The 72,089-nt window shown below is 38.7% G+C and overlaps 2 protein-coding genes across 2 annotated transcripts; one reads left to right on the plus strand and one right to left on the minus strand.

Moving 5' to 3' along the window:
* The first annotated feature begins 24,189 nt into the window (after positions 1 to 24,189).
* Positions 24,190 to 27,246, plus strand: LOC140891056 (uncharacterized). Its single transcript, XM_073299303.1, has one exon. The coding sequence runs from the start codon at positions 24,299 to 24,301 to the stop codon at positions 26,969 to 26,971; it is 2,673 nt and encodes an 890-aa protein (XP_073155404.1). The 5' UTR covers positions 24,190 to 24,298; the 3' UTR covers positions 26,972 to 27,246.
* A 386-nt stretch (positions 27,247 to 27,632) lies between these two features.
* On the minus strand, positions 27,633 to 29,909 carry LOC140874216 (actin-depolymerizing factor 3). The gene is made up of 3 exons (XM_073277502.1): positions 29,750 to 29,909; positions 28,190 to 28,455; positions 27,633 to 28,088 (listed from the first exon to the last, which is right to left on the minus strand). Exons 1-3 carry the CDS (start codon positions 29,750 to 29,752, stop codon positions 27,938 to 27,940), a joined length of 420 nt encoding a protein of 139 aa, XP_073133603.1. The 5' UTR covers positions 29,753 to 29,909; the 3' UTR covers positions 27,633 to 27,937.
* Positions 29,910 to 72,089: the final 42,180 nt, after the last annotated feature.

Genomic DNA, 72,089 nt, shown 5'->3' on the forward strand with positions numbered 1-72,089 from the left:
GACACCGGTTCACCAAACTCTCATATAAAGTGGGATAATCACACACTGTGACTTGGTCAAAAATATCTTGGTTCAGCCCCTGCAGGAAATGATCGTACTTTGCCTCAGAACTGGCGCCAACATGGGGACAATACGGAAGGAGATCAATAAACTTCTTCTGGTACTCATCCACAAATAAATATCCTTGCTTCAGATTAAGCAACTCAATGGCCTTTGCCTGGCGAAGAACTAGAGGAAAATATAGCTGACGGAACAATCTGCAGAAATCTGTCCACCAAACATGTCCATGCTCCTGAAGCACTGGTGCAGATGCGAACTTCCACCACTTACGATCGTGTCCCTCCAACAGAAAGTGGTAGCCTTCATCTTCTGATCCTCGGAGCAATCAAAGGCAAGGAAACAACTCTCCATACGCTCAAGCTAATCCTCTGCTGCCTCAGGTGTCTCTCCTACCACCAAAGGCTTCGGGCCTATCTGCACGAATATATGAAGTTTGATGTGACGCTTGTCCTCTCGATGATGGAGATGTGCACGGGGACGTCAAGTAGCATCACCATCTCCCCAGCGGTCAACATTACTATGACTCTCCTTATCTCTATCGGCCATCTGAAAATACAACGCGCATCAAAACCCAAAGAGCCAAAACTAATTCCCATATTTATCTTAAGCATGCCCTGATACCATAAATTTAGTGACCCGCACTGTGATCACTACTAATCAGAACTTAAGCATGAAATAATTCCTAATCAAACATAATTAGATAATTAATAGCGGAAACTAAATTAAATTTATACAAACCAAAATAAAAAGATCGGAAATCTTAATTTAATACAACCAAATCGAATAAAATTTTCTCAAAACCCAACACCCTTGGAAATGATACACAACGCCGCGATGGCAAACTCCTCTAGCTAACAACCTCGGCATCTAGGATCTCCCAGCATCTCCTGCTCTATCCAAACTGAGGCATGTCCCGTCGAATAGGGTGTCCAATAATCACATAAATAAAGGACGTGAGCAAACTACGCTCAGTACGAGAGTATGAGTATGCAATATTATATGTGCATGAATGAAAGTGTACGGGTTACCAAGACTCAAGGTCAAGAATTTTTGGTCAAGAACAGACTCGGGCCCAAGGTATGTAGCACTCTGCGCCATCGCACTAGGAGGTGGCTCACATACCCGATAGTGAAATAGGTGACCTGATCACGAATCTACATATCCAACCATCAACTAACAGGATAGGGTGAAAACCTTACTACTGGATATTACAAGGATACAAGTTCAAGATGATCATGCATGAAGCATAATAACGTGACAAAATATATGCAGATAAAATCATGTCATATAAATAATGCAACAAATAATATATATGCATACTCAGTCAGGGTATCTCGAACAGTACTTTTGTACCTTAATACTAGCAGGCAAGCTACAACAGCTCTATAGTCCAAGCCTATAATCACAATATTACTAGATCACTAAACAATATCTAAAGGTCTTAACTAAGTTAATAGATACTTCCAAACTATTTATAGGATCCAGGGTTATACCTTTGTTCGTCAGCCCTTTGATGTCGAATGCCCCGAAACATGGGCACAACTCCGCTACGACTTTTGGACGCCTCCCCAAGGCCCCTTCTCTCAACAACTATGGCTGAAAATCCCTTAAACCACTCAAGAACCGAGAGAGAGAAGTGAGGAATTAGCAAATGAAAATGAGCCTCGGATGCCCTATTTATAGGCAAAGTTCGAAAGCTTCAAACTCGCATTCCAGCCACATCGCAGAAATGAAACGATCGGAAGCTCCGAACTCACCTTCAGACGTTCCAATCTCATGCGTGTCCGAGCAAGTTGACACGTCGATAATGCGCATGGGCTAACTCTGTTCGGAAGCTACGATCACGTTCGAACGTTCCGAACTCGTCCGTAGCCTCCGAACTCCTTCGCCCCTTCTGAATCCTTCGGAGCTTCCGATCCTTGCAAGGCTTGGGTTCGGACATTCCGAACCATCCGAGCCCAATTAAGCCCATTAACAACTTTTTTACATTCTGGATCTGATGTTTTTGTCCGATTGGTCAACTTAAAATCCCTTAATGATGTTTTACTTGTTTCAAACATGTTTAGTCAATTTAATCTTGTAAAAAATTGAACTGAGCTACTACAGAATGTCCATGTATAGAAAAATAAAGTTGTGTTTTGGCTAACAGTTATAGCTTTTGGCCTAGTAATAAGCGCTTGATCCTAACACTTGAAATATAAAATATATATCTAGTGAAAAATATAATAACATATTAAAATTAATACTTTAAATCATCATTAAAAGGGAATAAAATAAAGATTCATGGAAAAAAATCAACTTTCAGAATAATATAACTTTATGTATTTTCACATACTTATTTATTTATAATTTTGTATTTATTTATCTTTTTATTACAAACTTGCAAATATTATAGTAATTATTATTTTAATTACTTTTCTTCCAATAATTTTTTTTACATCAATGAGTTAAGCTTTTAACATATGGGTTTTGTAGATGCCAATTTTTTAAAAAGGCAAATGACTATATTCCTCGACAAGTTTATAACTCAATCCCATTAAATAAAAATAAATATTATTATTTAAAAAATTGTAAAATAAAATAAGAAAAAATAAACAAATATAAAAATTAAAAGGTTAATTACACTAAAATAAACATGGCACATGTTTCTTTATAATTCAGTCCCCACATGAATATTCTTTCAGCTCAATCCTTGACAAACCTTATTTAATAGTTTCAACTCCCATGTTCGAAAAATTACCTGATTACCCTCCTTTGGCTCCCAAGTCCACTCATTTTATTTCAAGCTTGTAAGTTTCTTGATTGTTACTGAAAGAAAATTTATTTTGCTGGTTTGAAACTCGAGATGCACATATTTTTTGCACATAGTTCATGTAGTAATCTATACCCTGTTTTAAGTTAATAAAATGTTAAACATGATTAAAAGTTACAAATTAAATAAATCAAAGGATTAAATGGAATTAAAATATGAATTATAAGCTTTCAAAACACGGGAGAGTTCAGAAGATCCGAAGTCCAGTTCGAAAGCACCGAACCAAGGCTTTGGCATGTTCGGATGTAGGGAAAGTTCGGAAGGTCCCAACTCCCACACTTCGGAAGCAACGAAGTATGCATCGCTGGTTCAGAATCATGGGATCAGTTCGGAACGTCCTATCCCCTAAACAAGTAAGCCGATGGGTTCACGAATGGATGCAAGTCATGTGGCATATCGAAAGGTCCGAAGTCACGATCGGGGCTTCCAAAGCCAGCTATCAGTGAGCTGTCTATACATCAGTGACTCGTAAACTTCATACATAGTTTGGAACCTCCAAAGTGTGATCAAAATGTCCGAACTCTGATGATCGGAAATGTGTCACGCATGCAGAGTTCGGAGCTTCCGAACTTGGCCTATATATAGGGGTCCGAGGCTGCAGTTTTAAATCACAAATTTAGTTATTCCTTTCTTGATTCAGTTTATATAGTGAGGGCCCGACAATAATAGTGAGGTGCTTCTGTACTAGCATCAAAGTTGTGAGTGGAAACTAGGTTATCGACATCAGTTGGCTAACTACGAACAAAGGTATGGTTCGAGAATTCTATTAGCAAATACGAGTATCTGTTAGCTTAATTAAGGCCTTTAAAGCATATTTAGTGATATGATATTTACTTGACTGTAGACTTAAAACCTAGACTCTGATTATACTTGATCTATCACGTAGAGCTACGTAAGTACTTACTGAGATTGTCAGTTGAATATGCATACTTATCTGTTGTATTTATTGCCATGGTACATGTTTTACTTCTTACATATGTACTGCATGTGCACATATACATTGAATCGTATCTTCTTCGATATCGGAAATTATCACAATGTGCGGAGACTGATACTATGGTGGCCTAAATGAGTGTGTGAGTCACCCCGTGGTCGGATTCCCAAATGATGCTGCATACTCATTGGCGCCTACTCTGAGAAGGACTTGGTGGTTGATCAGTCATCCCATTCATCTCATGTTGTATGCATCATATTAGTTTTGTATACTCATATTTATGTACTGGTCATTAGTCGCTCACGCCCATGATGTTATCTTGGACGCCTCGTTCCACGGGGTAGGTCTTAGGTTGGAAAAAGCGAGTGGATCGAGGCAAGGTTATATGCAGGGTCAGTAGCTGCTGGGAGTTATATTTGCTTGCAGTCAGTTTCATGTTTTAAATATGCATGAGAAAATACATTTGAGGTTTTAGTGCCGGTTTGTATTTTGCCAGTTTCTTTTGTACTAGGTTTTTAAGTCTCGTGATAAACTTTGCGATTTAATAAGTGTTTTAAACTAATTGTATGTTTAAGACTGCTAGCTAGTAGGTGATCCAGACTGGATCCCTACATTTCATATTTATTTTTTTGAGGGCATAAATTTTTTGATTTTATCATGTTTGAAGATTTTACCCATTATCCATCTCAATTATCTCTAATTTTAACTATTTAGGGCCTAAAAGTAGACTATTTTCACGGCCATTTGGGTATTTGTCCACATTTTGATACCTTTGTAATTAGTATTCACTTTGATTTCTCCAATTTTTTTAATTATGGTCCAATTTGTTTGATTTTAATTTTTAATGATTTTTTGGTAATTTTTGGTGGAATTATTCATGAATCCTAATTTTTTTTCAGAATGGCGAGGAAAGTGGAAAAGAGTAATTCTGGAACTATTGGTAGTCGATCCACTAGCAAAAAAAATATTCTCACGTTGTTCGACACCATGTTTTAGAAGAGTCATACAAAAATTACTTCCAAAACTAGGTGATAAAAAATTTGAGAGAATAAAAGCTATACCACTTGTCCCTTGGTTGAAGTTGCCAAAATTATGCCTCACAAGTAGAGTTGGTTCTATCCTTAAAAGATTCCTAACAGATACATTGAGTTTCTGTTTTGGCTCACATGAAATTGTGCCTTTTATTTCATCCAATTTTTATATTGTCATAGGGCTGCCTAGTGTTGGGCAACCTGTTAACATTGATCTTAATTTAGGTTCTGAGTTCCTGGAGCAACATTTTTGAGGAAATATGCAAATCGTTAAGAGAATAGTGATAGTCCATAAACTTTATGAATTAGCAGATAATGATTTGATCATTGGCGTGGATGGCTTTATTAGGTTTTATATTTTATTTGTTTTCAGTTATATTATTTTTTCTGTTATTAATTACATGACACCTAGGTTCATTCCCATACTTGGACGATTTAGCATTTTTTTTACATATGGTTGGGGGGATGCTGCTTTTAGATTTTTGGTGAAGGAACTATGAAGCATCTTGGGCTTTCTAGGAAATTATGTGTGGATGGTTGCATCGTTGTATTGATGGTGAGTTTATTGTTTTTTCAATGAACATTATATTATTTGGTTTGTTAACGCTAATGCTCGTATTTTCATAGGCTTGGGTTTATGAAAATGTTCCTTTGCTTGGTAAACCCCGCTCGAGATGTTGTTTTCCACGTTTGTTCAATTGGGGGGGGGGGGGGGAACAATATTTCGCTTAATACAAAAAGTGCAGAATCACTATTGACATCCATAAGTTCGAACCAGGTTATCACAATTAAATAAATATTCTACAATCAATTGGTTAAATATTGATGTGATCGTGGATGCTTGCAAGTTGATCAAACTACCAAGAAGATTAGGGATCCGTTGGAGCTGCCACAAGGACCAATAATGAGGGATCGAAGTAAGAGATTCAAGGATGCGCTCCAAGGAATGTTTACAAAAGCGAAAAAGAGTTATAAAGGGTTTTGGAAGCATGGTGACCAATTTGGATGGTATTTCAACATCATTAAAGTGATTAGCGATCAAGGGAATGAAAAGAGCTCCGAAAGCCATGCATGGACCCGACATGGACCCCCACACAGACTCATACACGGACCCTGTGCCACATCCATGCCTATGTCCATGTACTCACTACAAGAAAAACGGCTAAAGACAACGGATTTAATCTGCTTTCGTAGGCTGCAGAAAACTGTTGTAATTTTCGGTGTTGTTGAAAGCGCGCCCAACGACAACGGAGTAGCAGCATGTAGGCACCTCTTTAGAAACTGATGGTGAGATTTCCTCGAATGCTTTCTCGAAATCTTCATTTCTAATGGTCCAAGTTAAGTCATCAGCTAGACTTGGGCTTGTATATTGTCCACAGCAAACACAGTAGCCTGATTCATCTATTAGTGTCGAGAGCGATTGTTAATTTTAAGTAATAAAACATAATTACATGTTAAATTAAGAAACAAAATAATGTAAGCAGAAAAAGTTCATCCAAGACGTACAAGATTAGATAGATTGGCTCCGCTAAAATTTTCACATCAACCGCTCTTCCCAATAGCCATAAGGTCGACAGTGTCATCTATCCTCAAATTGCCAACAAGAGCTCTCAAGATCATTATTTACAGAGAGTTTTCATAAAATATATATATATAAGCATCGAATTATAAAATCAATATATTTGAAAGCAGCTTCTTTTTGTCTTTGTTGAAAACTAATCTATTACCTGTCCAGCAATGTAACCATTTAGGATTATTGGAATTCCACGGATCATAGCCTCCAGGATTGTTCCAGGGTCAGCCTGCAATACATCCAAATTTTCATTAGTCAAACGTCGATTGTTTTCAATAAATATGCTCCTTTTCTTAGCCATGGAGATATACCGGGGAGGGGAATTTTATTTACGGTCTCGATTGTTATACCTTAGTTATAATGCAATCGCAGGCACCCATGTACTCCTCCATTTTGGTGGCAAAACCCTTCACCTATGATGCAAACACGTTTTGCCGGTAAGAAAGTAGCAAAAAGGGCTGGACACACCACTAGTGACCATACCAACAATTTCGGGTTATAGTCCTGCATGATAAGTTCATAAATTTCAACAAACAATAACTTTATACCATAATACCAGAATTGGCGAATTAGTTAAAAGACCTCCTCAAGAAGTATATGGGCAGTATCCAGATTGTGAACAATGAAGAGATTGAATTTTGGATTTCCAGCGTGCAAAAATTTGAGAAGACTAGCAAATCTGAGGGCAATTTTGATTCTTTGAAACCAAGTAAAACCATATATAGAAAACACACATGCTGCAAATAAATTGAGATTACATGTAAGTGAACAAGTACAAAAACCCCACTTCTCAATCTTAGCATATCAATCAGCAACAACAACATTGACCATTAAAGTAAAATAAATCCCATGGACAATTGATGCGGGCGAAATAATTCTCTCCCTAATCAGCAAATAAATTGGAAAGTCGTACGTCCTCCTGATCTCCTGCTTCTTCGGTCACCTGTACAAGGGGAATGATCTCCTGATCTCCTACTCCTTTGGTTACCTGAAAAAGTCATACGATCTCCTTTTGGGCTGTCACCTGATTCACGAACACGTGTTAGAGGTGCCGGGTGGTCACCCGGCGAAAACCCTCCGACGCTCAAGTCAGCGATCACCTCAACAGAAACAGGAGAGCAGAGAGCTTTTGTAATCCAAAGAGTCACTTACCTCAAAATGAAGAGCTTGAATGGTATTTATAGATGAGAATTGAGTTAAATTGCACATTAAGCCTCAAATGCCCTAAAATTGGAAATTAACCCTGCTAAGGTATAAGAAATGCAAATGAGTCTTTCAGGACTCCAAAATTAAGAATTAATTCTTAGGAATGCGATTCTCGCAAATTGACTCATTTAATTTATTTATATATTATATAAATATATTAAAAATATACTTATACCCATCATAGGCCCCCTATTCTCGATTAGCTAAAATTATATTGGAGATTATAGAGAGTACCATAATCAATTACCCAAGAATTTTATATATATATATATATATATATATATATATATATATATGCCTGGTGGAGATTTATTGTTAGAGGAAGCTGAAAATTTCATTAATCACATAACAATGAAGACGACACCGAAAATATAAGTAAAACCTGAAATAACTAAAACAAAATAAAAGCATTAGCAAAACATGAATAACTTAGGCAAAAGTTTATAATTGTCTTGCTAAACTTGCACTCTAGGTACTGAATTGTTTATGATCGAACATCCTCATCTCTGTTTAACATTGTTTCCTTTCTAGGTTTGGAGAGTGACTCCTTGTTCATCCCAAATTCCTCTCTCTTTGTGTGCCTTTTTTCATGGTCTTGAGGAGGAGGTAGCTCGTCATGTAAACTTTTATGTTTCCTTGATCTGACTGTTGTGTCGCCAGATAATGTGCTATGGCTTCGGCCGATGCATGCGAGGCAGCTTCCTACATCATGGCCTTTAATGCATCAAGAGTGACACGAAGCTCCTGCTATGGCGGGTGAACAGGAGGTCGAACCTCCTGACTACCTTCATTGTTACGGGCGGCATGTGATAGCATTTGCATCTTCAGTGAATAGGTGACTTTCTCACAGACGGCGCCAATCTGATGCGGGCGAAATAATTCTCTCCCTAATCAGCAAATAAATTGGGAAGTCGTACGTCCTCCTGATCTCCTGCTTCTTCGGTCACCTGTAGAAGGGGAATGATCTCCTGATCTCCTACTCCTTCGGTCACCTGAAGAATTTGTACGATCTTCTTTTGGGCTGTCACCTGATTCACGAACACGCGTTAGAGGTGTCAGGTGGTCACCCGGCGAAAATCCTCCGACGCTCAAGTCAACGATCACCTCAACAGAAATAGGAGAGCAGAGAGCTTTTGTAATCCAAAGAGTCACTTACCTCAAAATGGAGAGCTTGAGTGGTATTTATAGATGAGAATCGAGTTAAATTGCACAATAAGCCTCAAATGCCCCAAATATTAGCAATTAACCCTGGTAAGGTCTAAAAAATGCAAATGAGTCTTTCAGGACTCCAAAATTAAGAATTAGTTCTTAAGAATGCGATTTTCGCAAATTGAATCATTTAATTTATTTATATATTATATAAATATATTACAAACATACTTATACCCATCAAACAAAAATAAATATTAGCGAGCATATAGAACCCACTTCTCAATCTTATATTCAAGTAAAATAAAACCCACTTCTCAATATTATAATAATATATATTAGTGTATAATTGCTAGGTTTTCTCTAATAACAACGATAAATTGTTATTATATTTATCATGGCTCGGAAGGCTTCAGATCTGGAAAGTAAGCTGCAAGGTTTGGCGTCCCATTAAGCTCCATCATACCATGTATGAGTTCTTTAAGTTCCTGCGATAAATCCGTATTAAATCGAGCAAAATCAATTGAGAACAAACTGGAGCGATGTTGTAAAGGATGAATCTGAAATATCCACGGCTACATATTCACAGTTAATAATCAAGATTAACGTGATATAAACAAAAAAACGAATTTAAATCTAAGGGATGGATTTTTCACCTTTGGCTAGCCTATAAAATGTGCTGAAAACTGAGCTGGAACAGATTTAAAAACTTCAAGAAGGAAGAATGACCAAGAAGGGAATGAAACAAGGTGGTTGCATGGCCAAACTTGTCGGTGGAACTCGAGAAATGCAAGGAAGTGGTCGGCGAGGCGCTTAAGGAACTTGAATCCATCTACTTTACATTGAAGCAAAAATGAGGTTTAAATTCTCTAAAATTTAGTGTAAGAATACAATTCCTTACCCTTCACGTTGTTAAAATCAAACAAGAATCCAATCCAATACAACAAATAGCTACATCACAGAATGATATTATCAAAATAGGTACAAAGGAATAAATTGAATACAATTTGAGAACTTGTTTATCTCGGCTCCCTCAGTAGATCATCTGATGTTCACTGATCTAATTGGGAATTACAAATTAAATAACTGCTTACTGACAGAATGCTTACAACATTAGAGGAGGTTTGGATTTGAAGCCAGCGAACAGAAGTGCTGAGACCTGGCTGCTGAATCGGTTGTTTATACAACATATAAACACATCAATTTTATCATATAAAATCAATTATTATACATCTTTTGTATTTTGTACATGAACACAACTGCAAAAAAAATATAGAGAGCATCCAAGTTTCTAAAAGTACTTACGGCTCGTGAACGCAGCCTGGATAATAGAGAAATGCTTTTATAGAACACCATTGCACAACAAGACCAAAATTATGCTGCATCAAATCAGTTAGTACCAAAAAAAGCGATTACTTTAGACAAAAATGACTCAAAACTAGCACATTTAATTTCACACACAACGTCTATAAAGCTTCAAACCATGGTCTGTGACAAGAACATCTGAATCCCAGCTTTCAGTAAAAGCTTTCTCCTCCCTAATTTATCAACTGAGTAAATGGATACAACTGAAACGACTCCGACTTTTAAATACTAAATTTTTTTTTAAAATAATAACTAATAAAATAATAACTAATAGAATAATACATATATTCCCATACATATATGTATAAATATTTGAAATAACTATTTAACTAAAAACTTGATAAATGATTTAATTAAGTAACAATAATATCTAGTAATGAATAAACACTGAGAAAAATCCAAAATCCTCAATTTAAAATAAATAACATTAAATAATATGCCATGCAGGCATAATAAAAATAATATTTTCAAACCACCATAAAAATATAATTATGCGGAAAAACTTGTTCAAAAACTGATAACATCCCATAACATCACTGAAATAGCACTGGTCACAGGCGACGTCTGCAAGGAAGTTCATTGGCCCTCACCGCCGATCGGAGAAATCGTGTCACCAAAATCATCATACTCACATATACCATATAAGCGTAGTGAGCCTAGAGGCCCAACATATTTTATCTCACAATAACAATGTTTAAAAATCACACATAATTAGCACATAATCATACTAATACATATACTTAACATGAATATGCATGCATGCTCTTAAAATAATGCATCATAATAAAATCTTCCATGTCATAACTTTCATCATAAATAATATCCATGTGATATATCATATAATACATAACATAATTTGAGCATGTCATAATCATAAAAAATAGTGTAGGTTATATCCATGAGTGTGGCTCGTAATCATGAGCGACTTTTCAGTCTAAGAACCATCGTACGTGGCGATGGATAAATCCATCTCTATGCTAGTAGTAAACTACCCTGTGCTCGGTGGTAAAACCACCTCTATGACGGTAGTAAACTACCTCTGTGCTCGGTGGTAAAACCACCTCTATGACGGTAGTAAACTACCTCTGTGCTCGATGGTAAACCACCTCTATGCTGCCACATCACTTCAATTTTCATAAAATATTTTTCATGCTCAACATTAAACATATCATTCATCATAAAATTATTTCATGTATGCATGCACTAAAATTTGGTCCGAAATATATATTTAAATAATTTTCATAATATTAATACTTGTACATAAAATAAATGTCATGCATAAAATAATTTAAATATATATTCCGAACTTATTTATTTTTTTTCATGGGATTTGTCCAGACTGCTGATTTCCTAGACTTAAGCCCATAAATTCTAAGACTGACTCATTAATTTAATTTAAGCTCAAATAAAAATACTTAAACATAATTGGGCCCAAATAAAATATTTAAACCCAATAACTTATTTAAGCCCAATAATAATCACTGACAGACCCAAAATTTCGTAGACTGACCCAATAACTCAACTTCAGCCCATTAACTTACATTTAAGCTCAAATAATTTATTCAAGCCCATGAAAACATATCTGGCCCAATATCGAAGTTCAAGCCCATTAATCACCTAGACTGACCCAAAGGGCCCATTTACCCAAAATTGACCCAATAATTTTCATGGGCCCCGGGCCCATAAAAATTATTAGACATACTTAATTAATTACTTAAGCCCAATAGATTAAACCCATGCAGCCCAATAAATTAATTAACCCAAATTAGGCTCATAAGTACTCTTAAACTATTATTTAAATTAAAAATAAAATACCCGAGCCCGACTAATACAACCCGAACCTGTACCCAACTAATTTGACCGGACCCGACCCGAAATAAACAACCCGGCCCACCTAAAACATGCACACCCAATCACCTCTCTTCTTTTCCTCTCGGTCGTGAGCAGTAGGCTTTATGGCCTGCTGCCGGCCAGCTCCGGCCACCCCCCGGCCGGAGCTCCACCTCCCAAACGTAACCCACGTCTGGGCGGTTCCAACGAGACAAACCATGGTTCCAACCGATCAACACACAGCCCTGACGAACCACGCTTCCGAAAAACCCGAAAACTGCCGACTTGAGAGCAACGAGAAAAATAACGCTTCGGCCTCCTGCTTTCTCACAATTATGCGAACATCTAATCAACAAAAAGGACCCTAACACACCCCATAACCTCGAACCAGCAGCCATGCACATCCCATGCCAATAAAAACGTGAGAAAATGACATGTAACAAGGAAAACGTGAGGTGCTCAACAATAAAAGCCAAGATCTCTTATGAATTCACAAAGATCAGTACAAAACTTAATGGATATGACATAAAAACGTGTACATAGCTTATATGGTGTTGAAAGAGAATTCAACATGCCTTCCACCGAGATACGAATTTTTTTGAAGCTTTAATCGCGTGTACGGGCTCCGGGACGACGGATCTCCAAAATAACTCAAAAAAAACTTGAAGATTTCGGCTATGGGGCTGGATTACTGTCGGAAAACGATGGGGAAGGTGATGAAAGAAGTGGGGTGTCGGCTAAGGGGAAAGAGACGTGAGATTAGGGTAGGAGTTTAGGGTAGAAACTTAAATATAATTAAGGATAATTACATAAATTAAGCTAATTAATTTATTATACACTAAAATACATTTAAAACTCATAATTAAAAATATAAATCTGATAACAATTCCCAAATCCCGAAATGAAGATTTAAGGGATTTAAAAAAGTCTTTAAAAGTCATTAAAATGGCTTATTTTTTATAAAAATGGACATATATAAATATATAATAATAAATACTAAAAATATTTTATGAAATAATACCTTAAAATAATAGTTTTAAGCTTATAAAAATCTCATAAAATATTTTGGCTGAAAAATTCAACATCTCGTTCGTCCACGGTACCGTCTACGCGATAAAATAAATTATTTACTCACAAATCTAAAAATTTAATAATTACGGGTTAAATACTAAAATAAACTTTAAAACATGCACATAATTCACATAATATCACATAATTATCATTTAACCCAAATTCTAAATTTTTAAATAATTAATTTCCTAATTATGCATGTGAATTTACGTAGGAAAAATACTGGGTGCTACAATAACAGTCGATGCTACATTGACTGCATCAGTAATCACAGCAGAGTACAATGCAGCATCGCTCCCGAATCCAACCATTTCGAACAGCACAGGAGCGTAGAACATGATCGCATTGATTCCCGTAAATTTCTAAAAAATCTGCAACCATCAACAGTTTTTGTAAACAAACAAATCATTTTCAAACGACCGATATATGATATATATTATATTATACGTAACTAGCCTGTAAGGCAACAACGATGACCAAGGGAGGCATGTTTGCTCTGGTGAAGAGATTTCTAAAAGGGTGTTTCACTTCCTTCGCGATACGGCTCGCCTCCACGATCTCCAAGAACTCTAGATCAACATTTTCCACACCTCTAATTCATTTAAGCACAGCTTTACCTTTGTCTAAATGGCCACACTCGATCAAGCTAGTGGGCGTATTGATGATGAGCAGTGCGCCTACTGTCAGCAACACAGCAGGAGGCAGATTCAGAGATTTGTTGCCGTAGGTATAGAGACTTGGGGAAGATGGGTTGGGGCTGGGGTTTGGGTTTCTCTTTTTTCCTTTTTATTCTTTTATATGTAAAAGCGGGTTTTTATGGCCTATGACAATAGTTTTAAAAACAGTTGCCGTAGACCCCAAAAAACACGCACATAGACAACGGTTTTAAAAAACCCGTTCATAGACAACGGTTTTTTAAAAAAACAGTTGTCTTTTTTATTAAAATACGGCCAACGACAACAGTTTTTATGAAAACCGTTGTTAAAGACCAAAAGACAACAGTTTTTGTATAAAACTGTTGTCTTTTTAGTGTGGTTAATTAACATATTTGTTGTAGTGGCGTACTTCATTTCCAAAGTTCGAAGAGGCGCGGACCAGTACACAGACCCCCTTTCAGGGTCCGTGCACACATATAGTTCGGCGTGTTTGTGCGTGTCGCGTGAATTTTTTTGATATCTTTGATATTTTTGTGATATTTTGTCTATTTTGCCTATTTTGCCTATCTTTGATATTTTGTGATATTTTCAACTCTTTTAATCCAATTGAAAATCCCTTAACCATGTTTGACCAATTAAACACGTTTAGGCAGTTGATTAACTTAACTAGAAGTTGGGCTACTACATGGTTTCTCCTCAATTTCGACAACATTCCAAGAGAGAAATCGGTTCAAAGGTATCAAAATTTCTACTTCAAGCCCCACACTATCGCACTTATTATTTACGGATGATAGCTCAGTATTCTTCACAGCGATAGAAGGGGACTGCGTGCAAGTTTAAGCGGTGTATTAATATTTATGACAGGGCATCAGCCCAGCTTGTAAACTTTGAGAAATCAACACTTTCATTTAGCCCGAAAATGAACCAAGAAGTGGTGCATCGTATCAAATCAGAACTCGTGATTCCGCTTGTTCAAGGACATGATCTCTATCTTGGTTTGCCTACTTTCTCAGTGCGAAGTAAAATATTACAGTCTGCATATCTTTTGGAACGAGTGTTGGGAAAAATATCTGATTGGGATGATGAATTCTTCTTGGTGGGAGGGAGAGAGGTTCTTCTCAAATCAGTGGTCCAAGCAATCCCACCCCATGCAATGTTTCATCGGTCCACCTATGAAAGTATTGAGCGAGAATGTGAAAAGTTTTGGTGGGGTTCGAATGCAATGAAGCGAGAATTACATTGAAAACAGTGGGATTACCTTTGCAAGACAAAATGTGGGTTTTCGGAAACTCGACATCTTCAATAAATCTCTACTTTCTAAGCAGCTCTGGAGAATTATTCTTAAATCCTCACTTACTCTTCGCCCAATTTCTTAAAGATTGATATTATAAATGTGTTGATGTCATGCAAGCGCTTCTTGGTAGTAACCCGTCTTATATCTAGTGATCCCTTATTTGGATTCGTAGCTTACTGGATGAAGGGTTCTATTGGAGGGTTGGCTCTAGCACATCAACAAAGATCTTCCAAGACAAGTGGGTACCAAAATTTCGTACTCGACTAGTCAACCATTGACCATAGGATCTAGACCAGCTCACTGTTAGCGCTCTTAGCAAGGATGGAAGATGGGATGAAGAGGTAATAACTGATACTTTGCTCCCTTATGTGGGGGAAGAAATACTAAACTCCCTCTACCGCAGAGCCCAACTATAGATTCTAGATTTTGGAAGTTTGATGTTAAAGGAAAATATTCTGTTAGAGAAGGACATAGGATGGATGTTGGACTTCAGAATTCTCGTTCTCACCAAGTGGAAAACTATTTATCAAAGTGATGGCGTTTCTTATGGGCTTTGACTCTCCAGCCAAAAATCAGGATATTCTGGTGGAGGGTTTCGCATGAAATTATTCCAGCTAAGATGAATCTTTTGGCGCATCATGTATAGGTGACAGGCCCCCTTTGTGGATGTAGTGACCCTTACCGAGATCACCTACTAATCAAAAATTTAGGCATGCAATTAAATTAATTAAACAGTAATCAGAACTAAGCTGCGGAAACCATAAATATTATACAATCTCAAGAAAAGAAATCTGTAATTACCCAAATAATTATACAACCAAATCGAATACTGTATCAACCCAATACAAAAATAAACCCTAGGCGAAGCTCCAGCTGGCCATCCACTGCCTATCCCCTCTTGGATCCACCCGCCTCATCCAATCGCAAACCTGTCCCATGGAATAGGGTGTCCAGATACACAAAGTACGAGACGTGAGCATAAAATGCTCAGTACGAGAGTATGAGTATACATGAATGCAAATGTACCACCTACTGACTAGAGGTCAAGAATCAGATAACAAGGACAGACCAGGCCCTGGTATGTAGCACGATGTGCCGTCGCTTCAGGAGGTGGCTCACATACCGAAAACCAGTGGATACTCCGGACCCAAATCGATGGAAGTCCATCCACTAACAGGATAGGGTAAAACCCTACTAACAGACATCTCAAAAGAGATAGCTCAATATGCAAATGTATGCAGCATATAATCATGTCATATAAATCATACAGTCACATAATACATGCATACTCAGTCAGGATATCTCGAACAGTACTTTCGTACCTCAAATACTAGGCAAGCTCTACTAGCTCTAGGTCCACGCCTATAATCCGCACTACACTGCCAAATGATACTAATATCATTATAGTGTCCTAAAAGCCTTAACTAGGTTATTTCATACTCCTAAATATTTTTAGGAAGCAAAAGCTATACCTGCGTCCGTCGTCAGCACGTTGCTGTTGCTTGCCTCAAAACTAGGCCACAGCTTTGCTACAACGCCTGGATTGCTACGCCACTTCCGGATTCCCAATGGGACGCCTAGAATTCCCTAGATCTAAGCTAGAAGACTAAGGAATCGAGAGAGAAGATGTGATTGGTGCATCTGAAACTGAGGCTCGGCACCTCTATTTATATACAACGAACGGAACGTCCGTTCCTCATCGTTGCGTCCGTTCGTCCGACGAACGTTGCGTCCGTTCCCCTTCGTTGCTTCTGATGTCCCACCAAGTGCGTAAGAAATGACGCATTTTGATGGCACGAATGTTGCGTCCGATCCCCAGATGTTGCGTCTGTTCCGCCTGACCCTTCGGAGCATTTCTGATCATTCTGGGTCTATTCCCGGACTCCGTTAATCTATTAAGAGTCTCTTTAATCACGTTTTACTCAACTAACATGATTTATTGGAGTGATTAACACTTAATCACCAATTTCGGGTACGGGCTACTACATTCTCCCCCACTTAAGATATTTCGTCCTCAAAATCAGATCTTAAGTACTGAATGTAAAACAACATGCAGAAACATTCTTTATTCAAGTCAAACGTTTACAGAGTTCACAACAGAATACAACACAACAATAGAATCAAAATAACTCAGAATGTTCTGAACACATCCTGCTTTCCAGCTCGTAAGTGGCTTCTTCAGTGCCTTGGCGCTGCCACTGAACTAAAACCAGAGGAATGACTTTATTCCGCAAGACCTTATCCTTATGATCCAGGATACAAATAGTTCTCTCTACATAATTCAAATCTGTATCCACCTGAACTTCAGACTGCTGCATAATATGAGACTGATCCGCCACATACCGTCGCAACAGAGATACGTGGAACACGTCGTGAATACTGGACAGATACGGTGGCAAGGCTAGATGGTAAGCCATATCGCCAATGCTCTCTAAGATCTCAAACGGACCGATAAATCTGGGAGACAACTTGCCCTTGAGGCCAAACCTAAGAATACTACGGAAAGGTGAAACTCTCAGAAACACTTTCTCTCCAACATCAAACTGCAAAGGCCTACGCTTAGTGTTAGCATAGCTGACCTGACGATCCTGTGCAGTTTTAATCCGTTTCTTGATCTGATCAACAACATCTGCTGTCTGCTAGACTAACTCCGGTCCCTCGGCCTGTCTCTCCCCCACTTCTTCCCAGAATAGTGGAGTATGACAACGTCGCCCGTACAACGCCTCAAAAGGTGCCATCCCAATGCTATAATGATAGCTGTTGTTGTACGCGAACTGAATCAATGACAAATGATCCTTTCAGGCTGAACCAAAGTCCATAGTTCACGCTCGAAGCATATCCTCCAAAGTACGGATAGTACGCTCTGACTATCCATCAGTCTCCGGATGATAGGCAGTACTCAAACTAAGAGTAGTGCCCATCGCACGCTGAACACTTCCCCAGAACCTAGAAGTAAACCTGGGGTCTCGATCACTGACAATGCTCACAGGCATTCCATGAAGTCGAACGATCTCCTGAATGTACAATCGCACCATACGATCTACAGAGTACTCTCGGCTATAGGCAATGAAATGCGCTGACTTGGTGATTCGGTCCACCACAACCCAGATAGCATCACAATTCCTCGAGGATACCGGCAAATGGGTCACAAAATTCATCGTGATAAGCTCCCATTTCCACTCAGAAATAGGGAGACTGTGACCAAGAAAGACCACTCGATTCATCCAAAACTCTCACTTACTCAGTTTGGCATACAACTGCTCATCCCAAAGAGTCTGCAGTACCAACCGCAAGTGATAAACATGCTCGTTCGCATCACGCAAATACACCAGAATGTCGTCAATGAAAACCACGACAAACTTATCCAAAAACTCCCTGAAAACGCGGTTCATCAGATCCATAAATATAGCCGGCGCATTAGTCAAATCGAAAGGCATCACTAAAAACTCGTAATGCCCATAGCGGGTACAGAATGCAGTCTTGGCTATGCCCTGGTCTCGGACTCTCATCTGATGATACCCAGATCTCAATTCAATCTTGGAGTAAATCGAAGTACCCTGCAACTGATCAAACAAGTCATCAATACGAGGCAATGATACTTGTTCTTCACAGTAACTCGGTTCAGCTGTCGATAGTCAATGCACAACCGCATAGACTCATTCTTCTTCTTCACAAAGAGAACAGGAGCTCCCCAAGGAGATACACTAGGACGAATGTACCCCTTGTCCAAAACATCCTGTAACTGATTCTTCAACTCTCGCATCTCTGACGGAGCCAGACGATACGGTGCTCGAGAAATAGGCGAAGTACCCGGCATCAATTTTATGTCAAACTTGACTTCCCTAGCAGGAGAAAAACCCGGAATCTCATCAGGAAATACATCTGGGAATTCATTCACAACCAGAATACTCTCTATCCCAACGCTCTCAGTGGACAGATCAACTGCATAGATGAGGTAACCTTCCCCGCCAGACTCTAGAGATCGACAGGCTCTCAAAGCTGATATAAATGGCATCGGGGGTCGCGCTCCCTCACCATAGAAAAACCAGCTATCACTCACATCCGAATGAAAGAGTACTAATCTCTGATAGCAGTCCACTAAAGCTCGATAGGTAGTCAACATGTCTATCCCCAGAATACAATCAAAGTCATCCATCGCAAGAAACATGAGATTCGCTATCAGAATGTTCCCTTCGAACTCTAAAGGGCAACCCATCACTAGACGCTTAGTCAAAGCAGATTGACCCGTCGGAGTAAAAACAGAAACCACTACGTCTAGTGCAATGCATGGTAACTTATGCCTCTTACAAAACGTGCAGAAATGAAGAAATGAGATGCACCAGTGTCAATAAGTATAAGAGCAGGTATGCCATATAACAGAAATGTACCTGCGATGACCTTCTCATTCTCCTCCATTGTTTGATCGTGCCTCAAGGCAAACACCTGGCCAGAAGCCCGCGGCTTCAAGTGAGAACTCCCAGCAGACTGTCCCTACGACCTCTGCTGAACGGTAGCCTGAGAACCCGATCCTGAACCAGAACCGCCTCCCCCAGATAGTGGACAATCCCTTCGGAGATGACCCGCCTCTTCACAACGAAAACAAGCTCCAGAAGCTTTACGGCATCTGTCGGTCGGATGGTTCTTCCCGCAATGGTCGCACTTCTCCTTCTTCCCAAAACGAACAACACCAGCGGAACCAGAGGAAGAAGAAGTAGATCCGGACTTCTTGAAAGACTGAGCACGGGGACCCAAAGAACTCGCAGGCCTAGACTGAGAGAAAAACCTGTTACGCCGAATGCTATCCTCCGCTTGGTGACAACGGCTCACCAAACTCTCGTAGGTCATATCATCACCAACCGCCACACGGTCATGAATCTCCGGGTTAAGGCCCTGAAGGAACAGATTGTACTTCATCTCAGAGCTATCAGCAATCTCGGGGCAATAGAATAACAGATCGAGAACTTCTGCTGATACTCGTCAATAGACATGGCTCCCTGATGCATACTCAGTAACTCACCCGCCTTCATCTGACGGAGTGCAGAAGGAAAATACAGCTTTTGAAAGCTGTGCGGAACTCGGCCCAAGTGGCAACTCCTCTCGCCGCAACAAAGGATGCATAAGTGAATCTCCACCACTTCCGGGCTCGCCCATCCAGAAGATAACCAAGTGTCTCCATATTCTGCTCCTCAGTTGTCGCGTGTTTTTCGCTCGCAAGCGCACGATGTCAAGTTATAATATAGAAATTAAGTCCAAGTCGATCCCACGGAGAATGAATAAATGATATTATAATAAATATCTGCGACTAATCAAATCCTAATCCTATGTAGTGCTACGAAAATGGGTTGATTTTTATAAAACTAAAATTTGCAAGAAATATAATTAACTAACGACGAGTTCGCAAGACGAAAATTCAATGAGAGACAAATTCTAGAGGTTCGACATCACTTAACCATCCACCAAGTTAATTCATAAAGAAATCTATATCATAAATTCTTCTAGTTTATTAGCCAAGAATTCCTATTATTTTCTACTACCTCTCTCGAGTGTCAAGCAGAAATTCGTATTTAATAGCAAACTCAATATCTCTATCAAATTTCAATTATTAAATCCGGTAAATAGCACAAGAATTCTTCTATGACTTCTATGGAGTTATATGCCTCTCGAACAATATAAACACCAAAGATGTATTTTTTTATGTCGTATTCAAAAATCTCCTCTCTCGAGTGATAGATTCTAAATAAAATATCATTCAATCTATGGCCAGTAAATTGAACGCAATCAATTCAGAAAAACACAAATAAACCGAATGAATAATTCTAATATATCAATCAAAATATCAAAAACATGGTTTCAAGTCAAGCTACGTCGTCCCTCTAGACAAAGGAATTAGTTCATAATGAAAATAAAAATCAAACAAAGCATGTTCTTGAACATCATTCAAAAATTAGGAGAAAGAATGAAATAAAAACGAAGGTAGATGATGCTTCTCTGTCTCCGGTAGTCGCTTCGTCCGTCTTCGTGCCAAGAATGCTTCTTCTCCCTTTTCCTTGATCTCTAGCCGTCTCTAGCCTTCAAAAACTTATGAAAACCCTCGATAATAATCTGATATATGCCAAATAGTCCTTTTAAATTTCGAGACTAAAAGTTTCCAAAAATACGACACGTCAGGCGCGAGTGCGCTACTCTCGGGCGCGGGTGCGCCGCGTTTTTGGGTTCCAGGGCGCGGGTGAGCTGTCCTAGGGTGCAGGGGCGCTGATCGCCGATAATTTTCTCAAAATAAGAGCTACAGGGCGCGGGTGCGCCGGTTTCGGGCGCGGGTGCGCTACAGTGCATCCAGCTCGCGCAGCATTCTTGCAAAAATCATAACTTGAGTTCTAGCCGTCGGATTGAGCTGAAATTTTGACAACAGCTTTAAAACATCCAAAAATTCATTGTGAACGGTGGAGATTGGATTTGAATGTATCTATCAGATCCAGTAATTTTGTAAACTTGCATCTCCGTAATTACTTTTTCCGTCTCTTCTCGTTACTTTTCCTCCAATCCTTGCATCTCACAAAAACAACAACAAATACGCATAAAATCTACTCGATACATCACAAAAGCCAAGTCAAATCATATGCAAATTAAGTGCATAAAATGCACTTATCATCAGTACAGTGAAACGTCTTAAAAGTCGTCTCCATACGATCTAGCCAGTTCTCCGCATCCTCCAGAGACTCGCCTCCAACCAAGGGCTTAGGACCCATCTATAAGAATCGGCGCACACTGAAACGTTGATCATCATGGCGACGATGATGGCGTTCCCGACGACGCTCCCGATCACCATCACCCCAACGTCCACCTCCACTACCATGGCTACTCTGATCATCGCGATCCGCCATCTACAAAATTAACCTCACGGTTACCTTATGCAGAATCTAAATCCCAAGAATACTATGCATGCTCTGATACCATAAATGTAGTGATCCTTACCGAGATCACCTACTAATCAGAAACTTAGTCATGCAATTAACTTAATTAAATAGTAATCAGAACTAAGCTGCGAAAACCATAAATATTATACAATCCCAAGAAAAGAAATCTGCAATTACCCAAATAATTATACAACCAAATCGAATACTGTATCAACCCAATACAAAAATAAATCCTAGGCGAAGCTCCAGCAGGCCATCCATTGCCTAGCCCCTCTTGGATCCATCCGTCTTATCCAATCGCAAACCTGCCCCATGGAATAGGGTGTCCAGATACACAAAGTACGAGATGTGAGCATAAAATGCTCAGCACGAGAGTAGGAGTATACATGAATGCAAGTGTACTGCCTACTGACTAGAGGTCAAGAATCAGATAACAAGGACAGACTGGGCCCTGGTATGTAGCACACTGTGTCGTCGCTTCAGGAGGTGGCTCACATACCGAAAATCAGTGGATACCCCGGACCCAAATCGATGGAAGTTTATCCACTAACAGGATAGGGTAAAACCCTACTAACAGACATCTCAAAAGAGATAGCTCAATATAAAAATGTATGCAGCATATAATCATGTCATATAAATCATGCAGTCACATAATACATGCATACTCAGTCAGGATATCTCGAACAGTACTTTCGTACCTCAAATACTAGGCAAGCTCTACCAGCTCTAGGTCCACCCCTATAATCCGCACTACACTGCCAAATGATATTAATATCATTATAGTGTCTAAAAGCCTTAACTAGGCTATTACATACTCCTAAATATTTTTAGAAATCAAAAGCTATACCTGCGTTTGTCGTCAGCCCGTTGCTGTCGCTTTCCTCAAAACTAGGCCACAGCTTCGCTACGACGCCTGGATCGCTACCCCACTTTCGGATTCCCAATGGGACGCCTAGAATTCCATAGATCTAAGCTAGAAGACTAAGGAATCGAGAGTGAAGAGGTGATTGGTGCATCTGAAACTGAGGCTCGGCACCTCTATTTATAGACAACGAACGGAACGTCCGTTCGTCCAACGAACGTTGCGTCCGTTCCCCTTCGTTGCTTTCGATGTCCCATCAAGTGCGTAAGCAATGACGCATTCTGATGGCACGAACGTTGCGTCCGATCCCCGGACGTTGCGTCCGTTCCGCCTGACTTTCGAACCATTTCTGATCATTCTGGGTCTATTCCCGAACTTCGTTAATCCATTAGTAATCACGTTTAACTCAACTAACATGATTTATTGGAGTGATTAACACTTAATCACCTATTTTGGGTACGGGCTACTACAGTGGATATGGTGGTGATACGACAATCCATGCTCTTTTTTTCCTGTCCAGAAACTAAGGGGTTTTGGAAGGGCCCGATCTATGAGAGATTGTTAAAACAAGTTCGAGGGTATTCCGCAGTGGATTTTTGTCTGTGGGTGATGAAACATCTAAGAAAATCTGATTTCAAAAGATTTTTTGTCGGGAATGGAGTGTGTGGTGCAGTCGGGTACGAATTACACACAGTACAGAGGAGACGCCCAAATCATTGCTGAGAAAATGGGATGATCGGTGTACTGATGGGCACTGGGCCGCCCTACGAGACTTGAAGGCTGATAACCTTGGGACAGGGAACGACGGGCCAAGTATCTGGTTACCACCACCTGTCGAACACTTACAAAATACAACTTGACGTGGATGCTGCTTTTAATAAGAATCTTAATGCCTATAGTGTTGCTGGAGTGATTCAAAATTCTAAAGGAAACCTGGTTCTTGGTTTTGGGGGAAGAATTGGGCAACCTCCGGCAAATTTTTTTTTTTTTGGGCAACCTCTGTCGATTGTGCATGCGGAACTATTGGCAATAAAGGAGGGCGTACAACTAATTTGAGAGAAGGGATATCTTCGCGTCCTTATTTTTTCGAACTTGCATATGGTCGTACAAGCAGTCATGGATCCATCTAACGATTATGGATATATTGGTTCGTAAGCTCAAGAGATTAATAATATGATGGCGGAACCAATGGTAGATAGTTTGAAGCACACTAGAAGCTAAAGTACTCTCGTGGGTCATTTTTCAGCATAATTTGTTATTTCATCTCTTGCACCTAACTTTCCGTTGGATGAATGAAGAATTTTCATCAATGTAGGTTGGTGTTGATACGAGTTACCATTTAACAAAAAATAAATAAATTATAGAGTGTTTTAAATTGGGTAGCCCAGCTGATTTTTCTTATTTCCAGACTACTCGTCCTAATACAATTTGGGGTATGCTTACTCTCCGCCTTCTGAGTCAGTCTCTCAGAGAGAGAACTCGCAGGCAGCAAAAATTCCCGAAAGAGCTGAAGAAATCCCTAAATTCGAACCCCAAATCATATGAAACCCTCGATTCGTCCTTCAATTCCTTTACCAAAACTCAGAACCCTCGTCCCCGAAACCGCCCACCACCTCCAATTTGATGATGACGATAATCTTCTGTCGACGCTAAACCACATCATACGGAGCAAAAAGAGCTGGACAATTTCTTTGAACAACCCCTCCGTCTCCAGTCGCCTGAATCCTTCTCACATCGAGAGACTTATCCTCCAAAATGTTCATGAGTCCAGGTTAGTTCTCCGTTTCTTCAACTTTCTTGGCCTCCACAGGAGCTTCCACCATTCCACGAAGTCGTTCTGCTTGCTGATTCACTCGTTGGCCCATTCGAAACTATACTGGCCAGCGTCGTCGCTTCTGCAGACCCTTCTGCAGATAAATGGGGAGCCCAAGTCCGTTTTTCGGGAATTGTTATTTTCTTACAGAAGATTCAATTTTTATTCGGTTTATGGTTTCGATTTGCTGGTTCAGAGCTATCTTCAGGGTAGAAGGGTTTTGGATTCTGTGTTGATCGTAAGATTGATGAAGGATTGTGATTTGTTTCCGGAGGTCAGGACTTTGAGTGCAGTGTTGAATGGGTTGATTAGGATAAGACAGTTCCATGTGGTGCTCGGTTTGTTTGACGAGTTTTTCGTGGGTTGTCCGCTTGAGCCGGATGTTTATGTGTATACTGCTGTCGTTAGAAGCTTGTGTGAGTTGAAGGACTGTGATAAAGCCAAGGAAATGGTGAGTTCAATGGAGAGGAAGGGATTCAGATTGAATGTGGTTACTTATAATGTGTTGATTAATGGGCTATGTAAAAGTGGGAGAGTGTGGGAGGCAATTGAGATTAAAAAAAGGCTGGGGCTCATGGATTTGAGAGCTGATGTTGTTACATATTGCACTCTGGTTCTTGGGTTCTGCAGAGTGGAAGAATTTGCGCTTGCACTAGATTTGGCGGATGAGATGATTGAGTGTGGGATTGTCCCAAGTGTGGAGGCTTTGTCGAGTGTTGTTGATGGGTTGAGGAGAAAAGTTGGCATTGGCGATGCTTGTGACTTGCTTCATAAGGTGTTGAAACTGGGGGTGTTGCCTAATTTATATGTTTGTAATGCTATGATCCATTCTTTATGTAAAGATGAGAGCTTCGACAAAGCAGAAGTGATTTTCATGAAGATGAAAGAAATGGGGTTGGTAATAAATGATATTACTTATAACATTATCGTTGATTCGTTATGCAAAAGAGGAAAATTGAAAGAAGCCGTTCTGTTTCGTGACAAAATGTTCGATGCCGGGGTAAAGCCAACCATTTACACCTATAATATGTTAATTGACGGGTTATGTAAGTTGACGAAATTGAGTCAAGCCGTGTCACTTTTTGTTGAGATGAATGAGAAAGGATTGGCACCTGACATAGTGACATATACATCGCTAATTGATGGCTTTTGCAAGCAAAAAGGAATGGATAAGGCACTCTGGATATATCATGAGATGACAGGCAAAGGGATTTCACCAAATGTTCGTACATACACAGCACTTATTTATGGTCTCTGTCAATCAAATATGATAGCTGAAGCAAGCATGATGTTTGATGCGATGGTAAAAATGAATGTTGCTCCAAATGAGGTAACATACAATGTTTTGATAGAAGGTAACTGTAAAGTAGGTAACGTAGCTAGGGCCTTCGAGTTGCTTGATGACATGATAAAGAAGGGCCTCACACCGGATACATATACTTACCGGCCACTGATCACTGGGCTATGTTCTACTGGTAGGGTATCTGAAGCGAAAGAATTCATGGATGACCTTCAGATGAAACGTGACAAGTTAAACGAGTGGTGCTATTCTGCACTTTTACATGGTTACTGCAAGGAAGGAAGATTGAAAGATGCGTTGAGTGCTTGTGGAGAGATGGGGGAAAGAAGTATCTTCATGGATCTTGTATGTTATTCTACGTTGATTTATGGGTTTCAGAGTCAGCAAGATACAAAAGGATTAATAAATACTTTAAAGGAGATTCATGACAAGGGATTCAAGCCGGATAATGTTGTTTATACCAACATAATCGATATGCATGGAAAAGCTGGTGATCTTGAGATGGCTCTGGGCCATTGGGATGTAATGCTCACGGAAGGGTTTTCCCCAAATGTCGTTACATATACCGTGATGATAAATAGTCTGTGTAAGGCAGGATCTGTGGAGAAGGCGGAGATTCTTTGCAAAGAAATGCTGATAAATGGCATACTTCCTAATGAGATCACATACGGATGCTTTCTGGATCATCTTACTGAAGGAGGGAACATGGAAGAAGCTAGGCAGTTGCATACTGCAATGGTTAAAGGGCGTCTCGCAAACACCATCACTTACAATATTCTAATTCGAGGTTTTTGCAAATCAGGTCATGTCGAGGAAGCTGCTCAAATCCTAGTTGAGATGACCAATAACGGTATATCTCCTGATCACATAAGTTACTCCACTCTTATCTATGAACACTGTAGGACGGGCGACTTGAGAGGAGCGTTCCGATTATGGGATATCATGCTAATCCGGGACCTGAAACCTGATTCAGTTGTGTACAACTTCTTGATTTATGGATGTTGTATAGCTAAAGAAATGGACAAAGCTTCTAAACTGCATGGTAGTATGGTGAAAAGAGGTTTAAAGCTAACTCAGACAACCGGTGCTTATCTTATTTGAAATCACGATTTTCCAAGAACTCCAAGCGATTGTAAGATATAAGTTTTGAAACGAATTGTTTTAGATTAATCTAACTGTTTGTAACATAGAATAGAGTAGGAAGGAGCTGCCTACAAGACAGGACTAGCGACGACAGGGAGAGTCATTTCGGGACAGAATCTTGTCCAGGGTTATGCAAGATATATGGTAATAGAACCTTACAATGTCAACTTCTCAGGTTAGTTTTGTATCTGTGGACTGGACATTGTAGTATTTTATTGATTGACGATTCGTTGAAATAAAATTACAGCACATACTCTGAACATGCTTCAGACATTTTTCTTGGTTGAGGAATTATGCAATCGATCAGGACTAAGCAACGATTCAGAAACAGGATTCACATTCTGTTTCGGTCTCATGATCCTGTTTGTCAGTAAACTTTTTCGGAGGGGTCTCATGATCCTGTTTGTCAGCAAACATTTTCGGAGGGGGCGGGGCCAAGCTTTTAGGTCAAACCAATAAATAACCAGAGGTCGGACAACCGATTCCAACCGAGATTCGAACTCATGGAATACATTCACATCAACAAAACCATAAAAGCTTTTCATTTAACATTAGCAAACACACAAAGAGGCCTAATTCAGGTTGAGGGATGCATTCAATAAATTAGAGCAAGAAAACCAAAAGCACAAATCGAGGGTAGTCTGCATTTTTGACAAACTGAGACCATGAAAGCCAACAAGTCAGATTACATTTCTGAAAAATAGAGGCCAATCCAATGATGGATATCATCCCCGACCATTTCGTAATATAGATCCCACAAAATACAAAATCACGGAATTTGTTCTGGAGGAAAGACAAGAATACAGAATAAAGCTTCAGCAACACACAATATCATAGCATAGACAGGTTCCATAATTCCACAAACTATTAACAGCTCTCTTGAGTAAAGTAAAATCATACTTCGCTGCAGCCCTAGAGATGCGTTTAGTTTGCACGACTTTTGAAGACATCAAGGTCCATCTCAGACGGATCAGTTGCTTGAAGCTCTATCTGAATGCCATCTAATTCCCTCTTGAACCTGTCCTTCGAGCTAGCATAGATCATTTTGTTCCGGACCTTCGCAGTATCGGGGGACCTAGAAATGTATCAGGAAAAGGAATGGCTACAAGTAAGATAACAAATTGTATACAATTCTTGGGGATTGCCATTCATCATGTGAAAGGAACAAAAAATTACCACGCAATAAAGAAAATCCTGCTCTTTGGGACATTCTCTTTTGTAAGAAATTCGAAGTCAAAGACCGCGTATCTGCATTCATCAGCAGGAAGGAATGTAATGAAGTCATCATAAGTTTGACCAGGTTCACCAAGGTTTTCCACCATAACCTGTTTTTGCTTTTCCTCGATCTTGTAGACAATGAAGCGGTGTGTCCTTTTAGTCTTCAACTCCATAAATTTTAGTTTGCAATCATCATGCACTGCCATTCCGGACGCCGAATTAGCCTATGCATACAAAAGAAGATAATATTATCATTGTTCATCTTAACATTATCCTTGCATCTAGATAGCCCGATAATTTTATGTTTCCCATTTTAATATATGACCAAGCAGATGTAAAGGCAAAGGGGAATGGAGAAAAACGGTAAGATGAAACAAAGAATGATGAAGTCTACATATCAAAAAAAAAAAAAAAGAATGATGAAGTTTCAAACAGAAACAGGAAAATGAAGGATGGACACATTTTGGAAGGGAAAAAGAAAAACTCACTATTGCACAGTAAAACTTGGAAGAAACTAAATCTGGAAATTTGTGAAATTGTTGCTCACCAAACCAGATGCAATTGTGCGGAACCATGGTTTTTCAACTAAATTTGAATTTACTCTCTGTATCACACATTACCGAAGGTTGCCAACAAGAACTCGTTAAAAACAATAAACATAAAGGGGTATATATACAATTAGGTAGGCTGGGCAATTAGCTGACTCAGATCGTTTGACCCAACTGTTTAAGAGGTATAAGATGTTTTCCGAGCACATAGTTCATTGACTTTCACTATTTTTTATCAGGTGATTTTTTGTCAATATAGGAAAAGCATTTTACGTATGCTTTGATATAGTAATAAAGTACAAGGCCCCATTTCCTGGATGAACTCAATTGAAGAATTCACATCCCACAAACCAGCTCTATTATACAAGACAATATATACAAGACAATTACGTAAAAAGCAAGTTCCTAAATTAAGGTTTCTACAGAGCAGTCGCATCAATGGCTCTCGGTCTTGTAAGGTATACCTCTTCCATTCACGCCATCATCTTTTCTCAGAAACCAGCACAAAGTTTGACCGGATAAATCACAAGAATCTATGATATAATCAACTTCAGGCACAAACCGAAAACATTTCGCTGACAAAGTGTTACCATTTTATTTGTAGTAATGACAACTTTCCAGCTGAAAATAGAATCCATAAACAATAAACTTGATAAGAATAACCCATTCCAAGATCGATAGACAAAAACTTCAGTCATCGCAGAATCTGAGCATAAACTAATGAAACAACACCTAAGCAGATCTAAAAATCTCGAAAAATAACAAAATCAAATCCATCACACAAAAAATCCATAGTTTCAGACCGACATCTAAGTAAGCAGATCATGAACATCGCAAATCAGACAAAGACTAACAGTCACCGACTGAATAAACACCGTCTCAGATATTAATTAAAATTAATAAAAAAAATTAGTAAATGAAAACATTAAAAAAAAAAAAAAAAGTAAAATCAAAGATAAAGAGTCAGTACCATAGTCGCGAGCTTCGATCGGAGAAGATCGAGGGAATTCGGTCGGACAACAGAACCTGAAACGAAAGGATTTAGGGCTGAATAGCCGCGTGTTTTTGGGGAGATTTAGTTGGGAATATATTAGCGTTCAGGGTACAAAAGCCGTGGAAATAGAAAAATGGAAATATAAATATTGTTTTGGCCAATATACATGTCGTGTGTGTGTATATCACAATATAGTTCAACTCTTCACTAAAAAGTAAAATCTTATATGATTTAACCATTGGGTCGAGTTGCTCTTTGATATACCAAGATTCTTGTTATTTTAAGCAAGTAAAAAAATCAAGGTATAACGTGTTAGGATTGAAAATATGTGTAGACGACGGTGAATACACACTTTAAAAATATTTTTAAATTTAGTAACAATTAAACCGAGTTATCAGCTTGATTATCTATTTTTACTTGTCAAGTAAGTTGGTGCAAGAAGTGATCTGGCCAGTGCCGAAAAATATCTTGCAACACAAAATTTGAGCTGATCACCAGAGCAGATAAGAAAAAACAATAATGTAAAGAACACAGAGACTTTTGATAGAAGTTCGAAAGCTAAGATTATATGTCCCTCCTTCGTCTGTTTTCATAAAGATTTTCACTTGAATATTTTGATTTATACAACAGTTTGCACAAACTCAATCCAATCGACTCTTGATTAGAACTCATAATAACTTAGTAAAAAAAAACTCTATCTCCATAACACTTTCTGATAGAGTTCCAACAGTGAACAACAAATAAAATTTTTGAGCTTCGTGAGCTTAGGTGCAACACAGTTTGATCACAAATTGATTTGGTTTCTCAGTAGAAGTGTGTTTGCAACTCAAATATTTGATCTGGATTTTTCGAATACTAGAACAACTTTGTACGCAAGTTTGCAGAAAATTCTTGATTGTTCTTTGTCCTTGATGATCTTCAAATATTTGTAGACAAAGAATTTTAACGTTCACATAATTAGTTGGTGCAACTTTGTTTTCAAATAGCCTGTAGTAGCCCGACTCCTAATTAAGTTAATCTACTGCCTAAACACGATTAAGGGGTTCTCATTTGGGTTTAAGGAGCTGAAAATCGAATTCAGGACGACAAAATATAGTTCCGAGCGTTTCAAGTGTTGGACAGTTCGGAATCTCCGAAGAGCAGTTTGGAAACTAATGTTGTAAATTGGAAGTACCGAGCAGTTCGGAAGCACTGAACTGCAGATCGAAAGCTCTGATCTCGTGTCAATTAAACAGGGTATGAGTTTTGTTTTGGTGATTAGACTTGAGAGAGTTTGGAAGCTCCGAACTAGAGTTCGATAGATTTTGAATTGTGTCGGTAATAGTGTGCTGTCTAATCAGAGACATGCGTTCGGTAGAGAGAGTTCGGAAGGACGTTCGAAAGTTTCGAAGTGCGTTCGGAAGCTCCGAACTAGGGATCGGACGTTTCGATCGAGGTCTATATATACTGGCTAAGAGCCTCACTTTCTTCACACATTTCTTGAGCTTTTCTCTCGTTCCTGGCTAGTCTTGAGGGTTTCGGGCAACGTATTCGAGGGTTAGGCGACGACAAAGTGCTACCGAGATCGGTAGCAGCGTTGTGCCTTGAGTTTAGGGCAATCGTCATCAAAGAACTGACTTCGGACGCATGTATATCACTAGACTCTGATTAGCTCCAGTGAGTAGCTATTAGTCTAGTTAAGACTTTCAATTTAGTATACGTTTAGTGATACGGTGATTATTTGCTTATAAACTTGGACTAGAAAACCAGTATCGCTAGGTTGCTTATTTTGAGGTACGAACGTACTATCTGAGATACCCTGGTTGAGTATACATGTTCTATATTTGCATGGTTTATATGGCATGACTAATGTGCATTTATTATGTCACGATTATTATGATGCATGCATTATCACGTTGAGTCTATACCTTGATATTACTAGTAGAGGGGTTGCTCAGCCCCGAAGTTTTGTGGATGGATTTCATGGATTTGGGACCGGATATTCCACATATTTCTTATGGTATGGAAGTAACTCCTGATGCGACAACCCAGTGTGCTATATACCATGACGTCATTTGTTGAGCAAGATTTTTTACCGTGATAGGTTTTCGGTACCCGTTAATTTGCATTTAGCATTCATAGCATGTGTATACTCATACTTTTGTACTAAGCATTGTTAGGTCACGTCATCGGTTTTGGTTCTGGACACCCCATTCTACGGGACAGGACTTAGGTTGGACGGACCGGGAGGTAGCAGTCGTTGAGCTGCAGCAGGGTGGATTGTACTGTAACAGGTTTACATTTGTGGAATTTAGTATTACTTTCGATGGGGTTGTAAACATTTATAGAGATTTGCTTTGGGGTCGGTTGTATTCTTGTCGGTAGTTTTAGTTGAATTATTTAAGTTTCGGATGGTTTAATTGATTATTGTGTCTTAAGATATTTTGCATGCTTAAGTTTTGATCAGTTAGTGATTTCGAGACGGGTCACTACATAGCCGGTAATCAAGCAGAACAGTCGTGTGTCTTTGTACTCTAGAGAAATAAGCCTTACCATTTTCTCCCTTTTTAGAATCACCAACATTTTGAAGAAACTCCATGATTTCTATCAACTGGCGACCAAAGGTGGACTGCAGAGTTTGGAACTGATATGTCATAGCAGCCTGGATGGTGTTGGCTCAGAAGTACTTTCTTGAATTGATCTGCATCAGGAGCTAGACCTGGCCACAGGTCAGGTGGCAAAATTCCAACCCTTAATCGGCCCGCCCGTGGCCGGTTCTCGTCCTAGCCACGGAACCGACGGTGAGTTCGGGTCCATGCCAACCCTTACTTTTTTTTTAATAAAATATTTAAAATCTAAATAATAAAAAAATAAATTAAAAATTTTTTGCACAATTGAACTTTTAAAAACTATATCAAATATTACATTATCACAATAAAAATCTATTACCCTTACTCAATAAAAAAAATATAATACATTTCAACTTTCAACAATTTATATTAAAAAAAACTATATCAAATAACTCGTTATTTTTATTTTAATAAAAATATATTACATTTCAACTTTCAACAACTTATATTAAAAACTCCATCAAATATTTCATTATCTCAATAAAAATATATTACATTTACTCAACAAAAATAATATTATATTTCAACTTTCAATACATTATATTAAAAATCTATTACATTTCATTATATTCAATCACATTCACTCGCATTTTCTTCCGTCGTAGTTTCGGATGTTCCCTTAGTTTTTTATTGTTCTTCTTCATCACTTTTAATATGTTGTGTTCGACTAGCGGCTTTTGACCAATCATTGAGCAAATATTGGGCTTCCAAATTTTTCGGCCTTAAGCTAGAACATCTCTCGTTCAATGTATTTCCTCAAATACTAAAAGCTTGTTTTACCGCAACCGTTGAAACTGGGCAAGCTATAATTTTTTTTGCCATTATAGATAAAATGAGTTATTTACACCAACCACCCCTATGAAATATTGAAAAGATACGTTTCTCCCCTGTGAAAAATTAATAAGCACTAAATCCCTTAACCTTTTAAAAAATTTGCACGGTTTACCCCTGACATTGAGTGTGGTGAACACGCGCCGTAATTGAGTCTATGCATCAGATTTTTTGACAAAAAAACACTTTTGGTACAAAAATGCCCTTCTTAATTATTTTTTTTAAAAAAACCTTCTTAATTCTTTTACATCTGCTCAAACCCTATATCCCCAATTCTTCCCTTTACGATCTTAGTTTCCACGCCAAATTTTTTGAGCAGGAAGAAAATGGAGTCTTCGAGCAAAGGTCGAAAAGGTCACGTGAAGCCCAACATTGACTTGAGATTTCCCCCTACACCGGTGTGTTCTTGTCAACTTCGATCCGATATCAGAGTCGTCACTTCCGAGACTAAGCAAACCAAGGGTATGTTGTATTATTGTTGCTCATCCAACCACTGCGGGTTCTTCAAATGGTGCAAGCCAGACTACACTTTGTGGATACCTGGTGTTGCTCCATCTAATAAGGCGTACAACGAATCTAGTGAATGGAGTACTCCTGCTGGAACCCCAGTCGATGGAAGTAAATTTTGTGCTGGTGAAAACGAGAATGAAGTCAATTCTCGATGTGCTCAAGTTGAAATGAGGGATGGTTACATACACGTTGGATGGGTTTCTTGTGCATTACTGTTTCTGTTGCTTGCTGTGATTTGCTTGAAATAAGATTAATGAAGCTAAATTAGGTTTGTGGCAGTACTTTGATGTTTCTTGTGGTAGAACCAAATGCAATGTAATGAAATTTTAGGATGTAAGAAACTTGGTTATTGCCAAGTGCAGTATGAACAATTTAATGTTCTTATGTAAGCATTATCCAAGTTTTGTAATTAAATTATTGTGGTATAATGAGTTGATCAGTTTTTACTCTCATACATTGATTATTGTGATATAAATTGTACACAAACATCATTTGAATGGATAGTCAAGTGTGTTTTAAGTTGGATGTTGAAGATTGATAAAAAAAAATTTTGTTTGAAACCAAAATTACAAAATCTCGAATTGTGGCTCGTGTTCTTGATGTGATTGTGGATCTTTGATAGTTGTGAATGAGTTTTGCTTTGATTTCTGCTGAAATTAAACAAGGAATTTTTGTGTTTTAAGGGGCAAAAAATACTTAAAGAATGTTACTTTCTGTGTTTTTTTTCCATATTGCATCACATAAAAAGAAAAAGAGCCGCCTATCAATACATCATCTAGAAATTTATCTCAAAGGAGAGTACTTTGATGTCTTATGAGCTCCAATATTTACTCACACTTCTGCTTACAACCAAAGTACTTTTATGTATACTTCTCCACACTATGTATACTCTCTTACTGTGGAAAAAAGGAGTTTATTGGACTGCAACACTTTGTGAAGTTTTTAGAAATATTTGCATTCAATTTCATCTATAGTATTCCTTGATGGAGCAGGGAGACAAAGAAAGGAAAGAATAATTAGTTTATCTCTCAGCATGATCTAATCTACTTCTGTTGGTGCTACAGGCAACACATACAATTTAATTGCATTTCCTTCAGAATGCAACTTTTCTGGTCAGAGATTCCATATCAGGAACAAAATGACAATTAACATTTGACAGCAGCAAGAGATCATCAAACCTACTTTGAGTTTGAATTTTATAAGAATTCAACAAATCCTAAATAGACACACCAAAACATTACTAAATCCAAGTGTTGCCATCAGAGACAATCACACTATTTCAAAGTAAATCCAAAATGATATAGATTTCATAGATTTGGAACATGAGTATCCAAAAGTACCACTGTAACAAACCAAAATGATATATATATTTCCTTTTCGAATTGCACTACAAAGTATCCAACCAAAATGATATGAACAATAAAGTCCACAAAATAAAAACTAAGCCAACTATTTCTTCTTCGAGATTGTAGTGGACTGTGTGCTTTCAAATGTCATCACCACTGATCCATGTTCTTGTGCAACACTTTCTCTCGGTATATCACTTGCTTGCCCAATTGTACAATTTTGTCTGGGCCTTGATGAAAGAGTGGGTGCCCGGTTAGCCAATTTGTGGCTAAGGGCTTTTATGACTCTATGTATAAACAATCTTTGTTTAATATAATTTACATTAATTAATGGCATTTTCTTTATCTTTCTTCATATTGTTATATTGTGATATACTATTGTTGTTTTGATAAAGACCTTGAATATACTATAGTATAAGTAAGATGAGATAGTGAATAAAGAGAAATCACTATTATGAAACACATCTTATAGTCACTGTATATTCTAAACAGTTCCTAGTCAATTGAGCCGTCCGCTAATAAGGATAAGGATCGCTCGAGATTGAGACTAGCATTTGTGATGTCAAGTACCACGTTTCATGGATATTCATATGATGAATGATCGAACTACCCTATTCGAACTTGTTGGAAAACAGTGTTCAGATCAATCAGAATTGATACCCGGTGCAGCGGAAGTTTTAAAATTTTATATGGAATGATTCCATATCATGGGTATCAAAACTTTACGATTAAATTGTGCGTGTAAAAATTAAATAACAATTAAATTTTTACCTTGAATCTCGAAACGAGATTATGGACACCAACAGATAACTTTGCTCTTGTTGTATATCCCAGGAACTGATGGACGAACAATTCTTTAATCAGGTCCACGAACAGAATTCGAATCCCTCTGATAGATTGCACTAGAAAATCTATCAGAAGTTTCTACGAAGAGAATTAACTAATTTGATCCGTTAAACCAGACTGCAAATTCGAAATTCACAGGCTGGAATTTTTCGAGCAGAGAGAGGAGAAGGGGGGGGGCGGCCACTTTTAAAAACACACAGCTAGGGTTTTCGAAAATTGTGAGCCTCTGTTGTGTAATTTCTGTACTGCAATAACTTATTTATAATGTGGGCTGCTAACAGCTTAGGGCCCATTAGTCATAAGTTCAAGCCTGACAAGCAAAGCCCGCTGTTCAGAAATTAATATAAAATTCATCGTGGCTCAGATTGATAAACCAATTTCACCAATGTGCACAGAAACCATTTCTGCACCTTTTAAAGTCAAGATAAATTTTCTGAATCCGAATTCAGTGATTTCCAAAAATGCCCATCCCTATGTCATTTTATGAAATCTTACTCCCTCTACTCTTAAATAAGAAGTCTCACTTCTTTGTTCATTAAATTTAACTCTTTAAATTTAACTATCTCAACGGGGATTAAAAATCCATTACTTGTGTGACCCTCAATGGTTCAGGGATACAGCTAGCCGTGGGCTCACAACTCCTTGTGACTCGGAACAACAATTTCCGACTTGCCCATCGAATCATGGTAAGAGCGCCTAGCAACATCGCCCCATGATTCCCTAGGTATCACTGATAGTGCCTGCAAGAACCAATAGATTTTGGTTAGCGTACAGTACGGTCCCTTCATCCATATATCCCGATCGAATCAACAACCATTGGTAAATCGAGAGTCATTCGAGATTCGATAACTATGCAATACATCTTGAAGATCAAATAGTGACATCGCATGTGCTACTAAGAAACCATTTCTTAAAACACATCATGTACTCTGTCCAGAGATTTGTCACACTAATATCTCCTCAGATTGCATAGGATATCCACACTTGCAAGTATGTGGTGAATCCTTGACAACAAAGCATCGACTCCTATATGTGTCGTAACTGTACCCAATTCCGACACCTGATGACCCCAATAGAGTCGGTAAACGAGTCAAAGTACAGTACTAGTATATAGAGTCTCAATGATGTTTCAAGTAGTAAGGACTAATGGTGTACAACCAAAACCGCGGACTTTATCCACTCGATAAGTGATAACCACTTGGAAAGTCCGGATAGGGTAGTTCGATCATTCATCGTATGAATATCCATTTGCATGCTTTGAACATCTCTATGTTCCATACCAATGAAACGTGGTACTCGGCATCGCAAATTCTAGTCTCAATCTTGAGCGATCCTTATCCTTATTAACGGACGGCTCAATCGACTAGGAACTGTTTAGAATATACAGTGACTATAAGATGTGTTTCATGATAGCCATCCCTGAAAGAGTGGGTGCCCGGTGAGCCAACTTGTGGCTAAGGGCTTTGATGACTCTTTGTATAAACAATCTTTTGTTTAATATTATTTACACTTTTATTAAAGGCAATGACTTTATCTTTCTTCATATTGTTATATTGTGATATACTATTGTTGTTTTGATAAAGACCTTGAATATACTATAGTGTATGTAAGATGTGGTAGAACATGGAGATGTCTATCATGAAACACATCTTATAGTCACTGTATATTCTAAACTGTTCCTAGTCAATTGAGCCGTCCGATAATAAGGATAAGGATCGCTCGAGTTTGAGACTAGCATTTGCGATGCAGAGTACCACGTTTCATTGGTAAGGAACATAGAGATGTTCGAAGCATGCAAATGGATATTCATACGATGAATGATCGAACTACCCTATCCGGACTTTCCAAGTGGTTATCACTTATCGAGTGGATATAGTCCGCGGTTTTGGTTGGACACCATTAGTCCTTACTACTTGAAACATCATTGAGAATCTATATGCTAGTATTGTGCTTTGACTCGTTTACCGACTCTATTGGGGTCATCAGGTGTCGGGATTGGGTACAGTTACAACACATATAGGAGTCGATGCTTTGTTGTCAAGGATTCACCACATACTTGCGAGTGTGGATATCCTATGCGATCTGAGGAGATATTAGTGTGACGAATCTCTGGCCAGAGTACATGATGTGTTTTAAGAAATGGTTTCTTAGTAACACATGCGATGTCACTATTTGATCTTCAAGATGTATTGCATAGTTATCGAATCTCGAGCGACTCTCAATATACCAATGGTTGTTGATTCGATCGGGATATTTGGATAAAGGGACCGTACTGTACGCTAACCAAAATCTATTGGTTCTTGCAGGCACTATCAGTGATACCTAGGGAATCATGGGGCGATGTTGCTAGGCGCTCTTACCATGATTCGATGGGCAAGTCGGAAATTGTTGTTCCGAGTCACAAGGAGTTGTGAGCCCACGGCTAGCTGTATCCCTGAACCATTGAGGGTCACACAGTGTAATGGATTTTTAATCCCCGTTGAGATAGTTAAATTTAAAGAGTTAAATTTAATGAACGAAGGAGTTGGACTTCTTATTTAAGAGTAGAGGAGTAAGATTTCCTAAAATGACATAGGGATGGCCATTTTTGGAAATCACTGAATTCGGATTCAGAAAAATTTATCTTGACTTTAAAAGGTGCAGAAATGGTTTCTGTGCACATTGGTGAAATCGGTTTATCAATCGGAGTCACGATGAATTTTATATTAATTTCTGAACATGCGGGCTTTGCTTGTCGAGCTTGAACTTATGACTAATGGGCCCTAAGCTGTTAGTGGCCTACATTATAAATAAGTTATTGCAGTACAGAAATTACACACAATAGGTCACAAAATATTTTTAAAACCCTAGCTGCGTTTTTAATAAGTGGCCGCCCCCTCCCTCCCTCTGCTCGAAAAAATCCAGCCTGTGAATTTTGAATTGCAGTCTGGTTTAACGGATCAAATTCGTTAATCTCTTCGTAGAAACTTCTGATAGATTTTCTAGTGCAATCTATCAGAGGGATTAAATATCCGTTCGTGGACCTGATTGAAGAACAGTTCGTCCATCAGTTCCAGGGATATACAACAAGAGCAGAGAAATCTGTTGGTGTCCAAAATCTCGATTCGAGATTAAAGGTAAAAATTTTATAATCGTTATTTAATTTTTACACACACAATTTAATCGTAAGGTTGATACCCATTATGGAATCGTTCCATATAAAAATTTTAAACTTCCGCTGCACCGGGTATCAATCCTAATTGATCTGATCTCCGCGTTCTCCAACAATGGTATCAGAGCCAGGTTGCTCAGATCAAGCGATTAAATTAATCGATTGTACAAAAATTTTTTAGGCCTCGGTTTTTGAAACAAAATAAATATTTTAAAAATAAAAAAAAAATTTCGGGCAAAAACCCGGGCAGCGATTGGATCGCTGCCCGGGGGGGCAGCGATCGTCGCTGCCCGGCCCGACCCCATTAGGGCGCGGGCAGCCCGGGAATGTCCCGGGCGGCCCGCGGGAAAAATTAATTTTTTAATTTTAAATTAAATTTTAATATGTTAAAATTCTATTTTTGGTCCGATCGAAAATTGGTTTTGATTGGTCCACGAGGCGTCGGATCGAATTGTTCGAGTCCAAAAATTTTAAAATTGATTTTTGGATAAATTTGAATTTTTGGAAAATTTAAATATTTTATCCGTTAAATTGAATTTTGAAATTAATTATTTTTGGTACAATTGATGATAAGATATGATCTTATGGATATATTGAGTAAAATATGATTTTATGTATAAAATTGGATTTTATAGATAAAATATGATTTTATTTGATAAAAAGATAAAATATGATTTTGTATGTAAAATGAGATTTTATATATGAAATATGATTTTATCCTTTTAAATTTAAATTGTCATTGCATGCTATCCAATAAATTAATTTTGAATTAAATGTTATTGGATAAGGATGATCGATTGCCATGACCAATTTTGTAGGTGTATGTTAGGAATTTACATTTGTTTTTATTGTTGTTAGTTTTATTGTTGTTAGTTTATGGCCCAATATGAATTGTCATATGTAATAAAAGTGGGCTTGGTTTATGGCCCGTTCCCACCCCTTAAAATGTATCCCCTACTTGTCATTGTTATTTATTGTAAATACATTAGATTTAGTGGGAGATCAAGATTTGAAGATGGAGGTGGGCCCAGCAGACAATAAAGACAGAAGAAATGTAAATTGGAAGCAAATGTAATAGGATTGCATTGCATACTGCATATTACCTATGATTGGACTAAGACTCGTGATTGGAAACCACAGGTCGATTAGAAATGGAATCGATCATCCCATATAATATGTGATATTATTGTTGTATGCATGTTTTAGACATAATTGTGTGAATCCGGCAAGCATACAAAATTTTAAAAATGATGAGACAAATTTTTATAATTAAAATCCCTCATTTTAAATATGATTTAAAATTGATATCAAGATAAATAAAGGAAATTTAAATTTGTTTAAATGTTCCTACCTTCCATCAACGATCAATGTATGAGATGCTACCCGCGGATACGGTCCGGCTCATATTATTGGGGGGGCCCGTTCGTCGGAAAGCTGTACATTGGATCGACACATGTTGTAAGTTGGGTGGAACTCCCATGGGATCGGCTCATATTATTGGGGGATCCACATGGCGACCGTCCATCACAACTTAATATTGATGGGTCATCTTGACATGTCACAATAAACGGCGTCATATTATTGGGCCCTTATTGGACATGAGGTAAAAACATGGAGGTTTCTTTGGAAGCAATTGGGCTCTACCTTTTGAAATTATGGTTGGCTGATATTATTCGGGACCATAGATTGTCAATTGGACTCCATGTTCTCACTAAGGAAAACAGTTTCCCGTTTTCACTAGAGGGTAGTGAAATCGTTAAAATAGTGGGAGTGAGATTCATAAAATAAATATCGCCTATTTTATGTCTTAGTAAATTGCTTAAACAATCACTGATATTTGTCTGTTTCTTTTCAGTATTTCATAAGATGAATTCGCGTAATCCACTTTTCTCGATCCTCGAACAAAATAAGTTGACTGGCGCAAACTATACGGAATGGTTCCGTAAGTTGAAGATTGTCTTGACTTCGGAGAAGATGCTCTACGTGTTAGAAAAATCTCCTCCGAAGGAAGCACCAGCTGACGTAAGTCCGGAAGAGTTAGCCAAACTTGATACATGGTGGGACCATGATATCAAGACCAAATGCTATATGCACGCCTCGATGTCTGATGAACTCCAGAGGCGATTTGAGGACACCGTGAATGCTGCTGACATTCACGTTCAACTCAAGGAACTTTTTCGGGCTCAATCGAGGGCTGAAAGGTTCGCTACTATAAAGGAGCTAATGACGTGTCGCATGCGTGAAGGGACTTCGGTCCGTGATCATGGGGTACGAGTGATTTGGCTCATACAGAAGTTGGTAACCCTTGATTTGGTGTTGGAGCATGAACTCAACGTGGACTTACTACTTCTGTCTCTTCCTTCTTCGTTTGACGGATTTGTGGTGAATTTCAATATGAACAAGATAGAGGCCTCCCTTGAAGAGATGGTCAATATGCTTGTGACATATGAATCCACATTAAAGAAGGATAAACCGGCTTTCTTGGTGGGCTCCTCTTCTTATGCTAAGAAGGGGCCAAGTACAAAGGGCAAGAAACGTTCTGCCCCACCCAAGAAAATCGAACCCGAGAAGAAGTACAAGACAAAGGCTTCAAACATGGAAAAATCCAAGGATGTTTGCCATTACTGCAAGAAGCCCGGTCATTGGAAGCGTAACTGCAAGAAATATCTAGAGCAGTTGCGAACTGCGAAGGGTATGTTCTATATTGAAATAAATGTTTCACTTAATACTAATTCTTGGGTATTGGATACCGGATGTGGATCTCATATTTGCAATGATTTGCAGGTGATGACAAGAAGTCGCAGGCTTAGAATGGGTGAGACCTAGCTGAGGCTCGGAAATGGTTCCAGAGTTGAAGCTAAAGCCATGGGAGATGTTTATTTAATTTTGCAGAACGGTTTTAAGTTACTTTTAAGAGATGTTTATTTAATTTTGCAGAACGGTTTTAAGTTACTTTTAAGAGATGTTTTATTTGTTCCGGATTTGATTAAAAACATTATTTCTGTTTCTATGCTTGATAGAGATGGTTATTCTTGCAATTTTGTGAATGGGATTTGCAATATTTACAAGAATGAATGTTTGATTGGAAATGGACAACTTGAAAATGATCTATACAACTTAAAACTAAAAGACGTTCCAATAAATTATGTTGATAAACCGGCAACAACAAACAAAAGGAAAATCGATAGCCAAAACCCGGCAAACCTTTGGCATGCTAGGTTAGGTCATATTTCCTCAAGGAGGATGAACAAGCTAGTGGGAGAGGGCATGTTTGATATGTCTGATATTAACTCTCTACCTACTTGTGAATCCTGCCTGAAAGGAAAAATGACTAAATCTCCTTTTAAGGGGAAACCTGAGCGTAGTCAAAATCTGTTGGATTTGATCCATACAGATGTTTGTGGTCCATTTAGAGTTGGTACTCAATATGGCCACACCTACTTCATTACCTTTACTGATGATTATTCGAGGTATAGGTATTTATATTTAATGAAATATAAGTCTGAAGCGTTTGAAAAGTTCAAAGAATTCAAGGCTGAAGTAGAAAACAAGCTAGGTAAAAGTATTAAAGCACTTCGATCGGATCGAGGTAGAGAATACTTAAGTACCGAGTTTTTGGACTATCTAAAAGAGAATGGGATCCTCTCTCAGTAGACTCCTCCTATGACACCACAGCTTAATGGTGTATCGGAGCGTCGTAATCGAACTTTGTTGGACATGGTTCGGTCCATGATGAGCTTCACTGAGCTTCCACCTTCGTTTTGGGGCTATGCGCTTGAAACGGCGGTATTGTTGTTGAACAACGTCCACACTAAAGCAGTGGACAAAACACCATACGAGTTATGGAATGGCAAAGCTCCTAAGTATTCGTACTTGAGAATTTGGGGATGTCCTGCTTACGTGAAGCGGACAGTGGGAGATAAGTTGGATAGTCGATCCAGCTTATGTTATTTTGTAGGGTATCCGAAGAATTCAATCGGATATTATTTCTATTATCCTGCTGAAACAAAGGTGTTTGTTTCAAGGAATGCCACCTTCTTGGAGAAGGAGTTCTTATTGGATAAGAAAGGCGAGATGATGGAACTCGAAGAAATTCGAGAAGAACCCGAAATACAAAATAACGATCCTACACCTCAGGAACCATTGATAGACACGCCTGTACCTAGAAGATCTGAGAGGACTTCTAGACCTCCTATTCGATATGGTCTTCTTCTTGAAGGGGATCAAGATGAACCCGATGTTGGATGTGATCCAAGAAACTTCAAGGAAGCAATTTCTGATGCGGATTCAAATTTATGGCTTGAAGCTATGCAGTCGGAAATAGATTCGATGCATACAAACCAAGTTTGGTCTTTAGTAGATCCTCCTGATGGAATTGTTCCAATAGGGTGTAAATGGATCTACAAGAGAAAGCTTGGGCCTGATGGTAAGGTATTGACCTACAAGGCGCGATTGGTGGCGAAAGGTTATACTCAAAGACAATGAGTTGACTATGATGAAACCTTTTCACCAGTTGCAATGTTCAAGTCCATAAGAATCCTTATTGCCATAGCTGCTTGGTATGACTATGAGATATGGCAAATTGATGTGAAGACTGCTTTTCTTAATGGAGACATTAAGGAAGAAATCTATATGAAGCAGCCTGAGGGGTACACATCCATGGGAAGCGAGCATAAGGTATGCAAGCTTCAGAGATCAATTTATGGTCTAAAACAAGCATCAAGAAGTTGGAACCAGAAATTTGATGAAACAATAAAAGATTTTGGTTTCATCAAGAATCCGGAGGAACCATGCGTGTACAAGAAAGTAGTTAAGGATGCTGTGACATTCTTAGTACTTTATATTGATGACATCCTACTCATTGGGAATGATGTAGGGATGTTGCAGTCAACAAAGATATGGTTATCAGGTAGATTCTCGATGAAGGATTTGGGTGAGGCATCCTATATTCTAGGGATACAGATCTATAGAGATAGATCTAAGAGAATGATAGGACTCACTCAGTCAACCTACATCGACACCATATTGAAACGGTTTTCAATGGATGGGTCCAAGAGAGGACATCTACCCATGTGTCATGGAGTTTCTCTATCCAAGTCAATGTGTCCCAAGACTGATGAAGAGATAGATAAAATGACACATGTACCATATGCGTCAGCCATAGGTAGTATCATGTATGGGATGATATCTACCAGACCGGATGTAGCATTTGCTCTGAATGTCACGAGCAGATATCAAGCTAATCCCGGTCAAATGCATTGGAAAGCCGTGAAGGACATTCTTAAGTACTTACGAAGGACTAAGAATATGTTCATGGTATATGGAGGAAGAGAACTAAAATTGGAAGGCTATACCGACTCTAGCTTCCAAAGTGACGTGGATGACTCGAAGTCAACCTCTGGATTTGTGTTCATGCTCAATGGCGGTGCTGTCTCTTGGAAGAGTTCCAAGCAGGACACCACAGCGGATTCCACCACTGAAGCAGAATACATTGCAGCATCAGCTGCTGCTAAAGAGGCAGTTTGGATGAGGAATTTCGTCCAAGAGTTGGGCGTCATTCCTGAAGTTGTTGGTCCAGTCCTGGTGTAATGTGACAACACGGGTGCCGTTGCTCAGGCAAAGGAACCAAGGTCTCATCAAAGATCCAAACACGTACTGAGGAAATACCACATCATCCGGGAGATTGTGGAAAGAGGAGACATCACTGTCGAAAGAGTGGCCTCTGCAGACAATATCGCTGATCCACTTACTAAGCCCTTGCCAGGACCATTATTTGACAAACATCGCGAAGCAATGGGTCTACGTAGTATGACTAGTTGGCTTTAGGGCAAGTGGGAGATTGAAAGAGTGGGTGCCCGGTGAGCCAACTTGTGGCTAAGGGCTTTGATGACTCTTTGTATAAACAATATTTTGTTTAATATTATTTACACTTTTATTAAAGGCAATGACTTTATCTTTCTTCATATTGTTATATTGTGATATACTATTGTTGTTTTGATAAAGACCTTGAATATACTATAGTGTATGTAAGATGTGGTAGAACATGGAGATGTCTATCATGAAACACATCTTATAGTCACTGTATATTCTAAACTGTTCCTAGTCGATTGAGCCGTCCGATAATAAGGATAAGGATCGCTCGAGTTTGAGACTAGCATTTGCGATGCAGAGTACCACGTTTCATTGGTAAGGAACATAGAGATGTTCGAAGCATGCAAATGGATATTCATACGATGAATGATCGAACTACCCTATCCGGACTTTCCAAGTGGTTATCACTTATCGAGTGGATATAGTCCGCGGTTTTGGTTGTACACCATTAGTCCTTACTACTTGAAACATCATTGAGACTCTATATGCTAGTACTGTGCTTTGACTCGTTTACCGACTCTATTGGGGTCATCAGGTGTCGGGATTGGGTACAGTTACAACACATATAGGAGTCGATGCTTTGTTGTCAAGGATTCACCACATACTTGCGAGTGTGGATATCCTATGCGATCTGAGGAGATATTAGTGTGACGAATCTCTGGCCAGAGTACATGATGTGTTTTAAGAAATGGTTTCTTAGTAACACATGCGATGTCACTATTTGATCTTCAAGATGTATTGCATAGTTATCGAATCTCGAGCGACTCTCGATATACCAATGGTTGTTGATTCGATCGGGATATTTGGATGAAGGGACCGTACTGTACGCTAACCAAAATCTATTGGTTCTTGTAGGCACTATCAGTGATACCTAGGGAATCATGGGGCGATGTTGCTAGGCGCTCTTACCATGATTCGATGGGCAAGTCGGAAATTGTTGTTCCGAGTCACAAGGAGTTGTGAGCCCACGGCTAGCTGTATCCCTGAACCATTGAGGGTCACACAGTGTAATGGATTTTTAATCCCCGTTAAGATAGTTAAATTTAAAGAGTTAAATTTAATGAACGAAGAAGTTGGACTTCTTATTTAAGAGTAGAGGAGTAAGATTTCCTAAATTGACATAGGGATGGCCATTTTTGGAAATCACTGAATTCGGATTCAGAAAAATTTATCTTGACTTTAAAAGGTGCAGAAATGGTTTCTGTGCACATTGGTGAAATCGGTTTATCAATCGGAGTCACGATGAATTTTATATTAATTTCTGAACATGCGGGCTTTGCTTGTCGAGCTTGAACTTATGACTAATGGGCCCTAAGCTGTTAGTGGCCTACATTATAAATAAGTTATTGCAGTACAGAAATTACACACAACAGGTCACAAAATATTTTTAAAACCCTAGCTGCGTTTTTAATAAGTGGCCGCCCCCTCCCTCCCTCTGCTCGAAAAAATCCAGCCTGTGAATTTTGAATTGCAGTCTGGTTTAACGGATCAAATTCGTTAATCTCTTCGTAGAAACTTCTGATAGATTTTCTAGTGCAATCTATCAGAGGGATTAAATATCCGTTCATGGACCTGATTGAAGAACAGTTCGTCCATCAGTTCCAGGGATATACAACAAGAGCAGAAAAATCTGTTGGTGTCCAAAATCTCGATTCGAGATTAAAGGTAAAAATTTTATAATCGTTATTTAATTTTTACACACACAATTTAATCGTAAGGTTGATACCCATTATGGAATCGTTCCATATAAAAATTTTAAACTTCCGCTGCACCGGGTATCAATCCTAATTGATCTGATTGCCGCGTTCTCCAACAATCCCCATGTGCCACCACATCTTACATACACTATAGTATATTCAAGGTCTTCATCTAAACATCTTATAGTATGTCACAACATAATAATATGATAAAAGATAAAGTAAATGCCATTATAAAAGTGTAAATTATATTAAACAAAAGATTATTTATACATAGAGTCATAAAAGCCCTTAGCCACAAGTTGGCTCACCGGGCACCCACTCTTTCAATCTCCCACTTGCTCTAAAGCCAACTAGTCATACTACGTAGTCCCATTTCTTCGCGATGTTTGTCAAATAATGGTCCTGGCAAGGGCTTAGTAAGTGGATCAGCGATATTGTCTGCAGAGGCCACTCTCTTGACAGTGATGTCTCCTCTTTCCACGATCTCCCGGATGATGTGGTACTTTCTCAGTACGTGTTTGGATCTTTGATGAGACCTTGGTTCCTTTGCCTGAGCAACGGCACCCGTGTTGTCACAGTACACCGGGACTGGACCAACAGCTTCAGGAATAACGCCCAACTCTTGGACGAAATTCCTCATCCAAACGGCCTCTTTAGCAGCAGCTGATGCCGCAATGTATTCTGCCTCAGTGGTGGAATCCGTTGTGGTGTCCTGCTTGGAACTCTTCCAAGAGACAGCACTGCCATTGAGCATGAACACAAATCCAGAGGTTGACTTCGAGTCATCCATGTCACTTTGGAAGCTAGAGTCGGTATAGCCTTCCAATTTCAGTTCTCTTCCTCCATAAACCATGAATACATTCTTAGTTCTTTTCAAGTACTTAAGAATATCCTTCACGGCTTTCCAATGCATTTGACCGGGATTGGCTTGATATCTGCTCGTGACACTCAGAGCAAATGCTACATCCGGTCTGGTAGATATCATCCCATACATGATACTACCTATGGCTGACGCATATGGTACATGTGTCATTTTCTCTATCTCTTCATCAGTCTTGGGACACATGGACTTGGATAGAGAAACTCCATGACACATAGGTAGATGTCCTCTCTTGGACCCATCCATTGAAAACCGTTTCAATATGGTGTCGATGTAGGTTGCTTGAGTGAGTCCTATCATTCTCTTAGATCTATCTCTATAGATCTGTATCCCTAGAATATAGGATGCCTCACCCAAATCCTTCATCGAGAATCTACCTGATGACCATATCTTTGTTGACTGCAACATCCCTACGTCATTCCCAATGAGTAGGATGTCATCAACATAAAGTACTAAGAATGTCACAGCATCCTTAACTACTTTCTTGTACACGCATGGTTCCTCCGGGTTCTTGATGAAACCAAAATCCTTTATTGTTTCATCAAATTTCTGGTTCCAACTTCTTGATGCTTGTTTGAGATCATAGATTGATCTCTGAAGCTTGCATACCTTATGCTCGCTTCCCATGGATGTGTATCCCTCAGGCTGCGTCATATAGATCTCTTCCTTAATGTTTCCATTAAGAAATGCAGTCTTCACATCCATTTGTCATATCTCATAGTCATACCAAGCAGCTATGGCAATAAGGATTCTTATGGACTTGAACATTGCAACTGGTGAAAAGGTTTGATCATAGTCAACTCCTTGTCTTTGAGTATAACCTTTCGCCACCAATCGTGCCTTGTAGGTCAATACCTTACCATCAGGCCGAAGCTTTCTCTTGTAGATTTATTTACACCCTATTGAAACAATTCCATCGGGAGGATCTACTAAAGACCAAACTTGGTTTGTATGCATCGAATCTATTTCCGACTGCATAGCTTCAAGCCATAAATTTGAATCCGCGTCAGAAATTGCTTCCTTGAAGTTTCTTGGATCACATCCAATGTCGGGTTCATCTTGATCCCCTTCAAGAAGAAGACCATATCGAATAGGAGGTCTAGAAGTCCTCTCGGATCTTCTAGGTATAGGCGTGTCCATCAATGGTTCCTGAGGTGTAGGATCATTATTTTGTATTTCGGGTTCTTCTTGAATTTCTTCGAGTTCCATCATCTCGCCTTTCTTATCCAATAAGAACTCCTTCTCCAAGAAGGTGGCATTCCTTGAAACAAACACTTTTGTTTCAGTAGGATGATAGAAATAATATCCGATTGAATTCTTCGGATACCCTACAAAATAACATAAGGTGGATCGACTATCCAACTTATCTCCCACTGTCTGCTTCACGTAAGCAGGACATCCCCAAATCCTCAAGTACGAATACTTAGGAGCTTTTCCATTCCATAACTCGTATGGTGTTTTGTTCACTGCTTTAGTGTGAACGTTGTTCAACAACAATACCGCTGTTTCAAGAGCATAGCCCCAAAATGAAGGTGGAAGCTCAGTGAAGCTCATCATGGATCGAACCATGTCCAACAAAGTTCGATTACGACGCTCCGATACACCATTCAACTGAGGTGTCATAGGAGGAGTCCACTGAGAGAGAATCTCATTCTCTTTCAGATAGTCCAAAAACTCGGTACTTAAGTATTCTCCACCTCGATCCGATCGAAGTGCTTTAATACTTTTACCTAGCTTGTTTTCTACTTCAGCCTTGAATTCTTTGAACTTTTCAAATGCTTCAGACTTATATTTCATTAAATATAAATACACATACCTTGAATAATCATCAGTAAAGGTAATGAAGTAGGTGTGACCAAATTTTGTACCAATACTAAATGGTCCGCAAACATCCGTATGGATCAAATCCAATAGATTTTGACTACGCTCAGGTTTTCCTTTGAAAGGAGATTTAGTCATTTTTCCTTTCAGGCAGGACTCACAAGTAGGTAGAGAGTTAATATCAGACATATCAAACATGCCCTCTCCCACTAGCTTGTTCATCCTCCTTGATGAAATATGACCTAGCCTAGCATGCCAAAGGTTTGCCGGGTTTTGACTATCGATTTTCCTTTTGTTCGTTGTTACCGGTTTATCAACATAATTTATTGGAACGTCTTTTAATTTTAAGTTATATAGATCGTTTTCAAGTTGTCCATTTCCAATCAAACATTCATTCTTGTAAATATTGCAAATCCCATTCACAAAATTGCAAGAAAAACCATCTCTATAAAGCATAGAAACAGAAATAATGTTTTTTATCAAGTCTGGAACAAATAAAACATCTCTTAAAAGTAACTTAAAATCGTTCTGCAAAATTAAATAAAAGTCTCCCACAGCTTTGGCTTCAACTCTAGAACCATTTCCGAGCCTCAGCTGGGTCTCACCCATTCTGAGCTTGCGACTTCTTGTCATCACCTGCAAATCATTGCAAATGTGAGATCCACATCCGGTATCCAATACCCAAGAAGTAGTATTAAGTGAAACATTTATTTCAATATAAAACATACCCTTCGCAGTTCGCAACTGCTCTAGATATTCCTTGCAGTTACGTTTCTAATGACCGGGTTTCTAGCAGTGATGGCAAACATCCTTGGACTTTTCCATGTTTGAAGCATTTGTCTTGTTCTTCTTCTCGGGTCCGATTTTCTTGGATGGGGCAGAACGTTTCTTACCCTTTGTACTTGGCCCCTTCTTAGCAGAAGAAGAGGAGCCCACCAAGAGAACCGGTTTATCCTTCTTTAAAGTGGCTTCATAAGTTACAAGCATATTGACCATCTCTTCAAGGGAGGCCTCTATCTTGTTCATATTGAAATTCACCACAAAACCGTCAAACGATGAAGGAAGAGAGAGAAGTAATAAGTCCACATTGAGTTCATGCTCCAATACCAAATCAAGCGTTACCAACTTTTGAATGAGCCAAATCACGCGTACCCCATGATCACGGACCGAAGTCCCTTCACGCATGCGACACGTCATTAACTCTTTTACAGTAGCGAACCTTTCAGCTCTTGATTGAGCCCCAAAAAGTTCTTTGAGTTGTACGTGAATGTCAGCAGCATTCACGGTATCCTCAAATCGCCTCTGGAGTTCATCAGACATCGAAGCTTGCATATAGAATTTGGCCTTGATATCATGGTCCCACCATTTATCAAGTTTGGCCAACTCTTCCGGACTTATATCAGCTGGTGCTTCCTTCGGAGGAGATTTTTCTAACACGTAGAACATCTTCTCCGAGGTCAAGACAATCTTCAACTTACGGAACCATTCGTATAGTTTGCGCCAGTCAGTTTATTTTGTTCGAGAATAGAGAATAGTGGATTGCGCGAATTCATCTTAATGAAATACTGAAAAGAAACAGACAATAATCAGTGATTGTTTAATTAATTTACTAAGACATAAAATAGGCAAAATTTATTTTATGAATCTCACTCCCACTATTTTAACGATTTCACTACCCTCTAGTGAAAACGAGAAACATTTTCTTTAGTGGGAACATGGAGTCCAATTGACAAACTATAGTCCCGAATAATATCAGCCAACCATAATTTTCAAAAGGTAGAGCCCAATTGCTTCCAAAGCAACCTCCATGTTTTTACCTCATGTCCAATAAGGGCCCAATAATATGACGCCGTTTATTGTGACATGACAAGATGACCCATCAATATTAAGTTTTGATGGACGGTCGCCATGTGGATCCCCAATAATATGAGCCAATCCCATGGGAGTTCCATCCAACTTACAACATGTGTCGATCCAATGTACAGCTTTCCGACGAACGGGCCCCCCCAATAATATGAGCCGGACCGTATCCGCGGGTAGCATCTCATACATTGATCGTTGATGGAAGGTAGGAACATATAAACAATATTTAAATTTCCTTTATTTATCTTGATATCAATTTTAAATCATATTTAAAATGAGGGATTTTAATTTTGAAAATTTGTCTCATCTTTCATTTTATGTATGCTTGCGGGATTCATACAATTTAGTCTAAAACATGCATACATCAATAATATAATATATTATTTAGGATGATCGATTCCATTTCTAATCGACCCGTGGTTGCCAATCACGAGTCTAAGTCCAATCCTAGGTAATATGCAAGTATGCAATGCAATCCTATTACATTGAGCTTCCAATTTACATTTCTTCAGTCTTTATTGTCTGCTGGGCCCACCTTCGTCTTCAAATCTTCATCTCCCACTAAGTATAATGTATTTACAATAAATAACTATGACAAGTAGGGGATACATTTTAAGGGGTGGGAACGGGCCATAAACTAGGCCCACTTTTATTACATATGACAATTCATATTGGGTCATAAACCATGCCCATTAATAAATCCAACAACAATAAAAACAAATGTAAATTCCCTAACATACACCTACAAAATTGGTCATGGTAATCGATCATCCTTATCCAATAATATTTAATTCAAAATTAATTTATTGGATAACATGCAATGGCAATTAAATTAAAAAAAGATAAAATCATATTCCATATATAAAATCTTATTTTACATACAAAATCATATTTTACCTTTTTATCAAATAAAATCATATTTTACATATAAAATCCAATTTTATACATAAAATCATATTTTACTCAATATTTCCATAAGATCATATCTTATCATCAATTGTACCAAAAATAATTAATTTCATAAAATCTAATTTAACGGATAAAATCTATAAATTTTCCAAAAATTCAAATTTATCCAAAAATCAATTTTAAAATTTTCGGACTCGAACAATTCGATCCGACGCCTCGTGGACCAATCAAAAACAATTTTTGATCGGACCAAAAATAGAATTTTAACATATTAAAATTTTAATTAAAAATAAAAATTAATTTTCCCGGGCCGCCCGGGACGATCCCGGGCAGCCCGCGCCCCAAAGGGGGCTCGGGCCTGGCAGCCCGTCGCTGCCCCTTGGTCGCTGCCCTGGGCAGCGATGGACTCGCTGCCCCGGGTTTGCCCATTAATTTTAAATTTTTAAAATCCTTTTGTTTCAAAAAAACCAAGGCTTAAAAATTTTGTACAATCGATTAATTTAATCGCTTGATCTGAGGAACCTGGCTCTGATACCACTGTTGGAAAACGGTGTTCAAATCAATCAGAATTGATACCCGGTGCAGCGGAAGTTTTAAAATTTTATATGGAACGATTCCATATCATGGGTATCAAAACTTTACGATTAAATTGTGCGTGTAAAAATTAAATAACAATTAAATTTTTACCTTGAATCTCGAAACGAGATTATGGACACCAACAGATAACTCTGCTCTTGTTGTATATCCCAGGAACTGATGGACGAACAATTCTTCAATCAGGTCCACGAACAGAATTCGAATCCCTCTGATAGATTGCACTAGAAAATGAAAGAGTGGGTGCCCGGTGAGCCAACTTGTGGCTAAGGGCTTTGATGACTCTTTGTGTAAACAATCTTTTGTTTAATATTATTTACACTTTTATTAATGGCAATGACTTTATCTTTCTTCATATTGTTATATTGTGATATACTATTGTTGTTTTGATAAAGACCTTGAATATACTATAGTGTATGTAAGATGTGGTAGAACATGGGGATGTCTATCATGAAACACATCTTATAGTCACTGTATATTCTAAATTGTTCCTAGTCGATTGAGCCGTCCGATAATAAGGATAAGGATCGCTCGAGTTTGAGACTAGCATTTGCGATGCAGAGTACCACGTTTCATTGGTAAGGAACATAGAGATGTTCGAAGCATGCAAATGGATATTCATACGATGAATGATCGAACTACCCTATCCGGACTTTCCAAGTGGTTATCACTTATCGAGTGGATATAGTCCGCGGTTTTGGTTGTACACCATTAGTCCTTACTACTTGAAACATCATTGAGACTCTATATGCTAGTACTGTGCTTTGACTCGTTTACCGACTCTATTGGGTCATCAGGTGTCGGGATTGGGTACAGTTACAACACATATAGGAGTCGATGCTTTGTTGTCAAGGATTCACCACATACTTGCGAGTGTGGATATCCTATGCGATCTGAGGAGATATTAGTGTGACGAATCTCTGGCCAGAGTACATGATGTGATTTAAGAAATGGTTTCTTAGTAGCACATGCGATGTCACTATTTGATCTTCAAGATGTATTGCATAGTTATCGAATCTCGAACGACTCTCGATATACCAATGGTTGTTGATTCGATCGGGATATTTGGATGAAGGGACCGTACTGTACGCTAACCAAAATCTATTGGTTCTTGTAGGCACTATCAGTGATACCTAGGGAATCATGGGGCGATGTTGCTAGACGCTCTTACCATGATTCGATGGGCAAGTCGGAAATTGTTGTTCCGAGTCACAAGGAGTTGTGAGCCCACGGCTAGCTGTATCCCTGAACCATTGAGGGTCACACAGTGTAATGGATTTTTAATCCCCGTTGAGATAGTTAAATTTAAAGAGTTAAATTTAATGAAAAAAGAAGTTGGACTTCTTAATTATGAGTAGAGGAGTAAGATTTCCTAAAATGACATAGGGATGGGCATTTTTGGAAATCACTGAATTCGGATTCAGAAAAATTTATCTTGACTTTAAAAGGTGCAGAAATGGTTTCTGTGCACATTGGTGAAATCGGTTTATCAATCGGAGTCACGATGAATTTTATATTAATTTCTGAACATGCGGGCTTTGCTTGTCGGGCTTGAACTTATGACTAATGGGCCCTAAGCTGTTAGTGGCCTACATTATAAATAAGTTATTGCAGTACAGAAAATATATACAACAGGTCACAATTTTCGAAAACCTAAGTATTTTCTATCAATAGTGGCCGCCCCCCCTCCCTCTCTACTCGGTAAAATCCAGCCTGTGATTTTGAATTACAGTCTGGTTTAACGGATCAAATTCGTTAATTCTCTTCGTAGAAACTTCTGATAGATTTTCTAGTCAATCTATCAGAGGGATTAAATATCCGTTCGTGGACCTGATTGAAGAACAGTTCGTCCATCAGTTCCAGGGATATACAACAAGAGCAGAAAAATCTGTTGGTGTCCAAAATCTCGATTCGAGATTGAAGGTAAAAATTTTATAATCGTTATTTAATTTTTACACACACAATTTAATCGTAAGGTTGATACCCATTATGGAATCGTTCCATATAAAAATTTTAAACTTCCGCTGCACCGGGTATCAATCCTAATTGATCTGATCGCCGGGTTCTCCAACAGTGGTATCAGAGCCAGGTTGCTCAGATCAAGCGATTAAATTAATCGATTGTACAAAAAAAAAATTTCTTAAGCCTCGGTTTTTGAAACAAAATAAATATTTAAAAATAAAAAAAAAAAAATTCGGGCAAAAACCCGGGCAGCGATTGGATCGCTGCCCGGGGCAGGGGCAGCGATCGTCGCTGCCCGGGAATGTCCCGGGCGGCCCGCGGGAAAAATTATTTTTTTTTTAATTTTTAAATTAAATTTTAATATGTTAAAATTCTATTTTTGGTCCGATCGAAAATTGTTTTTGATTGGTCCACGAGGCGTCGGATCGAATTGTTCGAGTCCGAAATTTTAAAATTGATTTTTGGATAAATTTGAATTTTTGGAAAATTTAAATATTTTATCCGTTAAATTGAATTTTGAAATTAATTAATTTTGGTACAATTGATGATAAGATATGATCTTATGGATATATTGAGTAAAATATGATTTTATGTATAAAATTGGATTTTATAGATAAAATATGATTTTATTTGATAAAAAGATAAAATATGATTTTGTATGTAAAATGAGATTTTATATATGAAATATGATTTTATCCTTTTAAATTTAAATTGCCATTGCATGTTATCCAATAAATTAATTTTGAATTAAATGTTATTGGATAAGGATGATCGATTGCCATGACCAATTTTGTAGGTGTATGTTAGGAATTTACATTTGTTTTTATTGTTGTTGGATTTATTAATGGGCCTGGTTTATGGCCCAATATGAATTGTCATATGTAATAAAAGTGGGCTTGGTTTATGGCCCGTTCCCACCCCTTAAAAATGTATCCCCTACTTGTCATTGTTATTTATTGTAAATACATTAGGTTTAGTGGGAGATCAAGATTTGAAGATGGAGGTGGGCCCAGCAAACAATAAAGACAGAAGAAATGTAAATTGGAAGCAAATGTAATAGGATTGCATTGCATACTGCATATTACCTAGGATTGGACTAAGACTCGTGATTGGCAACCACGGGTCGATTAGAAATGGAATCGATCATCCTATATAATATGTGATATTATAGTTGTATGCATGTTTTAGACATAATTGTGTGAATCCGGCAAGCATACAAAATTTAAAAATGATGAGAAAAATTTTCATAATTAAAAATCCCTCATTTTAAATATGATTTAAAATTGATATCAAGATAAATAAAGGAAATTTAAATTTGTTTAAATGTTCCTACCTTCCATCAACGATCAATGTATGAGATGCTACCCGCGGATACGGTCCGGCTCATATTATTGGGGGGGCCCGTTCGTCGGAAAGCTGTACATTGGATCGACACATGTTGTAAGTTGGGTGGAACTCCCATGGGATCGGCTCATATTATTGGGGGATCCACATGGCGACCGTCCATCACAACTTAATATTGATGGGTCATCTTGACATGTCACAATAAACGGCGTCATATTATTGGTCCCTTATTGGACATGAGGTAAAAACGTGGAGGTTGCTTTGGAAGCAATTGGGCTCTACCTTTTGAAAATTATGGTTGGCTGATATTATTCGGGACCATAGATTATCAATTGGACTCCATGTTCTCACTAATGAAAACAGTTTTCCGTTTTCATTAGAGGGTAGTGAAATCGTTAAAATAGTGGGAGTGAGATTCATAAAATAAATATCGCCTATTTTATGTCTTAGTAAATTGCTTAAACAATCACTGATATTTGTCTGTTTCTTTTCAGTATTTCATAAGATGAATTCGCGTAATCCACTTTTCTCGATCCTCGAACAAAATAAGTTGACTGGCGCAAACTATACGGAATGGTTCCGTAAGTTGAAGATTGTCTTGACTTCGGAGAAGATGCTCTACGTGTTAGAAAAATCTCCTCCGAAGGAAGCACCAGCTGACGTAAGTCCGGAAGAGTTAGCCAAACTTGATACATGGTGGGACCATGATATCAAGACCAAATGCTATATGCAAGCCTCGATGTCTGATGAACTCCAGAGGCGATTTGAGGACACCGTGAATGCTGCTGACATTCACGTTCAACTCAAGGAACTTTTTGGGGCTCAATCGAGGGCTGAAAGGTTCGCTACTGTAAAGGAGCTAATGACGTGTCGCATGCGTGAAGGGACTTCGGTCCGTGATCATGGGGTACGAGTGATTTGGCTCATGCAGAAGTTGGTAACCCTTGATTTGTTGTTGGAGCATGAACTCAACGTGGATTTACTACTTCTGTCTCTTCCTTCTTCGTTTGACGGATTTGTGGTGAATTTCAACATGAACAAGATAGAGGCCTCCCTTGAAGAGATGGTCAATATGCTTGTGACATATGAATCCACATTAAAGAAGGATAAACCGGCTTTCTTGGTGGGCTCCTCTTCTTCTGCTAAGAAGGGGCCAAGTACAAAGGGCAAGAAACGTTCTGCCCCACCCAAGAAAATCGAACCCGAGAAGAAGTACAAGACAAAGGCTTCAAACATGGAAAAATCCAAGGATGTTTGCCATTACTGCAAGAAGCCCGGTCATTGGAAGCGTAACTGCAAGGAATATCTAGAGCAGTTGCGAACTGCGAAGGGTATGTTCTATATTGAAATAAATGTTTCACTTAATACTAATTCTTGGGTATTGGATACCGGATGTGGATCTCATATTTGCAATGATTTGCAGGTGATGACAAGAAGTCGCAGGCTTAGAATGGGTGAGACCCAGCTGAGGCTCGGAAATGGTTCCAGAGTTGAAGCTAAAGCCGTGGGAGATGTTTATTTAATTTTGCAAAACGGTTTTAAGTTACTTTTAAGAGATGTTTTATTTGTTTCGGATTTGATTAAAAACATTATTTCTGTTTCTATGCTTGATAGAGATGGTTATTCTTGCAATTTTGTGAATGGGATTTGCAATATTTACAAGAATGAATGTTTGATTGGAAATGGACAACTTGAAAACGATCTATACAACTTAAAACTAAAAGACGTTCCAATAAATTATGTTGATAAACCGGCAACAACAAACAAAAGGAAAATCGATAGCCAAAACCCGGCAAACCTTTGGCACGCTAGGCTAGGTCATATTTCCTCAAGGAGGATGAACAAGCTAGTGGGAGAGGGCATGTTTGATATGTCTGATATTAACTCTCTACCTACTTGTGAATCCTGCCTGAAAGGAAAAATGACTAAATCTCCTTTTAAGGGGAAACCTGAGCGTAGTCAAAATCTGTTGGATTTGATCCATAGAGATGTTTGTGGTCCATTTAGAGTTGGTACTCAATATGGCCACACCTACTTCATTACCTTTACTGATGATTATTCGAGGTATGGGTATTTATATTTAATGAAATATAAGTCTGAAGCATTTGAAAAGTTCAAAGAATTCAAGGCTGAAGTAGAAAACAAGCTAGGTAAAAGTATTAAAGCACTTCGATCGGATCGAGGTGGAGAATACTTGAGTACCGAGTTTTTGGACTATCTAAAAGAGAATGGGATTCTCTCTCAGTGGACTCCTCCTATGACACCACAGCTTAATGGTGTATCGGAGCGTCGTAATCGAACTTTGTTGGACATGGTTCGATCCATGATGAGCTTCACTGAGCTTCCACCTTCGTTTTGGGGCTATGCGCTTGAAACGGCGGTATTGTTGTTGAACAACGTCCACACTAAAGCAGTGGACAAAACACCATACGAGTTATGGAATGGCAAATCTCCTAAGTATTCGTACTTGAGGATTTGGGGATGTCCTGCTTACGTGAAGCGGACAGTGGGAGATAAGTTGGATAGTCGATCCAGCTTATGTTATTTTGTAGGGTATCCGAAGAATTCAATCGGATATTATTTCTATCATCCTACTGAAACAAAAGTGTTTGTTTCAAGGAATGCCACCTTCTTGGAGAAGGAGTTCTTATTGGATAAGAAAGGCGAGATGATGGAACTCGAAGAAATTCAAGAAGAACCCGAAATACAAAATAATGATCATACACCTCAGGAACCATTGATGGACACGCCTATACCTAGAAGATCCGAGAGGACTTCTAGACCTCCTATTCGATATGGTCTTCTTCTTGAAGGGGATCAAGATGAACCCGACATTGGATGTGATCCAAGAAACTTCAAGGAAGCAATTTCTGATGCGGATTCAAATTTATGGCTTGAAGCTATGCAGTCGGAAATAGATTCGATGCATACAAACCAAGTTTGGTCTTTAGTAGATCCTCCCGATGGAATTGTTTCAATAGGGTGTAAATGAATCTACAAGAGAAAGCTTCGGCCTGATGGTAAGGTATTGACCTACAAGGCACGATTGGTGGCGAAAGGTTATACTCAAAGACAAGGAGTTGACTATGATCAAACCTTTTCACCAGTTGCAATGTTCAAGTCCATAAGAATCCTTATTGCCATAGCTGCTTGGTATGACTATGAGATATGACAAATGGATGTGAAGACTGCTTTTCTTAATGGAGACATTAAGGAAGAAATCTATATGAAGCAGCCTGAGGGGTTCACATCCATGGGAAGCGAGCATAAGGTATGCAAGCTTCAGAGATCAATTTATGGTCTAAAACAAGCATCAAGAAGTTGGAACCAGAAATTTAATGAAACAATAAAAGATTTTGGTTTCATCAAGAATCCGGAGGAACCATGCGTGTACAAGAAAGTAGTTAAGGATGCTGTGACATTCTTAGTACTTTATGTTGATGACATCCTACTCATTGGGAATGATGTAGGGATGTTGCAGTCAACAAAGATATGGTTATCAGGTAGATTCTCGATGAAGGATTTGGGTGAGGCACCCTATATTCTTGGGATACAGATCTATAGAGATAGATCTAAGAGAATGATAGGACTCACTCAATCAACCTACATCGACACCATATTGAAACGGTTTTCAATGGATGGGTCCAAGAGAGGACATCTACCCATGTGTCATGGAGTTTCTCTATCCAAGTCTATGTGTCCCAAGGCTGATGAAGAGATAGAGAAAATGACACATGTACCATATGCGTCAGCCATAGGTAGTATCATGTATGGGATGATATCTACCAGACCGGATGTAGCATTTGCTCTGAGTGTCACGAGCAGATATCAAGCTAATCCCGGTCAAATGCATTGGAAAGCCGTGAAGGACATTCTTAAGTACTTACGAAGGACTAAGAATATGTTCATGGTATATGGAGGAAGAGAACTAAAATTGGAAGGCTATACCGACTCTAGCTTCCAAAGTGACGTGGATGACTCGAAGTCAACCTCTGGATTTGTGTTCATGCTCAATGGCGGTGCTGTCTCTTGGAAGAGTTCCAAGCAGGACACCACAGCGGATTCCACCACTGAAGCAGAATACATTGCAGCATCAGCTGCTGCTAAAGAGGCCGTTTGGATGAGGAATTTCGTCCAAGAGTTGGGCGTCATTCCTGAAGTTGTTGGTCCAGTCCCGGTGTACTGTGACAACACGGGTGCCGTTGCTCAGGCAAAGGAACCAAGGTCTCATCAAAGATCCAAACACGTACTGAAGAAAATACCACATTATCCGGGAGATTGTGGAAAGAGGAGACATCGCTGTCGAAAGAGTGGCCTCTGCAGACAATATCGCTGATCCACTTACTAAGCCCTTGCCAGGACCATTATTTGACAAACATCGCGAAGCAATGGGTCTACGTAGTATGACTAGTTGGATATAGGGCAAGTGGAAGATTGAAAGAGTGGGTGCCCGGTGAGCCAACTTGTGGCTAAGGGCTTTGATGACTCTTTGTGTAAACAATCTTTTGTTTAATATTATTTACACTTTTATTAAAGGCAATGACTTTATCTTTCTTCATATTGTTATATTGTGATATACTATTGTTGTTTTGATAAAGACCTTGAATATACTATAGTGTATGTAAGATGTGGTAGAACATGGGGATGTCTATCATGAAACACATCTTATAGTCACTGTATATTCTAAACTGTTCCTAGTCGATTGAGCCGTCCGATAATAAGGATAAGGATCGCTCGAGTTTGAAACTAGCATTTGCGATGCAGAGTACCACGTTTCATTGGTAAGGAACATAGAGATGTTCGAAGCATGCAAATGGATATTCATACGATGAATGATCGAACTACCCTATCCGGACTTTCCAAGTGGTTATCACTTATCGAGTGGATATAGTCCGCGGTTTTGGTTGTACACCATTAGTCCTTACTACTTGAAACATCATTGAGACTCTATATGCTAGTACTGTGCTTTGACTCGTTTACCGACTCTATTGGGGTCATCAGGTGTCGGGATTGGGTACAGTTACAACACATATAGGAGTCGATGCTTTGTTGTCAAGGATTCACCACATACTTGCGAGTGTGGATATCCTATGCGATCTGAGGAGATATTAGTGTGACGAATCTCTGGCCAGAGTACATGATGTGATTTAAGAAATGGTTTCTTAGTAGCACATGCGATGTCACTATTTGATCTTCAAGATGTATTGCATAGTTATCGAATCTCGAACGACTCTCGATATACCAATGGTTGTTGATTCGATCGGGATATATGGATGAAGGGACCGTACTGTACGCTAACCAAAATCTATTGGTTCTTGTAGGCACTATCAGTGATACCTAGGGAATCATGGGGCGATGTTGCTAGACGCTCTTACCATGATTCGATGGGCAAGTCGGAAATTGTTGTTTCGAGTCACAAGGAGTTGTGAGCCCACGGCTAGCTGTATCCCTGAACCATTGAGGGTCACACAGTGTAATGGATTTTTAATCCCCGTTGAGATAGTTAAATTTAAAGAGCTAAATTTAATGAACAAAGAAGTTGGACTTCTTAATTATGAGTAGAGGAGTAAGATTTTCTAAAATGACATAGGGATGGGCATTTTTGGAAATCACTGAATTCAGATTCAGAAAAATTTATCTTGACTTTAAAAGGTGCAGAAATGGTTTCTGTGCACATTGGTGAAATCGGTTTATCAATCGGAGTCACGATGAATTTTATATTAATTTCTGAACATGCGGGCTTTGCTTGTCGGGCTTGAACTTATGACTAATGGGCCCTAAGCTGTTAGTGGCCTACATTATAAATAAGTTATTGCAGTACAGAAAATATATACAACAGGTCACAATTTTCGAAAACCTAAGTATTTTCTATCAATAGTGGCCGCCCCCCCTCCCTCTCTACTCGGTAAAATCCAGCCTGTGATTTTGAATTACAGTCTGGTTTAACGGATCAAATTTGTTAATTCTCTTCGTAGAAACTTCTGATAGATTTTCTAGTGCAATCTATCAGAGGGATTAAATATCCGTTCGTGGACCTGATTGAAGAACAGTTCGTCCATCAGTTTCAGGGATATACAACAAGAGCAGAGAAATCTGTTGGTGTCCAAAATCTCGATTCGAGATTGAAGGTAAAAATTTTATAATCGTTATTTAATTTTTACACACACAATTTAATCGTAAGGTTGATACCCATTATGGAATCGTTCCATATAAAAATTTTAAACTTCCGCTGCACCGGGTATCAATCCTAATTGATCTGATCGCCGGGTTCTCCAACAAAAAATCTATCAGAAGTTTCTACGAAGAGAATTAACGAATTTGATCCGTTAAACCAGACTGCAAATTCGAAATTCACAGGCTGGAATTTTTCGAGCAGAGAGAGGAGAAGGGGGGGCGGCCACTTTTAAAAACACACAGCTAGGGCTTTCGAAAATTGTGAGCCTCTGTTGTGTAATTTCTGTACTGCAATAACTTATTTATAATGTGGGCTGCTAACAGCTTAGGGCCCATTAGTCATAAGTTCAAGCCTGACAAGCAAAGCCCGCATGTTCAGAAATTAATATAAAATGCATCGTGACTCAGATTGATAAACCAATTTCACCAATGTGCACAGAAACCATTTCTGCGCCTTTTAAAGTCAAGATAAATTTTCTGAATCCGAATTCAGTGATTTCCAAAAATGTCCATCCCTATGTCATTTTATGAAATCTTACTCCCTCTACTCTTAAATAAGAAGTCCCACTTCTTTGTTCATTAAATTTAACTCTTTAAATTTAACTATCTCAACGGGAATTAAAAATCCATTACTTGTGTGACCCTCAATGGTTCAGGGATACAGCTAGCCGTGGGCTCACAACTCCTTGTGACTCGGAACAACAATTTCCGACTTGCCCATCGAATCATGGTAAGAGCTCCTAGCAACATCGCCCCATGATTCCCTAGGTATCACTGATAGTGCCTACAAGAACCAATAGATTTTGGTTAGCGTACAGTACGGTCCCTTCATCCATATATCCCGATCGAATCAACAACCATTGGTAAATCGAGAGTCGTTCGAGATTCGATAACTATGCAATACATCTTGAAGATCAAATAGTGACATCGCATGTGCTACTAAGAAACCATTTCTTAAAACACATCATGTACTCTGGCCAGAGATTCGTCACACTAATATCTCCTCAGATTGCATAGGATATCCACACTTGCAAGTATGTGGTGAATCCTTGACAACAAAGCATCGACTCCTATATGTGTCGTAACTGTACCCAATCCCGACACCTGATGACCCCAATAGAGTTGGTAAACGAGTCAAAGTACAGTACTAGCATATAGAGTCTCAATGATGTTTCAAGTAGTAAGGACTAATGGTGTACAACCAAAACCGCGGACTTTATCCACTCGATAAGTGATAACCACTTGGAAAGTCCGGATAGGGTAGTTCGATCATTCATCGTATGAATATCCATTTGCATGCTTTGAACATCTCTATGTTCCATACCAATGAAACGTGGTACTCGGCATCGCAAATGCTAGTCTCAATATTGAGCGATCCTTATCCTTATTAACGGACGGCTCAATCGACTAGGAACTGTTTAGAATATACAGTGACTATAAGATGTGTTTCATGATAGTCATCCCCATGTGCCACCACATCTTACATACACTATAGTATATTCAAGGTATTCATCTAAACATCTTATAGTATGTCACAACATAATAATATGATAAAAGATAAAGTAAATGCCATTATAAAAGTGTAAATTATATTAAACAAAAGATTATTTATACATAGAGTCATAAAAGCCCTTAGCCACAAGTTGGCTCACCGGGCACCCACTCTTTCAGAACTTTCCAAGTGGTTATTATTATTTGAGTGGATAAGTCCGCGGTTTTGGTTGTACACCATTAGTTCTTACTACTTGAAACATCATTGAGACTCTATATGATAGTACTGTACTTTGATTCCTTTACCGACTCTATTGGGGTCATCAGGTGTCGGGATTGGGTACAGTTACGACACATATAGGAGTCGATGCTTTGTTGTCAAGGATTCACCACATACTTGCGAGTGTGGATATCCTATGCGATCTGAGGAGATATTAGTATGACGAATCTCTGGCCAGAGTACATGATGTGTTTTAGGTTACTCGGTTTCCTAGTAGCACATGCGATGTCACTATTTGATCTTCAAGATGCATTTCATAGTTATCGAATCTCGAACGACTCTCGATGCACCAATAGTTGTTGATTCGATCGGGATATATGGATGAAGGGACCGTACTGTACGCTAACCAAAATCTACTGGTTCACTATCAGTGATACCTAGGGAATCATGGGACGATGTTGCTAGGCGCTCTTACCATGATTCGATGGGTAAGTCAAAAATTGTTGTTTCGAGTCACGAGGAGTTGTGAGCCCACGGCTAGCTGTATCCCTGAACCATTGAGGGTCACACAAGTAATGGATTACTAAACCCCGTTGAGATAGTTAAATTTAAAGAGTTAAATTTAATGAAAGAGAAGTTGGACTTCTTAACTAAAGGGAGTGGAATTTCCTAAAATGACATATGGATGGGCATTTTTGGAAATCACTGAATTCGGATTCAGAAAAATTATCTTGACTTTAAAAGATGCAGAAATGGTTTCTGTGCACATTGGTGAAATCAGTTTATCAATCGGAGTCATGATGAATTTTATATTAATTTCTATAATAACAGGCTTGGCTTGTTGGGCTTAAGTTATGGATTATGGGCCCTAAGGAGTTAGAGTCCTAATATAATTATAACTTAATCTAGTCTAGAAATTATCCATAAATATAGGTGTAGTGTTTGAAAATTGCATGCATTCCATCCTTGAAATTTTCGAAAATCACTTATAATATTCTAAGGGAATTTTCGAAATTCTCTTCTCCTTTTTGAGATAATTCAGGCTGTGATTTTTGTGAAAATTACATTCTGAATTGACAGATCAAATCTGTTTATTCTCTTCGATAAACATCTGATTGATTTCTAGTGCAATCAATCAGAAGGTTTTAGTTTTTTTGTTCGTGGACCTAATTCCGGAGATTGATCGAGCAAGCCATCGGTTTCCGGGATTTACAAGAAGAGCAGATTAAATTCTGTTAGAGTCCATAATCAAGCCCTAGCTTGAAGAGGTAAAAATATTTAATTGTGAATTTATATTTTTACTTGCAAGATTTTAATCGTTTGGATTTGATACCCACGATATGGAATCGTTCCATATCGAAAATAAAATTTTTAAACTTCCGCTGCTCCGGGTATCACATCTGTGTGATCAGAGAACGCATGTTCCAACAGTGGTATCAGAGCCAGGTCGTAAACTTTGATCAAACGATTAAAATTAATCGATTGTACAAAATTTTTAGCCTCGATTTTTGAAACAAAACGAAAAATTTTTAAAATTAAATTTGAAGGGAAACAAGGGCAATCGGGCAGCGAGCGTCACTGTCGCTGCCCGGGGCAGCGACGAGCTGCCCACCTCCACGTGGGCAGCCTGTCCCACGTGGAGGCGGGGCTGCCCAGGAATGTCCCGGGCAGTCCGAAAATTTAAAATTTTGATTTTTTGGATTTTTTGAAATTTTAGAAATTTTAGTTTTTGGTCCGATCGAAAATTGTTTTTGATTGGTCCACGAGGCATCGGATCAAATTGTTTGAGTCCGAAATTTTTAAAATTGATTTTTGGATAAATTTGAATTTTTGGAAAATTTATAAATTTTATCCGTTAAATTAGATTTTATAAAATTAATTATTTTGGTACAATTGATGATAAGATATGATCTTATGAAAGGATAAGATAAAATTTGATTTTATCTTTATAATTATGATGGCATTGCATGTTATCCAATTATTTAATTGTTGAATTAATTATTGGATAAAAGGATGATCGATTGCCATGACCAATATTATAGGTGTATGTTAGGTTTTTTACATTTGGTTATATTATTGTTGGGTTTTATTAATGGGCTTGGTTTATGGCCCAATTTGAATTGTCATTTGTAATAAAAAGTGGGTCTGGTTTATGGCCCGTTCTCACCCTTAAATATGTATCCCCTACTTGTCATCGAAATTTATTGTAAATTTATTAGACGTAGTGGGAGATAAAGATTTGAAGACAAAGGTGGGTCCAGCAGACAATAAAGACCGAAGAAATGTAAATTGGAAGCTCAATGTAATAGGATTGCATTGCATACTTGCATATCACCTAGGATTGGACTTAGACTCGTGATTGACAACCACGGGTCGATTAGTGATTGGGATCGATCATCCTTTAAATAATATATGATATTATTATTGTATGCATGTTTAGACTAAATTGTATGAATCCCGCAAGCATAGAAATATTGCATGATGAGACAATTTTCAAAATTAAAAATCCCTCATTTTAAATATGATTTAAAATTGATATTAAGATAAACAAAAGGAAATTTAAATATTGTTTAAATGTTCCTACCTTCCATCAACGATCAATGTATGAGATGCTACCCGCGGGCACGGTCCGGCTCATATTATTGGGGATTCACATGGCGACCGTCCATCACAACTTAATATTGATGGGTCATCTTGACATGTCACATTAAACGGCGTCATATTATTGGGCCCTTATTGGACATGAGGTAAAAACATGGTGGTTGCTTTGGAAGCAATTGGGCTCTACCTTTTGAAAATTATGGTTGGCTGATATTATTCGGGACTATAGTTTGTCAATTGGACTCCATGTTCCCACTAAGAAAACAAGTTTCCCGTTTTCACTAGAGGGTAGTGAAATCGTTAAAATAGTGGGAGTGAAATTCATAAAATTAAATCTCGCCATATTTTATGTCTTAGTAAATTAATTAAACAATCACTAATTATTGTCTGTTTCTTTTCAGTATTTCATAACAATGAATTCGCGAAATCCACTATACTCAATTCTCGAACAAAACAAATTGACTGGCGCAAACTATACGGAATGGTTCCGTAAATTAAAGATTGTTCTAAACTCGGAGAAAATTTTCTACGTGTTAGAAAAGAATCCTCCAAAGGAAGCACCGGCTAATATAAGTCCGAAAGAATTGGCAAAACTTGATCAATGGTGGGACCATGATATCAAGGCTAAATGCTATATGCAAGCTTCAATGTCTGATGAACTTCAGAGGCGATTTGAGGATGCCGTGAATGCTGCTGACATACACATGCACCTCAAGAAACTTTTTGGAGCTCAGTCAAGGTCGGAGAGGTATGCCACCATCAAAGAGCTCATGACATGCCGCATGCGAGATGGGACTTTGGTCCGTGAGCATGGGGTACACATGATTGGGCTCATTGAAAAGTTGGTAACACTCGATTTGACATTGAAGCATGAACTAAACGCGGACTTGTTACTTCTTTCTCTTCCTTCGTCGTTTGACGGATTTGTGGTGAACTTCAATATGAACAAGATAGAGGCCACCCTTGAAGAGATGGTCAATATGCTTGTGTCTTATGAGGCCACATTAAAGAAGGAAAAACCGGTACTCTTGGTTGGCTCCTCTTCTTACTCCAAGAAGGGGCCAAGTGGAAAGGGTAAGAAACGTTCTGCCCCACCCAAGAAAATTGTACCACATAATAAGGGCAAGGCAAAAGCTTCAAACGTGAACATATCTGGAGATTTTTTCCATCACTGCAAGAAACTCGGTCATTGGAAACATAACTGCAAGGAATACCTCGAGCAGTTGCGAACTGCAAAGGGTATGTTTTACAATAAAATAAATTTTTCACTTAATACTACTTCTTGGGTATTGGATACCGGATGTGGATCTCACATTTGCAATGATTTGCAGGTGATGACAAGAAGTCGTAAGCTTAGGATGGGTGAGACCCAGCTGAGGCTCGAAAATGGTTCCAGAGTTGAAGCCAAAGCAGTGGAAGACGTTTATTTAGTTTTGTAGAACAATTTTAAGTTATTTTTGAGAGATGTTTTATTTGTGCCAGATTTAGTTAAAAACATTATTTCTGTTTCTATGTTTGATAGAGATGATTTTTCTTGTAATTTTGTAAATGGGATTTGCAATATTTACAAGAATGAATGTTTGATTGGAAATGAACAACTTGAAAACGATCTATATAACTTAAAATTAAAAGACGTTCCAATTAATTATGTTGATAAACTGGTAACAACAAATAAAAGAAAAAATGATAGTCAAAACCCGGCAAACCTTTGGCATGCTAGGCTAGGTCATATTTCCTCAAGGAGGATGAACAAGCTAGTGGGAGAGGGCATATTTGATATGTCTGATATTAACTCTCTACCTACTTGTGAGTCCTGCCTAAAAAGAAAAATAACTAAATCTCCTTTCAAAGGGAAGCCTGAGCGTAGTCAAAATCTATTGGATTTGATCCATACAGATGTTTGCGGACCATTTAGTATCGGTACTAAATTTGGTCACACCTACTTCATTACCTTTACTGATGATTATTCTAGGTATGGGTATTTATATTTAATGAAATATAAGTCTGAATCATTTGAAAAGTTCAAAGAATTCAAGGCTGAAGTAGAAAACAAACAAGGTAGAAGTATTAAAGTACTTCGATCGGATTGAGGTGGAGAATACTTAAGTACCGAGTTTTTGAGCTATCTAAAAGAGAATGAGATTCTCTCTCAGTGGACTCCTTCTATGACACCTCAGCTGAATGGTGTCTCAGAGCGTCGCAATCGAACTTTGTTGGACATGGTTCAATCTATGATGAGCTTCACTGAGCTCCCTCCTTCGTTTTGGGGCTATGCACTTGAAACGGCGGTGTTGTTGTTGAATAATGTTCACATCAAAGCAGTGAATAAAACTCCATACGAGTTATGGAATGGCAAAGCTCCTAAGTACTCGTACTTGAGGATTTGGGGATGTCCTGCTTACGTGAAGCAGACAGTGGGAGATAAGTTGGATAGTCGATCCACCTTATGTTATTTTGTAGGATATTCGAAGAATTCAATCGGATATTATTTCTATCACCCTACTGAAACAAAAGTGTTTGTTTCGAGGAATGTCACCTTCATGGAGAAGGAGTTTTTATTAGATAAGAAAGACAAGATGATAGAACTCAAAGAAATTCGAGAAGAACCTGAGATACAAAATAACGATCCCACACCTCAAGAACCTTCAGTGGACACGCCTACATCTAGGAGATCCGAGAGGACTTCTAGACCTCCTATTCGATATGGTCTTCTTCTTGAAGGGGATCAAAGTGAACCCGACATTGGATGTGATCCAAGAAACTTCAAGGAAGCAATTTCTGATGCAGATTCAAATTTATGGCTTGATGCTATGCAGTCGAAAATAGAATCAATGCATACAAATCAAGTTTGGTCTTTAGTAGATCCTCCCGATGGAATTGTTCCAATAGGGTGTAAATGGATCTACAAGAGAAAACTTGGGCCTGATGGCAAGGTACTAACCTACAAGGCACGATTGGTAGCAAAAGGTTATACTCAAAGACAAGGAGTTGACTATGATGAAACCTTTTCACCAGTCGCAATGTTCAAGTCCATAAGAATCCTTATTGCCATAGCAGCATGGTATGACTATGAGATATGGCAAATGGATGTGAAGACTGCATTTCTTAATGGAAACATTAAGGAAGAAATCTATATGATGCAGCCTGAGGGATTCACATCCATGGGAAGCGAGCATAAGGTATGCAAGCTTCAGAGATCAATTTATGGTCTCAAACAAGCATCAAGAAGTTGGAACCAGAAATTTGATGAAACAATAAAGGACTTTGGTTTCATCAAAAACCCGGAGGAACCGTGCGTGTACAAGAAAGTAGTTAAGTATGTGGTGATGTTCTTAGTGCTTTATGTTGATGACATCCTACTCATTGGGAATGACGTAGGGATGTTGCAGTCAACAAAGATATGGTTATCAGGTAGATTCTCGATGAAGGATTTGGGTGAGGCCTCCTATATTCTAGGGATACAGATCTATAGAGATAGATCTAAGAGAATGATAGGACTCACTCAAGCAACCTACATCGACACCATATTGAAAAGGTTTTCTATGGATGAGTCCAAAAGAGGACATCTACCTATGTGTCATGGATTTTCTCTATCTAAGTCTATGTGTCCCAAGACTGACGAAGAGATAGAGAAAATGATACACATACCATATGCGTCAGCCATAGGCAGTATTATGTATGGGATGATATCTACCAGACAGGATGTAGCCTTTGCTCTGAGTGTCACGAGCAGATATCAGGCCAACCCCGGTCAAATGCATTGGAAATCCGTGAAGGATATTCTTAAGTACTTGAGAATGACTAAGAATATATTCATGGTTTATGGAGGAAGAGAATTGAAATTGGAAGGCTATACCAACTCTAGCTTCCAAAGCGATGTGGATGACTCGAAGTCAACCTCTGGTTTTGTATTCATGCTCAATGGCGGTGCTGTCTCGTGGAAGAGTTCCAAGCAGGACACCACAGTGGAATCCACCACTGAGGCAGAATACATTGCAGCATCAGCTGCTGCTAAAGAGGCCGTTTGGATGAGGAATTTCGTCCAAGAGTTGGGCGTAATTCCTGAAGCTGTTGGTCCAGTTCCGGTGTACTCCGACAACACTGGTGTCGTTGCTCAGGCAAAGAAACCAAGGTTTCATCAAAGATCCAAACACGTACTGAGGAAATACCACATCATCCGGGAGATTGTGGAAAGAGGAGACATCACTGTCGAGAGAGTGGCCTCTACAGACAATATCGCTGATCCACTTACTAAGACCTTGCCAGGACCATTGTTTGACAAACATCGCGAAGCAATGGGATTACGTAGTATGACTAGTTGGCTTTAGGGCAAGTGGAAGATTGAAAGAGTGGGTGCCCGGTTAGCCAACTTGTGGCTAAGGGCTTTTATTACTCTATGTATAAACAATCTTTGTTTAATATAATTTACATTAATTAATGGCATTTTCTTTATCTTTCTTCATATTGTTATATTGTGATATACTATTGTTGTTTTGATAAAGACCTTGAATATACTATAGTGTAAGTAAGATGAGATAGTGAATAAAGAGAGATCACTATTATGAAACACATCTTATAGTCACTGTATATTCTAAACAGTTCCTAGTCAATTGAGCCGTCCGCTAATAAGGATAAGGATCGCTCAAGATTGAGACTAGCATTTGTGATGCCAAGTACCACGTTTCATTGGTAATGGACATGGAGATGTTCAAAGCATGCAAATGGATATTCATATGATGAATGATCGAACTACCCTATCCGGACTTTCCAAGTGGTTATCACTTATCGAGTGGATATAGTCCGCGGTTTTGGTTGTACACCATTAGTCCTTACTACTTGAAACATCATTGAGACTCTATATGCTAGTACTGTGCTTTGACTCGTTTACCGACTCTATTGGGGTCATCAGGTGTCGGGATTGGGTACAGTTACAACACATATAGGAGTCGATGCTTTGTTGTCAAGGATTCACCACATACTTGCGAGTGTGGATATCCTATGCGATCTGAGGAGATATTAGTGTGACGAATCTCTGGCCAGAGTACATGATGTGTTTTAGGTTACTCGGTTTCCTAGTAGCACATGCGATGTCACTATTTGATCTTCAAGATACATTGCATAGTTATCGAATCTCGAACGATTCTCGATGCACCAATGGTTGTTGATTCGATCGGGATATATGGATGAAGGGACCGTACTGTACGCTAACCAAAATCTACTGGTTCTTGTAGGCACTATCAGTGATACCTAGGGAATCATGGGGCGATGTTGCTAGGTGCTCTTACCATGATTCGATGGGTAAGTCGGAAATTATTGTTCCGAGTCACAAGGAGTTGTGAGCCCACGGCTAGCTCTATCCCTGAACCATTGAGGGTCACACAAGTAATGGATTACTAAACCCCGTTGAGATAATTAAATTTAAAGAGTTAAATTTAATGAAAGAGAAGTTGGACTTCTTAACTAAAGGGAGTGGAATTTCCTAAAATGACATATGGATGGGCATTTTTGGAAATCACTGAATTCGGATTCAGAAAAATTATCTTGACTTTAAAAGATGCAGAAATGGTTTCTGTGCACATTGGTGAAATCAGTT

Source organism: Henckelia pumila, chromosome 1 (assembly GCF_033568475.1).
Source record: "Henckelia pumila isolate YLH828 chromosome 1, ASM3356847v2, whole genome shotgun sequence".
Taxonomy (NCBI): domain Eukaryota; kingdom Viridiplantae; phylum Streptophyta; class Magnoliopsida; order Lamiales; family Gesneriaceae; genus Henckelia; species Henckelia pumila.

Bases quoted from the DNA above. Each gene is read 5' to 3' on its own strand.
- LOC140891056 (XM_073299303.1), top strand. From the start codon at position 24,299: ATGAAACCCTCGATTCGTCCTTCAATTCCTTTACCAAAACTCAGAACC.
- LOC140874216 (XM_073277502.1), bottom strand. The intron at 28,089-28,189 runs GTAATTTTTTGT...ATACATTTCTAG, and splicing joins AGGATTTTCTTTATTGCGTG to GTCCCCCGATACTGCGAAGG.